The 72,089-nt window shown below is 37.6% G+C and overlaps 4 protein-coding genes, 1 long non-coding RNA gene and 1 pseudogene across 14 annotated transcripts; 3 read left to right on the plus strand and 3 right to left on the minus strand.

Annotated features, from left to right (window-relative positions):
* The window catches only part of LOC121748604, a 7,652-nt pseudogene extending 7,514 nt beyond the window's left edge, over positions 1 to 138 (minus strand).
* Positions 139 to 20,039: 19,901 nt separating this feature from the next.
* Positions 20,040 to 23,953, plus strand: LOC121747618 (heterogeneous nuclear ribonucleoprotein 1-like). 6 transcript variants are annotated; one of them, XM_042141684.1, is made up of 6 exons: positions 20,041 to 20,241; positions 20,328 to 20,440; positions 20,758 to 20,984; positions 21,282 to 22,242; positions 22,331 to 22,476; positions 23,374 to 23,953. In XM_042141684.1, exons 3-6 carry the CDS (start codon positions 20,763 to 20,765, stop codon positions 23,533 to 23,535), a joined length of 1,491 nt encoding a protein of 496 aa, XP_041997618.1. In that variant the 5' UTR covers positions 20,041 to 20,241; positions 20,328 to 20,440; positions 20,758 to 20,762; the 3' UTR covers positions 23,536 to 23,953. The 6 variants fall into 6 exon arrangements, with proteins under 6 accessions (XP_041997622.1, XP_041997621.1, XP_041997618.1 ...); XM_042141685.1 differs by having other exon boundaries at positions 20,763 to 20,984; XM_042141688.1 differs by lacking the exon at positions 20,758 to 20,984 and having other exon boundaries at positions 20,040 to 20,241.
* Positions 23,954 to 25,190: 1,237 nt separating this feature from the next.
* Positions 25,191 to 29,694, plus strand: LOC121747617 (protein TORNADO 1). The gene is made up of 2 exons (XM_042141683.1): positions 25,191 to 28,021; positions 28,109 to 29,694. The coding sequence occupies exons 1-2, from the start codon at positions 25,214 to 25,216 to the stop codon at positions 29,486 to 29,488; spliced, it is 4,188 nt and encodes a 1,395-aa protein (XP_041997617.1). The 5' UTR covers positions 25,191 to 25,213; the 3' UTR covers positions 29,489 to 29,694.
* A 301-nt stretch (positions 29,695 to 29,995) lies between these two features.
* On the minus strand, positions 29,996 to 32,537 carry LOC121748752. 5 transcript variants are annotated; one of them, XM_042143243.1, is made up of 2 exons: positions 32,352 to 32,537; positions 29,996 to 31,432 (listed from the first exon to the last, which is right to left on the minus strand). In XM_042143243.1, exon 2 carries the CDS (start codon positions 31,406 to 31,408, stop codon positions 30,143 to 30,145), a length of 1,266 nt encoding a protein of 421 aa, XP_041999177.1. In that variant the 5' UTR covers positions 31,409 to 31,432; positions 32,352 to 32,537; the 3' UTR covers positions 29,996 to 30,142. The 5 variants fall into 5 exon arrangements, with proteins under 5 accessions (XP_041999177.1, XP_041999182.1, XP_041999180.1 ...); XM_042143248.1 differs by having other exon boundaries at positions 32,238 to 32,537; XM_042143246.1 differs by having other exon boundaries at positions 32,215 to 32,537.
* A 16,015-nt stretch (positions 32,538 to 48,552) lies between these two features.
* On the plus strand, positions 48,553 to 49,782 carry LOC121747056. Its single transcript, XR_006039114.1, has 2 exons — positions 48,553 to 48,944; positions 49,052 to 49,782. It is a non-coding gene; the product is annotated as an uncharacterized LOC121747056 (long non-coding RNA).
* Positions 49,783 to 62,057: 12,275 nt separating this feature from the next.
* LOC121747561 (probable transcription factor At1g11510) lies at positions 62,058 to 63,147 on the minus strand. The gene has a single exon (XM_042141614.1). The coding sequence runs from the start codon at positions 63,112 to 63,114 to the stop codon at positions 62,143 to 62,145; it is 972 nt and encodes a 323-aa protein (XP_041997548.1). The 5' UTR covers positions 63,115 to 63,147; the 3' UTR covers positions 62,058 to 62,142.
* Positions 63,148 to 72,089: the final 8,942 nt, after the last annotated feature.

The following is a 72,089-nucleotide window of genomic DNA, read 5'->3' on the forward strand; positions in this document are numbered from 1 at the left end:
GAAATAGTAATGGTACATTTATTAGTTTCAAGAAATGAAACTGCAATGCAGTATGAAAAAGAAAAATTGGGTACATCATCAGACCAAAAAAAAAATGAAAGCCGAACAGAATCTAAAAGAGAATCCGAAAATTGGTTGGTTGTGGAATAGAAAAGAGAGATTAGTGGGATTGGATATGATCATACAATAGAAGGAAAAAAAAAAGCAATCATACAACATTTGACAGTTGGTTGTCTGAGTTGAGAATCTCAGCCTAACCTGTACCAATAACATTAACTCTTGCCCCACATTATTCAACTTCTCCACATTGTAAATCACGTTTTTACTTCAATCTGGCCTCTTCTTCTTCAATATAGATTTCATACAATAATCACCAGCCCAGCCCAGCCCAGCCCAGCCCAGCCCACCTATGCATATTAATTGTATAATAACTAACCAAACGAAATGAAGAAGATACACCTTTTTCAATTAGGTATAAATATAGAATAATGCTATGTGGTCACATTATAACCAGCCATAAATTAATTAAATAACAAAAAAAAATTGATTTTTTTTTCAAATTTTTGGTTTAATACTACTTGATTTTACTTTTATATCATTTTTATTATATGTTGCTCAACATGTTAGTGTTGTTCTTTCGTAGTTTTTGCTCAACTTATTACTACTGTCATTTCTTGATTGTTGCTCAACGTATACAGTAATTCGTGATATTAATGTGTTTTACGTAATGGAATTCAAAGATAAGTATCAACTCACAAGTCCATTCACACACATATAAATTTATATCGGTAATTCTAATTTTTTTATACATGTAAATGGACTAAATTAACTCTTTATAGCCGGCCACATTATGGTCATTTAGCATCACTCATAAATATAACATACCTACTTCTCAAGAGCTCTATTCTATTAAACTTAAGATTATAAAATACAGTAGGTTGTGATTAAGTATTTCAAAACCATCAATCTTCTATATATTCAAATTAAAGCTCTTAAAAGAAAGCACAATTCCCATCTGGGACTAGCAGAATCACTGGCGGACACACGTACAAATGGGGAGGGCTTAAGCCCCTACCTAAAATATTTTTTGGGATTTTTTCTGTTTTGAAAATGACTAAAAATTTTAAAATTTATCTCTAGCCCTCACCAACTAACGATATTGAAGACTAAATCATCAAAAGTTGAATAGTAAGATGAGCTAAAATGAATCAAGAAGTAAAAAATTACTGTGAATAAAATGAAGAACAATGGTTTACTTCGATGAGTTTGAGGAAGAAGATGACTTGATTACAATTAATATCATAAACTTCCTAGTAAAGTGTATCAAGATGGTGTGCTTTTCTAAAAATTGCCGATTCGTTTATTGGATGCTAAATTAAATAAAATCTATTCGTTTTATGGAAATATTTGGATTTCTTTAAAAATGTGTTTAGTTAAACTTTCTTTGGACTTAGGGAGAGGAAACTAAATTTCAATTTAATAACTTAGTTTTCAATTAGTGAATTCTAATTTTTCGTCTCCTTTATACTAACTTTTTACAGAATCATAATCCACAAAGTATTATTTTAATTTTCTTTCCAAATAATCGATGTAAACTCAATTTTTATTTTCTTTTGTGACTTTAATCCATAAATTAAATTTTTAACTTTTTTTCCTTTTCAACTTAATTATGCAAACACTTCTTGTATTTTTACTGGTATATTTTTTATTATAAAAAAATAATATACCCCCGATACAAAAATAGTCTTTCTTTTGGTATATTCACCAAATTTAATATCGTTTCTATTTACAGAAAGATTTCCACCAATTTTTCTCCCCTCCTATGTACTTTATCACTGTTTCTCTTATGATACCAATAAACATTAAAACTTGTTTCGTCTGTAAGATTATTTTCGTAGATAATGAGGATATATACTGAAGCCCCTGCTAACAAAAATTCCTGCGTCCTCCCCGGAGCAAAAAGGGCCAAGAGAAATGAACAAATGAATTCAATTGAAAAGGGCCTAGACAATGTCGCTCTCATTTCATATTGGGATCAGCTAATATTTCAAGAGTTCCCTTGGTCATTAACAACTAACGGAAACACACGATTTGGTTTTCATGCCAAAATCGTGATGATAAAAAAAAGGAAGAAATGCCTTCCAGACACCAAAAGTTTAAGAACCCTTGCATATCAGGATATCACACTAGTGGGTATTGGGATGATACATCATTTCCAAACAAGAGATTTCGCAATATGGGTCTCACTTTGCTGACCTTTCGAAATTAGGGATTAAATTCGCAAACCTTTCGAAAAATAGGATTAAGATATGAATTTTTCTGAAAAAGGGTTTTTCACTTTTTATATTTTTTCTCTTATTTTTCTTATTATTTTCCTCCCAATAATTATAAATTGACCAGACAACCCTTCACATTTTGACCAATTTCTCAAAAATTGCTATACAGGGACTATGTACACAAATTTTCTACTTTTTGAGAATATGTATATATATGTAGACGGTATGTACACTGAACAAAAAATAACAATATCTTATATAAAAGGTACATATGCAATTGAGGGATAGTCAGCAGGAAGAGTAGAATGGAGGCGGAGGCGGAGGCGATGAAGAGGCGGCGGGAAGAGGAGGGTGTAGGCGGAAGAGGCAGTGGAAAGAGGAGGGTGGAGGCGGAGGAGGCGAAGTGGAGGGAAGAATTTCGATTGGATTTTTGAAGTGAGCACAGAATCTTTTGGTTTGGAGGTGGAGCAGAATATTGATTGAATTTTTGAGAATTTGGTCAAAAAGTGAGAGGTAGTTTGGTCATCTTATAAGTATTGGGAGAAAAATAATAAGAAAAAAATATATATACAAAACTGAAAAATCTTATTCTGAAAAATTCGCATACCTCGATCTCATTTTCTGAAATGTCAGCAAGTTTAATCTCTAATCTCGAAAGATCGGAGAATTGAGACCCATATTTCCCTCTATCCAAATCCACCATTACCTAAGGCCATGTTGTAATAACCAGATTTTGCATGTATTTCTTGAGTATAGGTTCCTGGAGAAACCCAAAGTGGCTCCCGACAACTCATTACCCTTACAAATCTACGGAAGAGCCCACATATAGAAGGAATAGACATGCCTAAGGTTTCAGAACTGCCCGGTTCCAGTTCCAAAAAATGTCGAACTGGAACCGAGCCTTGAGCGCATTTCGCGGTTACGTTCTGGTTCGAAAACCGTCAGTTTCAGTTTCAGTCCTAAACCGGCTGTTTGTCGAGGTTCAGTTCGATTCCCAAACCCCGATTTTTGCCTTTTTTTGCAGTCTCGGTTCGGTTTTACGATTTTCGTTAAGCTTTTTGCACTTCTGGCACGGTTTCAGTTTCAAAATTTTGGAACCTAAACCTCCCACTATTCAAAAGTTGCGGTTTTGATTCCATTTAAATATCACGGTTGCGGTTCAAAACCATAACCGCGGTTACGATTTCGTGGTTAACCACCCAAACTGTAAATCTTGGGCATCTCTAGGATGGAATCACAAGAGATCATGTCATGCCATATTCTCCAGAAGATGAACCAAGGTATGGAGCAACATGATCTGACTACAAGCTTACCTTCTTCATAGAAGATGGCTAAAACTCTTGAGTTGCCATTAAATTTCCTTTTAAACGATGATGGATTAGCAGGTGTCTTCATTCTACAAAGGAACATAATGAAATAAGTATTTCCCATTGCAGATATACATACTGCACTCCAAATTTCTTACACTCAGTAGTAACAATCTCTTGCAAATAGGACATTTAATGAGCTAATATCTCTTCCACAAGCATTGACTACTTAGTGAAATTTATTTGACTAAAGTACTTTAGCAAAGATTCTACTTTAGCAAAGATTCTTACAGAATCATAAATAACATAGGTTAATGAATGCTATTATACATGGATTGGTAGCCTTTGATCTTTTATAGTAGATCGTTGATATCACAAGTCCAGAAGCTAATGAAGCTATGTGTCAAATATTTTTTACAAGTTCATTAAAGAGAATAGCCTCCAATTCAAAAGGTGAGATAAAACCTATGTAGGAAAACATCTACAAACAAGTAACTCCAGTTGATACATATTTTTCTACTAAATAATTTATTTTTATTGTGTATTGTTAAATGGTTCAGTTGACATATTTGAGGAGAAGAGAGTATTGTAAGGCTATAGATTGTATTGCATAAGATGATTCAAATGGTTCCCGACATCCATGTACTTATAGGATAGTTGGGACTCTTGAGATACTACAATAAATGTCTTCTTGGAACAAGACTAACATGGGAACAAGGCATGATTTAAATGTTCAAGTCTTGGGACTCAAATATTCTTTAACACTTCTCTCTTCTCAACACTTCTCTCTTCTCAATACTTCTCCTCTCTCAACACTCCCCCTCAAATTGAGTGGTGAGGTCTCCAATACTCAATTTGGAAAGCACAACTTCAAAACTTCTTGCGTCGAGCAAGCTGATCTTCTGAACGAACAAAAGGAAGTTCAACAATACCGTTTTCAATGTTTTCTTTGATGAAGTGTCTGTCCACCTCGACATGCTTAGTTCGATCACGTTGAACTGGATTTTGTGAGATATTTATAGCTGCTTTGTTATCACAATACAACTGACACTTGCTAGGTGAGAAATTCATCTCTTTCATCAACATTCTTAGCCATAATATCTCAGTCAACTCACTCTTAATTCCGTGAAATTCTGCTTCAGCACTCGAGAGAGCCACCACCTTCTGTTTCTTGCTCTTCCATGTTACTAAGTTACCTCTAACAAAGGTAAGGTAGCCTGCTGTGGATTTTCTATCATTAGGATTTCCTGCCGAGTCAGCATTTGTGTACCCATGAATTTCAAGATGTTCGTTCTTGGAGAACAACACTCCATGTCCCGGAGTTCCTTTCAAATACCAACAAATCCTAAGAGCTGCCTCCATATGATCCGTTTGCGGCTTGTGCATGAACTGACTAACAATTCCCACCGCATAGGCTATGTCCGGCCTAGTGTGAGAAAGATAAATAAGTTTTTCGACTAGTCGTTGATATTGACTACGATCGGCCAACTCAGCTCCTTCTTTGATTTGCAATCCATGATTGACAGCCATAGGAGTGGTTGCTGGTTTACATTCCAGTAGACCAGTTTCTACTAGAATATCCAAAATGTACTTTCTTTGTCGCAGAAAAATTCCTTTGGTTGACCTTAGCATTTCAATTCCAAGAAAATACTTGAGGTCACCCAAGTCCTTCATCTCAAATTCCTGAAATAAACTCTTCCTCAATTTCCCAATTTCTTCTACGTCATCAACTGTGATGATCATATCATCCACATATATGATTAGGCACGTGATCTTATCACCTTTCTTCTTGAAAAATAGGTATGGTCTGAATTACTCTGTGTAAATCCATATCCAATCATTGCCCCAGCAAACTTTCCGAACCACACTCTTGGGGATTGTTTCAATCCATACAAGGTTTTTCTTAATCGACACCCTTCACCTGTCTTAAAATCAGCTGCGAAACCTAGAGGTGCCTCCATATAAACTTCTTCTTCCTTCTTCAACTCAGCATGAAGGAATGCATTCGTTACATCAAACTGATGCAATGATTAGTCCTTATTAGCAGCAATGGATAGCAATACCCGAACAATGTCCATCTTGGCTACTGGAGAGATAGTCTCCGAATAGTCAACTCCATATGTCTGAGTGTAGCCTTTCGCGACAAGTCATGCCTTGTACCTTTCAATTGATCCATCAGGTCTTCTCTTGATGATAAAAACCCACCGACAGACTACTGGTCGTTTTCCTTCTGGCAGGGCACATTTCTCCCAAGTGTAGTTTCAGATCAGTGCATCAATCTCTTTCTTCATTGCTTCCCTCCAATTTTTGTGCTTCATAGCTTCTTCCCATGTCTGTGGTATTTCTTCTTCCTCATATAGGGCATTTTCGAAAGCCCGAGCCATTTGTGATAAATGGCCTTTTCCTAGATTCGCGATAGAGTATCGCCTTTTTCTCTCAATCTTTTCTGGTGTGGACCTTTTGGGTCGAACTCCTTTGTTAGGCGTTGGAGGAAGTATGTATCTCCCAGTGCCAGGATCAACTCCTTCGACCTCGTTTTCTTCATTTTCCCCTTCTGTAGCCTCGGTTGGATTTCCGATCTTTTCTGTATTCACAATGTTAGCCAAACAGTTATCTGTATTTCACAAGAGTACTTATATTGGACAACCTCAACGGAGAAATAATTGGGACAATGTCACCTTCTGCAATAGACTCTACCACATCAGTGATTTGCTCAGCGGTTGCTTACTGCTTTCTCTGTCAGGTCTTCCTCGGGATTACTTAGTTTTGGCATTGGCATTGGTATTTTCATCCAGCTTAGCGGGTCCATGTCATTGTCATTCCTAATATTATTCTCCCCATGACCGCTAAGGTGGGTGAAGAAGTACTATGTTTCAAGAAAATTGCAGTTCATTGTAACGAACATATGGTTTGACTTTGGATCAAAACACCTATACTTCTTTTGATTTATCCCATATCCTACAAAAACACACTTAATATGACACATGGATAATTTAGTTCTTTCGTGTTTAGGGATATGAATGAAAACCGAGTATCTGAAAACTCGAGGTTCTAGTGTCAAGGGAGGAGGTATCTTGGTTAGGGTGGACAAGAGTTGCATATGGGTTTTGTGTTTGAGAATACTTGCGGGCAGGCGGTTTAAAAGGTAGGCTAAGGTGGCAATGGCTTCTGGCCAAAAATGGTTTGAGACTCGTGATTCAATGAGCATAGAATGGGTTATTTCAAGGAGAGATCGGTTTTTTCTTTCGGCTACACAGTTTTGTTCAGGAGTATAGTGAAAATGTTGTTTTCTTGTCTGTCTTCTTTCTCCTCTTTTTATCGTTGTGAGCTGCTCAAGTTGAATCGTCAAACTGATCCAGCTGGTCCATGTGTGCCTTCTTCTTGCAAAATACCGGTGAGTGGATCCGGTGGGGGCTCAGACTGATCAACTTGACTTAGATCCGACTCGAGTGAGGTGAATGGGAGGACTAGAGAGCATTTTAAAAACCTTAACCCAAAATACTATTAACTAGTATAGGGAAGTAAGGATCGATCCCACAGAGATGATTTGTTTTACATTTGTTGTGGACACGATGGGAATGGTTGTGGCCACGCTTTCCAGGGGGTGGGTTAAGTTGAACTAATACACTTGAGAAAACTAAACTAAATAAACTGATCAACTTGCTAAAGCTTAACTGAAATCTACTTGATCAACTCATACTAAAACTTTCCCTAAATGGACAAACATCATAAAGTGGACGACTGTCAGTCTCCTGCAAAACGTACGATAAAGTGAAAACTTTATAACAACTTCATCTTCTTCACAGAATCAACATCAAAAGCAGAGTAAAAGCAGATCTGAACAATTACGAGCAACGAAACATTATAACAACTTGTAAACTTAAATCTACTCCTAAGATCTAAACTACGACTACGTAATTGAGAAACTAAGCCATACTCATGCAGAAATCAGAAATAGCTATCAGATCTAAACAACCTAAAACAACTTATCCACAATTTCTTCACAACTAGCCCGGACATAACTTGAAAACTCAGATCTAACAAAATCAAAACATAACGAAACAGTTGAGCTAAGACATGTATCATAAAACCGAAATCGAAAGTAGATCAGAGCATTCATGCATGGTAAACAAACATTTCAACAAAGATCGAAATCATAACACTAAATTTACTGAATCTAAAAACATCCATGGTCTGCAAAAGCAAATGTAAACTGGAAATAGACAAACGAAAACAGAAATTGTTTCATCGCCTCTTCTCGATGTGGAATAACAGAACTAATAAATTAAATGACAAAAACCAACACCAAACACCTTCTAAACTAAACTAAAACAGGAACCAAGCATGTATGCAGCGGAATTTAGAAGAGTGGAGAGTTGTGAGCTCCCATTTCAGCTCTGTAAGAGAGCTGAAAACTAATGAGCGTCATGGGTTGGAAGCTACCTCATTCCTCCTTCTCTATTTCTATTTATAGGAAGGCATGAGGTCTTGATCCTTAGGGCATTTTTTCTCTGAAAAGTCTGCTTTACCCTTTACCATTGGGGGTCTTTCTTGTGTGACACATCAGTCTTCTAACTGCGTGCTCCCGTTGCATGCCATTTGATCCAACTTGATCCGTTTGCGCAACAAATTTGACTCCTTCTCCTGATCCATTCGTCCGCCCAGTTGATCAACTCATTTTCTAAAAATGGCGAACTTTCATACACACTTGGCTCAAAATTAGTCGTTAGTTCACAGAATTTGATGTAGTTTAATAATAGAACACATGCGTGGAACGAGTCTCATCATATAGGCACAAGTAATTTGGTGTATAAGACCTTTTTCTTGGAAGAATTGCTGCATACTAGAATTAACAAATTCCTTCCCGTTATCTGACCGAAGTATCTGAATGGTTTTTTGGAACTGAGTTTGGACAAGGTGGTAAAACTGAGTAAAGCGTGAGAACACTTCAAATTTATGTTTCATAAAATAGACCCAAGTCATGCGAGTGTAATCATCGACAAAAACTAAATAGTATCGAAAACCTTGCCCCTCCAATAACTGGTGCGGGGACCCCACACATCAGAATGAACCAAGGAAAATAAGGTTTCAACACGAGTACTATTTAAAGGATAAGATTTTCGATGACTTTTGGATAGAAAACAAGTTTCACATTACATGTCATGCTTAGAAATAATACTAGGAAATAACAGTTTTAAATAACCGATAGAAGGATGACACAAACGTTGATGTCAAAGCCAAGCTTTCCGATCTACCGACCCGTGAGTTAGCATGGCAGTTCCTTTTTGAGCTATCTCATCCATGTAGTAAAGCCCATAGTGTTCAGTGTCACACCCAATTATCTCCCCGGTTCGGATATCCTGCAACAAACAAAATTGTGGTTGCATTAGTAGCATACAATTCAACTCCTTTGTGACATGACTAATGGACAATAACTTGTGAGATATCGAAGGGATATAAAGACAATTTGACAGTTGCAGGGTAGGTGATATATTAACAGTCCTGGCCCCCTCAACAACTGTAAATTCCCTATTGGCAGTTTGGATGTGAGATTTGTGAGGTTTATGGAGTTCGTTCAGATCGGTGGCTGAAATCGGTTGAAATCGATTTTGGCACAAAATTGGGGTATTTATGGGTTTTTCGAAAGTTTTGGGGTTAAAATGAGGCTTGCGATTTTGTTAGGGGTTTTTTTGAAAAATTGGAGATTGATTGGGTATTTTTTGAGATTTTTGAAGAGTTTGGGGGTCTCTCATAAAAGAGCCCCCAAACCCTAATGTACCTAATCCCATATCAGTCGCTCCTCCTCCTTCATTCTCCAATTCTACACTCCAATATCCGATAATTCTTCCACTTCCTCTGGTGACGAAATTCGCCGCCTCGGTCTTGTTCACTATGGCGTCGCCGGTTGAGCAGCCACGCTAGCCGGCTCTTCACTGCTAAGGACGGTGGTGATTCTGCTACCTCCGACAACTGCGGCGGCGTGACCGCCATGGCTCTAGGGTGCCCGGGGTGGCTGTGGCTTGCTGTGCTTTTCCTCCCACCAATCCGGGTAACCAACGAGTTCAAAGCACGATTCTTTTGTGTCTCTCTTTCGTTTGCATTAAGAGCATACCAATTTCGTGTGAAGAAATACTATGGCTCGGAAAAGGTGATGGAGGAGGAAGTGACTCTAGGAGAACCGTCCAATGTGTAAAAAAGAGGTAAAGTCAAGCTAATGACTATAAAAGAGCGCTTGTTGGGAGGCAACCCAGCCATATATTTTCAACTTTTGCTTAAGTTTTTGAGTACTTTTTAGTTTAATTTTAGTTTTGTGTTGATTGAAAATTTTGGCAGGTTCTGAACTCTCGACAGCGACCGCTGCAGAGTGCGCAGCGGTCCGCTGGGCACTCACTGGAAACATTCTGACTCGTCGCCAGCGACCGCTGGACTCTGCCCAATTGCAGTTTTCCAGCCGCAACTTTTTGAATTTTTTGAATTTTTGCCCCGTCCAGCCACTACGCGAAAAATTTCAAAGTATGTTTTCTTTTTAGTAGTTTACTCACGTCCCTACCGACTCTACAAACTTATTTTACACTTTGTTGTAAATAAGTTTGGGGGAATGAAGTGGTGGGCCGTGAGTTTAGGTTTTTTGTTTTAGGTTTTTAGTTTAGTTTTTAAGTTTTTGAGTTTTTTTATTTTAAAAAAAACGCGAAGGTGAATCCATGTCATGAACATAGCATGAAAAACTTAGAAACTCGCATGCTTAGGGACACATTAGACCGAGTTGCCAATGATATGAAGTATCTTTCATCTTTGATTAAGTATGGCTTGACGTTTTGATATGATGGTTTGGTGAAAAGGTGCATAATTAGAGAATTGCTTGTTCGCCTTGAATCATGCTTATACCTTGTGAGATTTGAGCCTAATTTCTTTCTTGTGTGATTTATCTGCATGCATGTATATGTTTCTAGAACTTGCTCATAGTCTGCCTAAGTTTACATAGTGTTTAAGTTGATTTAGGAGGATGTTAGGCCATCTTTTCTTAACTACTTTTATACCCAAATTTTCGATACCCTCTCAAAATTTCAAATTTTTTGCCTTTGGAACCAACTTTTGAGCCTTTAAGCCTATTCTTTCGAAGCCAAATAAATGGGGACAATTCCTTGGGTTAGTATAGTTTTTATCATCTTTTGTAAATGAATTGGAGAGTATAAAAAGTAGTGTGCTTAATATAGAAAAGTGCAAGTTGTGAAATAGTGAAAATTCATAATGTGTGCTTGATCTAGAAAGGATGTTTATGAGAAAAAAAAAAGAAAAAGAAAGAAAGGTTGTGAAAAGAAAAGAAAAATCAAAGGTTTGGAAAGTGAGTTGAAGGGGAAAAATAAGTGTTAAAAGTGTCATGGGTTATTACAAAAGTGGAGTCAATTTTACTCTACTTGGAATATTTTTATTTTTGAGCCACTTTTTAGCCAAATATTCTTCACCTACCAAAGAGCCTACATTACAACAAAAAATAAAGACCTTTCGGACTTTTGATGCTTAATCACATCTAATAGAGGAGGGATTAGACTTTGAGCAAGCCAATGGTAAACTTTGCATGATGCACGATTTGAGTGCTTATACACATTACCTTTATACACTTTGAGAGATAGATAAATCACTTCCCATCTTTGGAAGTTTGCCACATGTGAGTGCATGAATTCAAGGTGTTCCACGAGTTGGTAATGAAAGTACACTAATAAGCCTTGATTGATTTGATTGTGTCAATACATGCTTGATCTATCTATTCCATACTTTGAGGCAATTATGACATCTAGTCCTTGTGCATTTCGTGCATCTATTTTGTTTCTTCATTGTTTTGTTTGAGGACAAACAAAAATGTAAGTTTGGGGAAGTTGATATGCTCAGATTTTGCACTTTTTAAGGCCTTTATTTGGTCTATTTTTAATGTCAAAACCACAATTCATGTCCATATTTTGCATATTTTATCTATTTTGGTATTTTGACGTGTTTTGTGAGAAATGTGCATATTTGAGCCTAAAAAGACAACAAAAAGTCGAAGTTGGAAATCTGGAGCTTTCGAGACGCCCAGCGGTCCGCTCCGGAGAAAGTTGTGCTGAAACAAAGAATACGCCCATCGACCGCTGGGGAGTGCGCAACGACCGCTTCAAGAGTTTCCAAAGCTTCGGGATTATTCACAGCGACCACTGCAACACAGTGTAGCGACCGCTATCCAAGAGGCAGAGGCTACGGATCAACATGCAGTGACCGCTGGCCAAGGTGCAGCAGCCCACTGGGAAAACGCGGTGCACAGAATTGACCCACTTTCTCCCAAAGATTTACCAAACTTAGCCACTTTTTTATCTTATTTGCTGGAGCTCGAATTTTCCCCTATAAATACACCCTCATACCTCTTCATTAAGGATCCTCTTTTTGCCATTTAATTCTAGAGCATAAATTTGAGAGTTCTTCATTGTGCAAGAGGTTGAAGAAGGAATCAAGAGAAGATCAAGGCTAGAAGGATTCAACATTTAGGTTTTATTGCTTTAGTTCTTATGTTCACTCTGTTTTCCCTATAATCTATGTTCTTAGCTCATTCAATTATGTGTAACTAAATTCATAGGATTCTAGGGATGTGTTAGTAACGACTTTGGTTATACAATTTCGTTTTCTATTTAATATCCATTTTGTTTTTACTTCGTTTCTTCCCTAAGTTGTTGGATATGTTTCACGTTTGAGTGACACATTCGATGATGAATTAATATAACTTGCTACATAATCGTGAGAGGAGGTTGGCGAGTTAGGTCCACTTAGTAGACACTACAATTAGCTTCCCTTAAAACGGCACTGTTAATTGAGACTGAGGAATTTATAAGGGTCTTAGTAGCTTTTGGGAGTTACGGATCTAGGATTGACAAACCTAGTGTTAGTAATCTACGCTTGTGCCGTATGGGCAAAACTTATGTGACTCGTTCTATCGAAGTATAAACTGTGCTAGGGTATTGTGGTTGGAATTGTATAACCATAACTGTGAACGCACATCCCTGGAATTCTCTTATCTCTCATATTTTACCTGTTTAATTAATTGCAATTAGTTGTTTTCTTGCTTTCAAATTATTTTTAATTTTTAAAATTCCCAAAACTTTCAGTTTTTCAAATAGTGAACGAAGCTTAGTAGAAGGTAGTCTGTCTGTGATTGTTTTCCCCGTGATCGATATCCGGTACTGACCTTTAGCCATACTATTCCTACTCTGTATACTTGCAGGTATTTTCAGTTGTAGCACTCCGGAAAATTTTTGACTTTTTTATTTGATGGCTTATTTTCGTTTTATTAATGTGGATGTTGATTTAGAAATGCATTTTTGGAAATTGATTTCTATGAGGTTGTGTTAACGATGTGAAATTAATGGTTGAGAGTTATGTGGAATAATATGATATGTTTTCCAATGGGCGGGATTTAATTAAATAGGATCATGCATATTTGTGCCAGTTACCTTATTCAAATTCTTTTCGGCATTTCTATTTATTGGAAGTAATATCTTCTTTCTTGGATTTATTTAATTATTTTGGGATATTTATCCAAATTAAATCCAAAACCAAAATATTCTTATTTATTTTTCCATGATTTTCGAAATCTCCTATTTTTGGGAGAGGAGAAATTAAGTATTCTATAATTGATTTCTTACTTATTTCTTTCCATGAATGAATTGGAATATTTTAGCCAATCTTGCATTACTTTATTCTATTAAAGATTTGGAAATTTTTCTAGTGGGAGGAACCTTAAACCACACGCCTACTTCTCATTATTTTTGGAGGATTTTACAAATTTCTCTACTCCGTATTATTTTATTCTACTCCGTGAAATACCAAATTAAATCATAAGCTAATTAAATAGCTACGATTTTCAAAAATCCTCCCCTTATTTCTCCCCATAATTCACGCCTCCCTTCCCCCCCCCCCAAATCTCTCAAATCTTTATTTGATTTATTCTCCCAAATCTTCAATTAATTGTGGGATATATTATTTCCTAACTCTATAAATAAAACCAAAAACCTAATCCTAAACCCATCTCACACGCCTCCCTCTCAAATCACACGCCCCTCCCCTTGCTCCATCTTCTCCCACACTTGTTTTTCTACTCTACTCAAGATCCTTTCGATTCGCCAAGAGTTTGTTGAAGAATCAAGAGTTATATTCATTTCTACCGATTGTTTCGTTCAAGAAAGGTCCAATCAAACCTCTATTCTTCATTCCTCTCCATCCAAACATTCTTTCGACTCCCTCATGCATCTAGTGAGTGTAGGGATTTCAAATCTAAGGATTTAATCGGTGGAGAATTTGTGTTTGCATTTATGTATGCGTTTTGAGCGCAATTTTGTGAAGTTTGATTTGAATCTTTGGTGAATGATGTGAGTTTATGGGCAAACATGATTATGAGAACCTTTTAAGCATGATTATGTGTTTTCCAGCATGAAAAGTTGGGGTTTGTTTGATGGAAGATGAAAACCCTATTTTCGAAACTATGAACCTGAAATCTGTGGTGCACGACCAGTAGCTTCTGATCTGTAATTGACTCATCAAACGAATGAATTTTGATATGAAATTTTTACTGAGTAAACTTCAAGGTGTTTTCCGTGTCTCGTGTGAATTTCAGTCCTTTTTATCGAAGAATGAATTTTTAATAATTTTTTGAAGTTGACTGCGCAAATCTGCCAGAAACCTGTGTTCTCGCCAAGAATGTTTCGTTTTCTTTTTGACTGACCAAATGACCTCCGATTGATGTGATTCTTGAACTATATGAAAATTTGAAGTGTCTTCTAAGTCGTGTAATATTTTCAGCCTTTTTAGGCATTGGATGAATTTATGGTAAAGTTTTCAAATGAACTGCGCAGTGCTGTTAGAAATTTTGTGTTCCGACCAGAGAGTTTAATTATTGATTTGACTGACTAAACGACGTGATTTCAGTGTGAAAACTTGTCAGGATGAACTTGAATGTGTATTCTGTGTTGTGACCAAAATTTAGCTTCATATAAGGTCGGGTGAATTTTTAGGGATTTTTATAAAACGGTCGCGCAGTTCTGCCAGTTTTCTGCTTTGATAAAAGGATATTTATTTTCAAGTTTAAAAGTATTATATGATGCATGTATATCCAAGGAACGTGTTTAATGATGTGATCACGTGAGATACGTTGAAATATATTATGGTGTGTTTTTCCATCTTTGTGACGAACGTTGGGTTGGGTAAATTGAAAAAAACGATGAGAGAGATACGATAGGACATGCATGGTAATATGAATCTGTGGAAGGCTGACTTGTGTTGTCGTTGACAAGGGTGATTGTATTCGTGAACTCGAGGAACGAGAGTTGCCATAAGTTGAATTGTGAATTGTTAAGCGAACGAGGTGGGCTTTCTTTTCAAACCTCTTTATTTTTTTTCCGAAAATATGATGTGGTGTTATAAGGGTGGTTTAAAGTGTTATGTCATGCCGTGATTGTTTTGATGTCGAGATTTTTGTCTGATGCCTAGTTCGTTTGAGCTTGCTCCGTTAGGCTATAGGGCTATGTTGAGATTGTGCTTGATGCCTAGTTTGTGAGTTCGCTCCATTAGGCTATAGGGCTATGATAAACGAATTCGGGTCTGAGTAGGGCCGCAAACCCTATCAGGCTGTTTACACAGAGGGGATCGTGAGCCGTCCTTGCTAGTCGGCCGGTCTCGTGGGCGAATAGTGTGGCCACACTTTCGTCACACTATGGTAAGAGGATGTGATTGATTGATTGTTGAGAAAGTGGGGACTTTGTTTTGACCGGCCGATCTGTGAAAAGTGTTTTTGTGATACTCGTGATATTTCTTAAATAAACGTAAAAACTCGAGTTCACCGGTATGGATGACATAACTGTTATAAAATGTTTTCAGCATGAGCCCATTGAGTACAACAAGTACTCAGCCCTGCATATCCTTTTTCTTTATGTGCAGGTTGAGGGGTGATGTTGCGGCGGATGTTGAGTGAGCTTTAGGAATTCCCGGATGCGTCGTGTCTTCAAACATGGGCGTCATCCTATGACTCTCCTCTCATACTTGTTTTTCCGCTGTCGTGTTTCGAATCGTTCTTGTTAAAGTCTTTCGTTTTGCCCCACACTACTTTTTAACATTATTTACCTTGAGATATTAACCCGCTCCTTAATTGTTTAATCGATTAAAACTCTTCTTTTGAAGCTTTGTTTAAGATGTTGTCTCTCATTGTTTTCCCCTTTTTCTTCCCCGCTCCTTAGTCCCTTCCCTAGTCACGATTTCCCCGTCTTTACTATCCTTAGTGAGGGCGGTCGTGACAATAGTGCTAATAAAAAGTGCATTAGTCTTCATAAGAACAGACCAAAGGGCATAATTTTCTCCGTTCAACTTGTTCCCGCCGATGTGGAGGGGCTGCGTGTCAATTCTGTATGACACGACAACAGTTTCTGGTGGATTTGGTTGATTCGTCGCAAAACTATTGCGCATAAAATTGGCAAACTGCCGGGGAAATTCATCCTCCATGGATGAATCTGAGGATTCGGTTATTCGGTTGTTTTCTGACATTTGGCTTACTGTTTATAGGTACAACAGATAATGAAAAAAAAGGAAAAACGGGAAAGGGCCAAGAAAGGTATCAAGGACGATGATGATACCTTATCTGAGTCCAAACTCGCTCTGATACCATGTTAAATGGTTCAGTCGACATATTTGAGGAGAAGAGAGTATTGTAAGGCTATAGGTTGTATTGCATAAGATGATTCAAATGGTTCCCAACATCCATGTATTTACAGGATGGTTAGGACTCTTGAGATACTACAATAAATGTCTTCTTGGAACAAGTTTAACATGGTAACAAGGCATGATTTAAAAGTTCTAAGTCTTGGTACTCAAATATTCTTTAATGTTTCTCTCTTCTCAACACTTCGCTTTTATCAATACTTCTCCTTTGTCAACATGTATTACTATAAGCTATCCAATATTTACAATTATGATCACATATATTACAAAACTCCTTAAGATTAGCCTAAATACAAAAGCTTAGTGAGTACTACCCATTCAACTTCGAAATGCACCAACAACAAGACGGGTGCCCCCCTATTACCAGTGACTGGGAAAACTCTTCCCACTCTTACACACTTGTGAGAAAATTTCTTTGAATTCATCGCGTATGCTTGCAGTAAAGGCCCATTCAACTCCATTTTTAGCTACAATCCATTTTTCTTCTCTCATATTAGCATTAATTTTATTTCAATCTTATTTTCAGCCTTATTTTTATCCACAATTTATTTCACTATTTTTATTGTTTTTCCTTTTAATTTTCAATTTAGAATGTATACAACATAAATTAAAATATCACTACATTAAACTCTTATTATTACGCAACCTAAAGATAAAGGAAGAATGGAGACATATAGAAATTGAATAATGTTATAAAATTAAATAAAATTAAATGGATTTTAGCCAAAATTTGCGACTAAAAATGTTGCAAATAAGGTCGGAAAATCATCCACAAGCCAGGGACATACCATTGCGATTGTAACTGATTTTCCAGCAGCGTGCAATAAGGTCAGAAAATGCACCTGTTCCAGTGGCCGCATTTTGTGACACTATTGTAGATAGCCTTGCCCACTAAAATTGTTCAATTTATCATGATTATTACATACTATCTCAATTTAAAAAATAACTATTGTGGTAGCTTAAACCTGCATTGACTATCTATCGTGAAAAGTTGCAGTATCAGTCTGCATATTCTCTTGCCTTAAGGAAATAAATAATACTAGTGTGGTATTGTACTGAACGAATCTAACAGTGAGACAAGTCTTTATTGCTATTTACTAAAAGACGAGATCTCAGTAATTATTATCTAAATCAATATATTTAACTTTGAGCATACAAAAATTATTATCGGAATCAATATATTTAACTTTGAGCATAGTAGTGCATCACTTTTTAAAAGATAGTAAACAGATCCAAACAAACAGCCACCTTACCATTCGATCCAATTTCTTAGATGGCTGAAGTCATTAATGAACTAGTTTGTTCGGAGAGTAAAATTCGGACACCAACTTCTCATTCATGATCTAAGGCGCCATTTATCACTCACATATACCTTAGGTTATACTCCCTTCGTCCCACAATAATTGTCACTCTTTTTCATTTCTGTCCGTCCCATATTAATTGTCACACTTCATTTTTACCATAAATGGTAAGTAGGTCTCACATTCACTTTATCATATTTTATTATAAAACTAATATAAAAAACCGGGTCTCACATTCCACTAATTTTTCCTACCAACTTTTCTTTACATTTCTTAAAACTCGTGCCCACAATAAGAGTGACAATTATTGTGGGACGGATGAAGTAATTTCCGTGGTCCACATAAGATAGATAGGCCCCATGATCCCATCTCATGAAAGAAAACAAAAAAAGAATTTACTCACCAATTTTCATTTGTTACCCTATTCGTTCTGAGGTATTTGAGTCATTTTTTCATTGTGGAACGTTCCATTATAGTCGAGTCATTTTATTTTTAGCAAAAAGTAACATATTTTCCCGTTCTTACTTTATTCACTATTTTATTTTATTCTCTCTACTTTTCTCTCTTTCCTACTTTATTATTTCTTCACTCAATACATTCAATATCTCTTTCTTAATTTTCATGCTAAAAATGACTCTACTACCGCAGAACGGAGGGAATAACACTTTTGTAAATAGTCCCGAAACTCTTCTTTTATATTCCCTCCGTCCGCAGTTACATGTTATTAGTTTCATTTTTTGGTCCATCCGTCAATACTTGTCACACTTACTTTTTATTTCATTTTTGGTAATATACCTCATATTTTACTAATTTATTATATTCACATTGTACTATAAATATAAGAACATTTCACTTAGACTGGATTGGATAGACAGGGATGGTGGAAGGCTACGTCGTCTTTAATTGGATCATAGTCATTTTACTTAGATAATATTATATGGAGTATTTAAAATGGAAAATTAGACACTAAAATTTCAAAATAAACCTTGGAGTACTACTATTTTATAAGAGAGTATTATAAATTACATAAAATGTATAATTGTATATGTACATAATAGTTTTAAATTTTTAAGTTAATTGAACTAACTTACAAATTAATTTTTTTGTCAATTATATACTCCATCCGTTCCCTCATAGTTGATGCGAAACTTTTCAGCACAGAGTTTAAAAAATAAATGTTCAGTGTGTTAAATAAATAGATAAAAATGTAAGAAAGAGAAAAATATAGAGAGAATAAAGTAAATAGTGAATAAAATAGAAAGAATAAAGTAAGAGAGAGTAAAGTAAGAAAGAGAAAAAAGTTACAATATATAGAAATGACTCAACTATGAGGGAACTTCCCGAAATGGAATAATGACTCAACTATGAGGGAACGGAAGAAGTATTTTATAGCAACAAAAAATATGATATGAAAAATAATTATATGAAATTTGTTAAATTAATAATTGATTAATTTTTAATACTCCCTCTATCCCATAATATGAGTCCTATTTGGTTTGGGCATGAGTTTTAAGAAATATAAAGAAAAGTAGGCTGCGTAAGTTACTGCAATGTGGGTCTCACTCATATATTTGTTTAATACTCCCCCGTCCCATAATAAGAGTCATATTTTGCCATTTCGGTATGTCTCGCAATAAGAGTCACACTTCACTTTTACCATAAATGGTAAGTAAGTATCACATTCCACTAACTCACTTCACTCACATTCTATTATAAAACCAATACAAAAAAGTGGATCTCATATTCTACTAAGTTTTCAAACTCTCCATTCTTTACATTTGTTAAAACTCGTGTCCACACCAAGTGACTCTTATTGTGCGATGGATGAAGTAATAAAATTGTGAATGGAATAAATTGGTGGAATGTATGACCTACTTACCATTAATAAAAAAAATGAACTACGACTCTTATTGTGGGACGAACTAAAATAACAAAATAAGACTCTTATTGTAAGACCGAGAAAGTATAAAATAACTAAAAAATTCAATTATGTATTTACACATTTTACGTTTATCACCATCAGAATACATAAAAATGGGACATCGAAATCTTTCACAAATAAATAAGTTGGGATTATAAATAAAAATATCGAAGTTGAAGTTAATACTCTTTCCATCCCCTATTAACTGTTCAATTTTGCCATTTTCATCTATCCCTATGCATTAATTGTCCATTTCCACTTTTTATAATAGATAGGAAGTAAGTCTTATATTCCACTAACTCATTTTACTTGCATATTATTATAAATAATATGTAAAAGTTGGATTCATATTCCACTTGTCAGAATCGAAATGGACAATTATTGAAAGACGGATGAGTAATATAAAAGTATATAAAAAAAATGAAAGAGATAATTTTAAATGTGTATGTAGTAGTTACAACGCAAGACATGATTTACAGAGACATTTTGGGTGAGAATCCCGTAAACACCCTTCTTTTTTCTGCCTCCCTATGTGAAATTTTTATGCGGAAATGTAAATACTAATATCTTCTCTCAACTAAGCAACGGAATTCCATTTCTTCTGATTTTGTTTAAAAGGAGTGGAATAACCCAGAAAAAGCAAGGAAGAGAAGGACCTTTTCGTCTCATTAGATCTTTGTTTAACTCTAATTTTCCTTATTCTTTCAATGGTGAGGAACCAACTGACATTGATGATATGATTGTTGTTATTCTGTTTTGTGTATTTCTCTGATCTCCGTCAATTCTGCGTTTTCAGCTTTCCAAATATTGAATCTTGATTGATTGAACCAAGGATCCGATGACTTTACATTAAATCCTGCGTTGTGATCACTGATTGTTACCGGATTCCTGCCTGATTTTCTGGATAAGGTGTGCCTTTTTCTTCTCTGTTCGATGAATGAAGGATGCAATCATTTTATTGTAAATCCTGCATTTCCTATTTGATCACTGGCTATTTATTTATTCTCGGATCTATTATATTTAGCTTTAGATGATGATCAGTAGTACCCGTGGATTTTTCAATTCCTCTGTGTTTTCGCAACAATTATTTAGTTTGATTCGATTCTGACAGTATTTAATTAGTGATTGGATTAATGCTGAATAGGGAGATATTTATTCTTTTAATTGTAGTCCTTTTTGTTATTATTTCTCCATTCATGCTCTATTTTACATTTTCTTCATTTTAGAAAAGATGGAGGTGGATCAAGGTAAGCTCTTTATGGGTGGGATTTCTTGGGAAACGAATGAGGATCGTCTTAAAGATTATTTTGAAACATATGGGGATGTTGTGGAGGCAGTGATCATGAGAGACCGAACCACAGGTCGTGCTCGTGGCTTTGGCTTTGTTGTCTTTGCAGACCCTGCTGTTGCTGAGAGGGTGGTTAAGGAGAAGCACATGATTGATGGACGAACTGTAAGTTGGTTTGGCCGCATTATGTGGAGATTAGAATGCATTAGAAAAACTCAACTGTGTTGCCAAATGATAGCTGTTTGTCCGAACCAATACCTTGGTACAGTGAAAGTTAATTTGTTGATTATTAATTTTACTACCTTATACAATGCAAACGTTACCTGTTTTAGCTTATAGCCAGAAACAGAAGCCAATTGAATCTTTTAGACCTTGTAGGTTTGCGTTTCTCGATTCTTCTGTTGATGCAATTTGCAGCTGTCTCACCTTTTGGTGCAAATCTTTCATTTTATTTTCTACCAGGTGGAAGCCAAAAAAGCTGTTCCTAGAGATGACCAGCTCCTTATAAACCGAAACAGTGGCAGCATGCAAGGTTCACCAGGACCTGGACGCACTAAAAAGATATTTGTAGGAGGATTAGCATCTACAGTCACTGAGAATGATTTTAAAACTTATTTTGATAGGTTTGGTACCATAACAGATGTTGTGGTGATGTATGACCACAATACGCAGAGACCAAGAGGTTTTGGGTTTATAACATATGATTCGGAGGAGGCAGTAGATATGGTGTTGCATAAAACTTTTCATGAACTCAATGGTAAAATGGTTGAGGTAAAGCGAGCAGTTCCCAAAGAATTGTCACCGGGACCCAGCCGGAGCCCACTTGTTGGTTATAACTACGGGTTTACTAGACCCAACAATTTCCTGAATAACTATGCCCAGGGATATAATCTTAGCCCAGTTGGAGGTTATGGAGTTAGGATGGATGGTAGATATAGTCATCTAGCTAGTGGTCAAGCTGGTTTCTCACATTTCGGTTCTCCTGCATATGGACTTGGTGTCAATATGGAGCAAGGTTTGGGTGGTGGCTTTGGAGCGGGTTCTAACTTCAACAGCAATCTAGGTTATGGCCGTGTTCTGAACCCGTATTTTGCCAGTAACCAGAGCAGGTACAACACACCAATTGGTTTCAATACAAGTAACAGCAGAGGTGAATCTTTTCCAAACTCTTCACCTAGAAGTGTATGGGGAAACGGTGGACTTAATGCTTCCCCAAATAGTGCCGGTTCTGCTTCATACTTTGGTTCTGGAAGTGGTGGTTTCGGAGTCTTTGGAAACAATGGAACGAACTGGGGTACTTCCCCTGTTGCTGGGTCCCTCGGTGGAAGCTCTTCTGGCTACAATGGTGGAAACTTTGTCTACAGAGGTGGAGATAATAATTATTCTGCGGGAGCAGGAGGATTTGGAAGAAACACTGGAACAGGTGCGCCTACAACATCTTCATTTCCTGCGTCAACTGGTGATTATGAGGGATCCTACGGGGACTTTTACCATAGTGGTTCTGTGTACAGTGATCCGACTTGGCAAACTGCATCTTCTGAGCTTGATAATTCTAATTCGTTTGGCTATGGGCTTGGAAACGCAGAAGATGTTGCCGCTAAAGATTCTGAGGATTATGTGGTTGGATATGACCTTCCAACTAGGCAATCCAGTAGAGGTAACATTTCTTCTTCTTGATCTAAAGTTGTACCCCTCTTTATTTCCTTATATTAGTGCCTGAGCTTACCATGTGGATAGACGGTTTTGAACCTGATCATCCAATTTATTTCTTGATGCATATTTATCCTCTTATGTTATTGTAAATTTGCAATAAATGGAACTCGTATGATATTACTTACTTTTCCGTCAACTGTATTCTATTTCACTAGGCTTCCAAAAACATCGATTCACTTGTTAAAGCGTCCAAATTTTGAAAACTTGAAGCTGTAAATCTAGTTTGTTCAGGGCAGATCCACTATATAACATTTGTCACTTATTGGTGCGTAAAAGATAGACTTGTCTGCTGTAGTCTGAATCATTCACCATTAAGTGCCACATTGCAAATTCTTATTGAAGCTATCTATGGACCAAGCCTCATTTATTGGCACTTTTTCAATCACTCATTTCAGGCTGCTTTCACTGTCATGGTTTGCTTCCACTTAAATCTATTCATAAGTCCATTGCTTTAGACTGTAGTCTGATTCATTTGCCATTTTGAGCTGCACATTCTAAAACTTTTGCACTTGTGCATTCACTCATCTGAGATTGCTTCAACTGAAATCTACTATCACTGCATAAATAACAAACCAATTATCGGTTGAAAAGCATGAAGGTTATAGGTAAAGCTGTCGAGTGCAAAGCATCATGTAACCACTGATATTTAGTTATAAGTTACCAAGAGATGAAGAAATTTATCTCTCTCTCTATTAACTTGTGGTGTTTGCTACTTAACCTTGAGAATTGAGGAAAACTGATTGCTTAGAAACTTAAAAAACTTAGACGAGGAGTGATCAATCATCAAATTGTGCTGAATGGTTTTGTCCGTTGAGCTAATCCTTGTCTCCACTTACTTCAGGGATTGCTGCTTAGGAAACTTCAGTGGTATGAAGATAATGTAGGAGATGAGATTTTTGAGAAGTTGCGGGTTGTGAATTTCGTACGTATCCCTCACAGGTATACACAAACAGATATATATATCTCATGTCATTACAGAGAACTAACAGGGATGTTGGGTTGAAGCATAAATGTCAGAGGGATTTTGTGAAGGGTTTTGAAAATATACGGATAAATATTTTGGTTGAGATGTATATCAGATTGCGGGAGGAGGATCCATACGAGCTTTGATTTGTTGTGAGACGAAGCTGGAAAGGTAGAGTTTTCTTCTTTTTTTTTTTTGTATTCATTTTCCCCCTGTTTTTTTGGCTCTAATGACTGGCTGAAATTTTCCTTTTTTTCTGGGATTTGTATTCGTCTCCAATTGCATGTGTGAATGCAAGCATGATATATAAAGGGGGAGTTTAAGCCTTGCTAGGTCTCCCTTCAATAAAAATACCGTATGATTATACGTTGGAAATTAGTATCATAATGTCAACTGTTTCATGTGTTAACTTTTGTATTTAAAAGCATCAAAAAATACGATGACAGTACTGATCTTATATCTTATAGTATGAGCTACTGATGCTCATTTTCACAATTTATGAATTATTTTAAAATTGAATTATTTTAAGGAGTTCATTACTTTGGCAAAAAAATTCCCTTGATCAATTCAGTAAAATGCGTGATTGACAAGAAAATTGATGGCTGTTTCGGTATTCGATACATTGAAGAACATATACATATCGACTATCGTTGTTATATATCCAACATATTTATCGGTTGTCTTGTACTCGAAAGACAAAATATTTTGCAAAGAAACAAGGATGCAAAATAGATGTAGATTGCATAGTCAACGTTCTCTAATAACATTCCGCAAACGTAGTAGCACTGATGAGTTAATGCATTAAGAGGAAGGGGTGTTCGGTGTGTAAAATTATATTCTATGATTAAATTTGTATTATGTTTTGTCATTTGATAATTAGTCATAGCAACCCATTCTACTAAATAATCTCAGAATTTAATCTTAGATTATATCTTGCTACTATTTTATCTAGTAAACCAAACACCACTTATGTGATAAAGAAGTGATGCATGCGTGACATAATGATAACATGTATAATCTTGCATAATATTGATATATCACTCTTATAAGCAATTCCTTGCATGCCTTTTATTCTTTAATAAAGAAGAAAAGTTGTTTGATAAATATTGCATAATAATGATTGATATACTATCGTTCTTATAATCCCATTTCATGAGTGATGCTAAATGGTCATAATGTGGCCGACCATAAAGAGTTGATTTAGTCCATTTACATGTATAAAAAAATTAGAATTATCGATATAAACTTATATGTGTGTGAATGGACTTGTGAGTTGATACTTATCTTTGAATTCCATTACGTAAAACACATTAATATCACGAATTACTGTATACGTTGAGCAACAATCAAGAAATGATAGTAGTAATAAGTTGAGCAAAAACTACGAAAGAGCAACACTAACATGTTGAGCAACATATAATGAAGATGATATAAAAGTAAAATCAAGTAGTATTAAACCAAAAATTTGAAAAAAAATCAATTTTTTTATTATTTAATTAATTTATGGCTGGCCATAACGTGACCGCGTAGCTTTATTCTTTAATCTTTTAGTAAAGAAGAAAAAATCTTTTTTTCCGTTTTCCGCGTTGTCAGGATTCTTTGATTGGTGCAGTGGGAAACAATTTCCTAATCTCAATTAGTCAAAAAGGTCGAGGATTCCTTGTCTCAACTATAGACTGCCATATCCTCTTTTCCTGTTTAAAAAGTGAAGCAAAGAATGACCAGTAAAGAATCCAAGAACAACAAACTAAAATTCATTCAAACTCAAAACCAAACCAAAACAAAACAATGCAATAACACCACACAAAAAATGGCAGACTTCAAAGATCTGGAATGGGCAGCGCAAGGGCTGGAATCCGGCAGCCTCGACGTCGACACCGTCTCTTTTACCCTATCGGAGCCACCTCCATCTTGTTACCAAGAAACAGAAAACTCCATCAACTTAAACATATCCAAAAACAGCCTCACACGCTTCCTCAAACTCCTCACAACTCCAACATTGAGAAACATAGAATTCCACCTCATGCAATGGGAGCTGCAGCACATGAAACATCTCCGAGAGCTGCTCGAAACCAACCCCAACATCGCCCGCCTCGTCTTCAAGAGAAACGCCTTCACCACACTCTGTTTCTCCGAGCTGTCGGAGGCTCTGAGAAACAGCAAATCCGTCAAGGGAATAGTGCTCTCCCAATCAGGCATTGGCCCTCAGGGCGGTGCAGCCCTCGCGGCCGCCCTGAGGGACAACCGCAGCTTGCAGGAGCTGCGGATATGGGAGGACTCCATCGGCTCCAAGGGGGCCGAGGAGCTCTCCAAGATGATCGAACTCAATTCGTCTCTCAAGGTCCTCACCATCTTCGACTCCAAGTCAACCACTGCCACGCCTCTCGTCTCGGCTGTTTTGGCCAGGAATCGATCGACGGAGGTCCACGTTTGGAGCGTTGATCACCGGGGAAGAAGCTGTAAAATGGTTGAATTTTCACCTGAGAACTCCACTCTTCGGGTGTACCGCTCGGATGTATCTGGGGCGTGCCGTGTAGCTTGTGCATTGGGGCGGAACACGACCGTGAGGTCCCTAGACATGAGTGGCGTCAAGCTGAAGTCGCGGTGGGCCAAGCAGTTCCGTTGGGTGCTCGAGCAGAACCGGACGATCAGAGAGGTGAACCTATCGAATGCGTACCTCAAAGACAAGGGCGTGATCTACGTTGCGGCCGGACTCTTCAAGAACCAGACGTTGGAAAAACTCGGCCTTGATGGGAACTCCTTCGGTGGGATAGGCGTCGAGCATTTGCTCTGCCCTCTCACGAAGTTCTCGCCTCTGCAGAATCAGGCCAACACGGCCTTGAAGTCGCTGTGCTTCGGGGGGACGAGGACCAGGATTGGCAATGCAGCAACGCTTGTGCAGATGCTGAGCAGCAACGAGAGCGTCATGTTCTTGGGCATACACGACGACCACAGCCTCAAGACGGGCGACATGGTCCAGCTCTTCAAGAGCTTGGCCAGGAACGCGTCTCTCAGGCGCCTGTCCCTGCAGGGCTGCAAAGGGGTGAAGGGCGATGCCGTCTTGCAAGCCATAATCGAGACGTTGAACGTGAACCCTTGGATCGAACACATTGATCTTGAGAGGACGCCTCTCCATGTTTCTGGTCAAGCAGAAGCTATATATCAAAGATTGGGTCACAACAACAGCCAAGAAGACACTGAACCCGAACCTGAACCCGGGATCGATGTGTTGAAAGACTTGGAGATGACTGTGCCCAAATGCGCTAGGGTGTTCCTCTGTGGTCAAGAATATGCAGGTAAATCTACGCTGTGCAATTCAATATCAAACAACATTTCGCCTTCGAAGCTGCCATACTTGGATCATGTGAGGACTCTGGTGAACCCGGTGGAGCAAGCCATTAGGATCAAAACGTGCAGGGACGAAGACACCAAGATCTCGATATGGAATCTTGCACGGCAGCACGACTTCTATTCACCCCACGATCTCATGTTTCCCGGGCATGGCAGCCCGTGCTTGTTCCTCGTTGTGTCCAGCTTATTCAGGAAGTCAAGTAATAGAGAGCCAAAAACCCCTAGTGAGATAGAGGAAGATATCCAATACTGGCTAAGATACCTAGTCTCCAACTCGAGACGAGCAGCTCAGCAGTGCATGCTTCCCAGTGTGACAATCGTGCTAACGCACTCGGACAAAATGGATCATCAATCTGACAGCTTGGGGGGCATTGTGACTGTTACCCAAAGACTGAGAGATAAGTTCCAAGGCATGGTGGAATTCTATCCGAACGTGTTCACGGTGGATGCAAGATCATCAGCATCAGTCAGTAAACTCAGCCATCATGTCCGTAAAACAAGCAAGACGATTCTTGAAAGGGTTCCTCGGGTATACCAGCTTTGCAACGATGTTGCAGAGCTGTTAACAGAATGGAGACGCGAGAACCACAACAAGCCAGTGATGAGGTGGAAGGAGTTCGAGGATCTATGCCAAGTCAAGGTTCCGTCTCTGAGAATCCGTTCAAGACATGACAATAAAGACAAGGTGGAGACAAGGAGGAAAGCAGTGGCTACGAGTCTGCACCATATTGGAGAGGTCATTTACTTCTATGATCTATGCTTCTTAATCTTGGATTGCGAGTGGTTTTGCGGTGAGGTGCTCAGTCAGCTAACAAGATTAGACACCAGGAAGCAAGGCACGACTGAGAGGAACGGATTTGTATGCAGAAAAGATTTGGAGAAGATTCTGATTGCGAGCTTACAAAATAACATACCTGGAATGGGGTTGAATGTCTTTGAAAATCTAGAAGCTAAAGATCTAATACAGATGATGTTGAAATTGGAGCTTTGCTGTGAGGTAGATCCGTTAAATCCAAATTCAACACTGCTGATCCCGTCCAGCTTGGAAGAAGGCAGGAGGAGACCTCAGAGATGGCAGCTAAACTCTCCGGAAACTAAATATGTAGGAAGACGCCTTCAATGTGATGACTCAAGCCACATGTTCCTCACACCAGGTTTCTTTCCACGCCTACAGGCAAGTTCGACTAGGTCCTCTTGCAATTTTGCATTCTGTCCTCTGTTCCTATCATCGTCGAAATATAATTGTGTTGCTCAAATCTAGGTACATATGCATAACAAAATCATGGAGTTGAAGAATCAGCATGGAGCATCATACAGTCTCGAGATGTACCTCATCTCAATAAACATAAACGGGATCCATGTCCGTGTAGAGCTTCAAGGACAATTAAGTTATTCCATCGATGTGCTAGCATGCTCCACAAAAAGCACAACGGAAATGCTCAGGCTCTTTCAGCAGCTCATAATCCCAGCAATACAGAGCCTTTGCCAAGGCATCACCATGATGGAGTATGTTATTCGCTCTGAATGTGTGAAAAATTTTATACCTTCGAGGAACCGGAGGAACCAATTCGTGCCTCTGCAACAGTTAAAGCGGGCACTGCTCTCAGTACCTGCTGACAACATATATGATTATCATCACACGTGGGATTCAATCGTGGATTCAGGAAGCCAGATTTTAGGACCTGGTTTTGATCTTGCTCGAGATTTGCTGTCAGATGATGATTTCAGAGAAGTGCTACACGGCCGGTACCATGACCTGTATAATCTTGCTATGGAACTCCAAGTGCCAGACGAAAACAGCACAGAGCATCGTCCAGCTGCCTCTGAAGAAATAGCTAGCTCAGTTGATCCAACGTTTGTTGGGATAGCCAAGGGTGTTGAAGCAGTTCTGCAGAGGCTAAAGATCATCGAGCAAGAAATCAGAGACGTGAAGCAGGAGATTCAAGGCCTTAGATATTATGAACACAGGCTTCTGATTGAGCTGCATCGCAAAGTGAACTACCTGGTGAACTACAATACGCAGGTCGAAGAGAGAAAAACACCAAACATGTTCTATTTTGTGAGAACTGAGAACTACTCCAGGAGATTAATTACCAGCTTCATATCAGGCATGAGAGCTCTCCGGTTACAAATGCTATGTGAATACAGGCGAGAAATGCACGTGGTTGAAGATCAGCTTGGGTGTGAACTCATGGAGGTGGATAACATCACCATGAAGTGCCTGGCTCCACATATGAAAAATTTCATGAAACTTGTTACATTTGCTCTAAAAATCGGGGCCCATTTGGCAGCAGGTATGGGGCAGATGATACCTGATTTGGGCAAGGAGGTTGCACATCTCATCGATTCCCCCATGGTCTATGGAGCAGCAGGTGCTGCAGCTGCCGGGGCTGCAGGAGTTGCTGTGGCAGGAAACACGAGTAGAAGCATGAGCTCAAGAGAGGTACAGCAACAGCATCTCAGAGCAGCTCAACAATGGCTGATGGACTTCCTGAGAGAGCACGGATGCTCGACTGGGAAAGACATTGCTGAGAAATTTGGATTATGGCGAGTGAGATACATGGATGATGGTCAAATCGCGTGGATTTGCAGGAGGCATATGTACACCAGAGCATGTGAAATAGTCGAAGCCCCGATATGATGTATATTCCCTCAGTTGCAACTCTAGTTTTAAGCCTCAGGAGCTTGTTTGTTATGAGATGTTGGGTTCATGTTTCAAACTAGAATATCATCCATAGTTGAGCAATTATACAAGATAAGCAGCAGAAGCGAAATGGGAATTAGATTTGAGATTTGTAAAATGTAATCAAATGGCCAAATGAAAGGGGACTAAAATGTCACCATGAATACACAGACTTGATCAATTATTTAAGTACTAAAAGTAAGATGATGAACGTTATTAGAAATGGGCCACTCACCCCCTTAAAAGGTGTCATGTCTTGCCTACATCGACATGGTGAAGATCCCATCTAATCTATATAACTGTGGAATCACATGCCTTATGAGGCCTTTTAAGGGTGGTGAGTGGCCCATTTCTTATAAACGTGATAGTAGCAAAAAGCCATTAAGAGTGAAGAGGTGAGATTAAAGAGCAGAGGTATTAAATGTACATCACAAGTAACTCAGATGACACAAGACTCATACAACATACAAGTCAGAATCTTTTTTTATCATCTAAAACATAGCCAGATAAAGTACAATACCAAGTTACATTACATTTAAATGCCACTACTAGCATCAGTCTCCTTTTTAGTCACTAAAGTCACCTGTGTATCCTGGGAACCTCAACAATTGCTCAGAAGAATGCACTACTTCCATAAAATACTCGAGAGCCCGAGTTCTTCGTCTTCTGCTCAGAACTCGTTGAATTATCTGAGCTGGTCGGCCCGTTTTCAAAGTCCATGGGAAGCTTCATTTTAGCTAAAGATTCAGTAAATTGCTGCATGCTCTTCATGTACATATCCACTATGTCCTGCTGAACCACCTTCGGCTCTGGCACTGTGATAACGGGCATTGATGTATCACTTGACACCCCACTGTCCACATCAACTCCGTAGGCAATTTTTTCCATGGATTTGTCTTTAGGAAGTGAAACGAGTTCCTCACCAGGAGATTTTGAATCTTTTAGAGTCTCAGAGGACTGAAAACTAACGGGAGCTGATGCAGAGGAACCTCCATCCGTTGATGCACTGCTCGGAGGAGAATCAACCTTTGGGGTTGGTCTAGAACTTACAGTTAGCATCGAGAAACCTTCTCCATGCTGAACCTCAATCTCCGAGCTCACCTGATTCTCAGTATCGGAACTGACCAGGCTATCTGAACTTGGTGAGTCCACATTGCTACATGACATCCCAAAATATTCTTCGACCATCTGGTGATTCTCATTTGCAACATTTGGGTCGGGGAACTCGATCTTATCCATATCATCGGGAACAGACTTGGTAGATTCGGTGTCCTTGGTCATTGAATCAGTCTCCACCAATGTGGGTGGTGCCGGGATTGGAATGACTTCAGGTTGCACTCCAATATAAGTGACGGACAACTGAACGAATCCTGCGGGCGAGTGGAAGAGATCAGTTGAGGAAAGAGAGAACTCCTTTTCCAACTTACCATTGTTGAGGAAGACTTCAGATATAGGCATCAAAGCAAACCCAAGAAGCTGATCTTCAAGATAATTCCTCACCCTGCTTAACATCCATATCTCACATTTAAGGGAGGAATCAACTTTGCGAACATTGAGACTGAGATTCTCATTGAAAATCGGGTTTGCCCCACCACCATTGATGATCTTGGTAGAAACCGTCTTCTCAGGATCACTAGTAAGACAAAGTTTAGCATAAACATCTTGTTTCTGATAGATGCAAATGTTGTGGATATGCCTAGCTTGGTGTATGTAGACCTCCAAAGCACCTACGAACTCCTCCAAGTTACCCACTCCACTTCCCTTCTTCTGAAAATTGATTTCCCTTGAGAAGTGGCTTGACTTGTCTGACGTATGCTGTTTCTCAGACTCCGGGAAGGAGCTCTTGAGCGATGAAACAACCGATTGAGGGGAGTCCATGAGTAGGGTTCAAAACAACCAAACCTGTGCAAAAAGATGCCGGAAAAACCCGTTAAGCTATTGGCAACATGTAGGCTAACCTACCATCTACTCGTTTTATGTTTTATTCGAGATTACACAGAAATATACCCGTATAAGCAAGACATAAGATCAGCAAACCATTCTTCCCACTTTCCAAGAAAGAAACTATATGAAAAAAATCAATGACAAATGCTGGTGGATCTCAAAGAAGAGAGGACAAAGCCAGAGCTCAAGAAAGCATGTGTTCGGAAACGAGAAAGAATATACTCCCTCCCTCCCACCAAAGATGACCCTATTTCCTTTTGGTTTGTCCCAACCAAGATGACTCATTACTCAAAAAAAGAAACACCTTTATCGCTACTTTATTCACTCTCTCTTACTTTATTCTCTACACTTACCTCACAAAATAAATCCACATAAAATCCTATCCCGCCCAAGGAAGAGGTCATCTTCCTTGGGAAGGAGGGAGTAACAACTTAACAAGCCTATGGTAGAGCTGCAGTGTTAGTCGAAAAGCAGTAAGCAACACACAATCCACAAAAGGGTAAGTAAGAAGAAGTCATACAAACGTTTAAACTAACAAGTTATGATATGAAAATCTAAGTTAAATCACCAAATCGACCAACCAACAACGGAAGGAAATCAACACATGTAATTCCCCTAAGATCTTCCAATCATGTTCAACTTAAAAGCAAACACCCAAATCGTAAATATAGACGAATTTCACCAAAAGCATCCCAAATTGAATTCACCTAATACCAATATAGCTACCATCTTTAACTCACATCAAGAAAACAGCACCACATACCACTCCCACACGAGCTTAGAATGATATCAAAATATCAACTACACCCCCAAAAAAATCAAGAAAAGGGGGGAAACAATGAATAGCTACAACAGTTAATAATTATCTCTGCTTTGCCTTTTATCCCCGAAGTCAAATCGATTTTTGTGCAGAATCTGAGGCTGCAATCCAAAGCAGGAAAATAATTGCCCTTTTGTGGAAACACGAAGAAAGCAGAGTGCTCGAGGTGTAGTAACAGTTGAAATAAAGAATAAAAATGTTGTGAGATAAGATTACGGGATTGAACTTTGAAGCCTGTCGGAAATCCATGTCAGAATTTTTATTTTACTTCTACATTTATTTTATTAGTTGATAATTAATTGAGGCTCCTCCTATTCAACGGTGACTGAGACCAGTAACGAAGCTTAAGTAATTTTATACGGGGGATCCAAGTTTTAGGTACGCCTTCATTCACCATTAGCCGGCTTATTTCTTGGCGGTACTTTAAATAAAATATGAGTGGAATATGAGACCCTATTATCATTTATATTAAAAATGAATCAAGACTCTTATTCGCGGACATAAAGAGTATCGACATGACCGAATATTATTGCAACATGGGCAATAGAGAATTACAAAAAATATTAGATGAATAATGAGAGGAAAAATTAGAGAATACGCGGTAGAAACTAGATATTAATATGCTGGTCATTGCTCAAAATAAGGTGTAAGAAATTTAGAAGATAAGACCAAAAATCGGATATATGTAAATAAATAGCAGTTCAAGTAAAACCCTTGTACATAAAAAAAAATTTAAACAAAGATTCGTATGAATATAATTCATGTTTGAATCTCAAATGCACTTCCACCTGGAAATCGGAGGGACTAGGCAAAGATTGCTAAAGCTGTAAATAATCCCAAAATTTAGGTATTAAATTGCGAATAACCAAAAAGACAAATTAGAGTTACAAACTTACAAATTTTCAAGTAAATCTGTTTTTTTTAACAATATTTCGTTAGAAGAGAATGATACACACCATGGTGCATGTTCTGTTAAGTTCCTATAATAACTTTAATAGAAACAAATTTATATGGCGAAATGAGAACGGGTCAGCTGCAGGAATTATTGGGGTAGCCCGTAGCTGTCTGACGGCTTGGAGAGAAGCTTAGGTTCAAAATGACATTGGTGTGCTAAAATGCAATATAGACGCTGTTGTGTTCAAGAGCCAAAGAAAAGTTGGTTGTGGGGTGGTTGTTCGAGATTTTGAAGAGACGGTGGTAGCGGCGATGTGTGGACAGGTCGGAAGGGTGGCTGACCCATCTATGGCCGAGCTCCTTAGTTTGAGAGAGGTGTTGAGTTGGGTCAAAAGAAAGGGATGGAAGGAGATAGAGTTTGAAATGGATGCCCAAACGATAGTACTTGCGGTGACAGGTTTACAGAAGGGTGAATCTATCTTTGGTGCATTGGTAGAAGATTGTCGTCAGCTTTTGAAAGAGGTCTCTCGATCCTCTATGAGGTTCGTAAGGCGATCAGTGAATCAAGTTGCTCACACGCTTGCTCGGGCATTAGGTTCTATAGCTGAGAGCAAATTTATTGCATTCCAATTTTTATTCGTGATGTAATCGTTATTGATTTGTTTGAATAATATATCACATTTGGTGTAAAAAAATACCCTATAATAAATACTTAAATCTTGATACCTTTATTTTATTTGAAATATTCATGTTTATCTAATTAGGAAATATATTTCTCCATAATAATTTATTAATTTTCTATTTATTAAGATTTGTGAAATTTTAATTAATACAATGATAATTGGCATATACTAGTATAATACATTACAGATGTAAACAATTGAGGAACGATTTGAATAGCAAGAACAATCGATTGAAGATTGGAATGAAAAAGTAAAGGAAACTTTATTCACTGGAATGAGAAAAAACGAGAGAGAGAATATGAGCTACATAAGAAGAAACTAACTAATGAATTAGCTATTTAACAGAAACTAACGGCTAGTATTTAATCCTACGGCTATGATCAAATCTTGACTAACAAACAGATCCAACGGCTCCTGAAACGAGTTGTCACAACAGCCGAGCTCTTTTTCATATTTTGATCTTTCTCTCCAGATCACGGAGCTGCCGAGCTTGGTGCTTGAGCCATCACACTCTACCAACAAACTCCACCTTGATTGCTCAATCACCAACCAAACTCTTCCTTTCCAGTCCCACTAGTTTCAGACATAGTAGAAACTTTTCTTTAGTCAATGGTTTAGTTAACATGTCTGCCGGGTTCTCTGAAGTATGAACTTTGAAGACTTTCACATTGTCTCTTTCAATCTCCTCTCTGATGAAGTGATACCGCACATCAATGTGCTTTGGCCAGAAATAGAGCACTATTATTGTCACAGCCAACTGCTATCGCCCCTTGCTCAATCCCAAGATCAGACAACATTCCTTTCAACCAGAAACTCTCTTTTATTGCAGCAGCAAGTGAGATAAATTCTGCTTCCGTTGTGGAAAGTGCCACCACACTTTGAAGACTTGACTTCCAGCTAATAGCAGACCCAAACATTGTGAATATGTAAGCCGACTGAGACTTTCTGTTGTCTAAGTTCCCAGCAAAATCCGAGTCACAATATCCCACAATAGCATCAGCTCCACCTCCATCATTCACTCCATATAAAATGCCTACATTCCCAGTACCCCTCAGATACCTCATCAACCATTTGAGAGCAATCCAATGTTCCCTTCCATGATTTGCCATAAACCGGCTGACAACACTTGTGGCTTGTGCTATATCTGCTCTGGTGCTGATCATAGCATACATAATGCTCCCCACTATATTAGCATAGAGTATCTTCTTCATCTCTCTGGACTCAGCATCACACTTGGGCCTCTGATCTGCCTTGAGCCTGAAGTGCATTGCTAGTGGAGTAGCCACTGCCTTCATATTCTCCACCTTGAACCTTCTCAGCAACTTTGATATATAATCAGGTTGTGTGAGCCACAATTGCCTTTTAGCTCTGTCTCTGATAATGTTCATGCCCAAGATTCTTCTTGCTGGCCCGAGGTCTTTCATTTCAAATGCAGCATTGAGTTCATCCTTCACCTTTTGCACTGCCTTCTTGCTAGCCCCAGCAACAAGCATGTCATCTACATAAAGTAGAAGATATGTAGGATGCATGCCCCCTTTCTGACATATACACATGAGTCATAACTTGATCTCTGAAAACCAATCTTGATCATATAATCATCAAAAGTCTTATTCCACTGCCTACTAGCATGCTTCAAACCATATATACTTCTTCTCAGCAAGCAGACTTTATTTTCATTACCTGGCTTGATGAAGCCCTCAGGCTGGGCCATGTAGATTGTTTCCTCTAGCCCTCCATGTAAGAAGGCCGTTTTCACATCAAGCTGTTCCAATTCCAGATCCAACTTAGCAACCAAAGCCAACAGCATTCGAATGGAAGAATGTTTTACAACCGGTGAGAAGACCTCATTGAAATCAACTCCATGTTCTTGAGTGAATCCTCTAGCCACTAACCGGGCTTTAAATCTGATCTGATCACCCTCAGCACCTTCCAGCTTCTTCTTGAATATCCATCTACAGCTGATAACTTTCCTTCCATCAGGTTTCTCAACCAATATCCAAGTTCCATTTTTTAGCAGAGAATCAATTTCATCCACCATTGCTTTCATCCATTTTTCCCATTCTTTGCTCTGCATTGCTTCCTTATATGAGGATGGCTCTGTATACTCAACATCTTCAGCCACACATAATGCATAAAATAGCATCTCAGAATCATCAAATCTTGATGGCAGCTTGATCTTTCTTCTGACTCGATCCCTAGCCAGCTGGTAGTTTTCCAGATTATCTTGAGGTTGTGTTTGTGTCTCATTCTGAGCACTCTGAGGCTCAGTGACCTCTATACTCTCCCCATGCTTCTCATGCCTCTCATGCTCCACCTCAAAATCAGCTTTATCAACAGAATCAGCCACAGAATTAGGCTTCTCGATGATCACTTTGTTCTTATCCAGAAAAGGCATTTCAGTTTCAGAGAATACTACATCTCTACTAATCACAATCTTGTGATTCCCTGGCTCTACACACCACAAACGATATCCCTTTACCCCAGGTTGATATCCCAACATTACACACCTAATAGCCCGAGCATCCAACTTCCCTTGTTTGAGATGAGCATATGCCTTGCAGCCAAACACTCTCAATGTGGTGTAATCTCCATGGCTGCCATACCATCTAAAATCAGGTGTGTCTCCCTCTATACTTGATGAGGGACATTTGTTGATAAGTCTCACAGCCGTGGATGCAGCCTCGGCCCAAAACTTCTTCTCAAGACCAGATGAGAGGAGCATACACCTCACCCTCTCCAATATGGTCCTATTTGCCCTTTCTGCTATGCCATTCTGCTGGGGATTCAGAGGTACAGTCCGGTGCCTTTTAATTCCCCTCTCCTTACAGAAGTTATCAAACTCTTTGGAGAGATACTCCAAGCCGTTATCAGTCCTCAAACATTTAAGAACCACTGACTTCTCCTTCTCCACTTCCAGACACCATTGCTTAAACTTACTAAAAGCCTCTGATTTCTCTCTCAAAATGTATATCCACATTTTCCTAGAGTAGTCATCTATGATACTCATATAATACTTCCCTTCACCTACTGACACCACAGATGCAGGGCCCCACAAGTCACTATGGGCATAATCAAGAATGGATGTGGAAGTATGCTTACCTTTGGGATAAGGCTGTTTCTTGGACTTACCCAAAATGCATTCCTCACATGGAGTAGTGTCCATCTGCCCAGAACTTTGTATAACCCCTTTCTTGGCCAGCTCCTTAATGTTTCCCTCAACTGCATGAGCAAGTCTCATATGCCAAATTCTGAAGTCATCAGCCTTCACAACATTTGCCTCTGCAGCAGGGATCTCAACACTAGCCAGTAGATAGTACAAACTTCCCCTCCTTTCAGCTTCCATCACCACTCTTTGATCCTTGGATACTGTCATTTTCCCCCCAGTAGAGTAGAATGTATATCCCTTGTGTTCAAGAAGTCCAAGTGAAATGAGATTCCTCTTGATATCAGGTATATATCTCACTTCACTTATAATCTTCACTGATCCATCTTGCATTCTCAGCCTGATCTTGCCTATGCCTTGGATGGTACAAACTTGGTTGTTACCCAATATAACCGATCCAGTCATCTCTTGGATCTCCTCAAACCAGCCAAGATTTGGACTCATATGTAGACTACACACCGAGTCCATGATCCAAGATCCTCCTAGACCACCCTCCATCACATTCAGAATTTCTGGCACATCAGTTTCCTCAACACAGTCAGTGGATGGAACACGGTTTCCACCACCATTTGCTTGCCTTCTTTTCCATGCGAAGCAATCCTTTTTGAGGTGACCCGGCTTCTTGCACCAATGACATGAGCGGGTTTCCTTTTGATCATTTGATGGAGCTTTCTGATTTTCTTGGTTCGGCCTCTGAAACCTCTTGACGCCTTTGAACTTCTTGACATTTAGGCTTTCAGCCATAGCCTCTGAATTCTTAGGCCCTGATTTGTGAATCTCTTTTGCTCTTATGGCCGACTGAACTTCAACAAGGGTAATAGTACCCTCTCGGCCATACAATATCGCATCTCGTAGCTGATCGAATGACTTCGGCAGAGCATTCAAAAGTAATATCGCCTTGTCTTCATCCCCTATCGAGGCATCGATATTTTCAAGATCATCGACCGCCTTATTGAAGTCTTCAAGTTGCTCCAATATCCCTTTATCATCCAAGAATCGATAGGAGTATAACCGCTGCTTCATAAGCAGCCTATTGGCCAAGGACTTAGCCATGTACAAGTCTTCGAGCTTTGTGAGTATTCCGGCTGCAGTCTTTTCTTTTGCAACCTCTCGAAGAACTTTATCCCCGAGGCATAGCACAATTGCACTATGAGCTTTTGCCTCGATCTCAGCTCGTTTCAGGATCTCCTTCTCATCAAGATCCACCTTCTCCCCTTCCTTCGACTTATCCTCCTTTCCGCCTGCCTCCAACGCCGAAGCAAGGCCTTGATGAATCAGCATAGCCCGCATCTTCATCCGCCATAAGCCGAAATCATTCCTACCCGTGAATTTCTCGGCCTCAAATCTAGAAGCCATAACACCTTCCAATCTCACCACCGAAAAACAAATCAGAAATCAATCGCCCCTCATCTTCCCACAGACGGCGCCAATTTGTAAACAATTGAGGAACAATTTGAATAGCAAGAACAATCGATTGAAGATTGGAATGAAAAAGTAAAGGAAACTTTATTCACTGGAATGAGAAAAAACGAGAGAGAGAATATGAGCTACATAAGAAGAAACTAACTAATGAATTAGCTATTTAACAGAAACTAACGGCTAGTATTTAATCCTACGGCTAGGATCAAATCTTGACTAACAAACAGATCCAACGGCTCCTGAAACGAGTTGTCACAACAGCCGAGCTCTTCTTCATATTTTGATCTTTCTCTCCAGATCACGGAGCTGCCGAGCTTGGTGCTTGAGCCATCACACTCTACCAACAACAGAGAAAAGAGAAAAATCGAAGGAGTGTTGGAATAAAACTACTGGACATAGAAAAGGGTTCATAGGAGGGATTAAAACTCAGGAAACTAAGATGAGTGTGTTGGGCCCTAGCCATATGCGCTACTTGAGAATTTATGTATTTGTGTAGAATATACTTCATCGGTCCCAAAATATAAATCATATTTAGTTTAGATACAAGTTTTAAAAAATGTAAAAAAAAAGTAGGTTTAATAAGTTAGTGAAACGTGAGTCTCACTTATATACATTAGTTTTATAAAATAATATTAGTGGAATAAGTTGGTGGAATATGAGACATATCATTTATGGTAAAAGTGAAATAAAACTCTTATTATGGGACGGACGGAAATGTCAAAATAGGACTCTTATTATGGGACGAAGAGAGTATATAGTAATAACAACATTAGCTGCGGGGGCCCAGTGACCCCCAGGCCCTGTAGTAGCTTCGTCACTGATTGAGACGTTCGTTTTGACACATAATGTTAGATGGTGTTATTTAATGATTAAATAGAAAAAGAAGTAAAGTAGGGAGGTGAAGAAAGTAAGAGGGAAAATAAAATAAGTGATATAAAAATATTACTCCATCCATTTTGCGTTAGTAGAGTCACTTCTTTTCGACACGAATATTAAGAACGAGATACTTCATCCATCTCCCATTAATTGGTACCAATTTCTTTTTCATCGGTCCCAATTAATTGACACCCTTTCTTTTTACTACTTTTGATAATAGACTCAACATTCCACTACCTCATTCCACTCATATTTTATTATAAAATTGATAAATAAAGGTAGGACCCACATTCCATTTAATTTTTCCACTACATTTCTTAAAAACCGTGCCAAGCAACCGGTGCCAATTAATGGGGGACGGAGGGAGTATTAAATTTATTAAGTGAAGAGATAATAAAGTAAGAGAGAGAGAGGGAGAAAAAATGTTACTTTTTGCTAAATAGGGAAGTGACTTTACTATGATGAAATATCCCGAAATGGAAAAATGACACAACTATTGTCGAAAGGAGGGAGTACTTTTTTTTGAAGAAAATGTAACAAGTTAGCTAAGACGATCTAAACAGAAATACGACTCACTTACCATGAGATATGGAGGGAGTAGTACAATAGTATTATAGTACTCTAAGACCATATATTCCCTTAGTGAAAAAATTCCATATGTTCCCTTAGTGAAAAAATTTCACTAGTTTAGATATATACTAAATGAAAATATAAAATAATCTCAATTAACGATATTTTAATAAGTGAAGAGCTACACTTAAAAATTTATTAAATGTGACTCTAAATCTACCTATAGTTCTAAAATATGGAAACATTTCTCGAAATTCATGATCATCTAATGTATATACACGTACAGAAAAAACTAAAAAATATTATCTAATGTATATACACATACATGAAAACAATTAAAAAAAATACTCCCTATGTTCCTTAATAATTGAGGTGTTTCTTTTCAGCACAAAATTTAAGTATAGTGTGTTAAATGAATGGTAAATAAAGTAAAAGATAATAACATAAGAGAAATAAAGAAAGAATAAAGTAAAAGAAAGAGTTATTTTTTGCCAAAAATAGAAATAACTAAATTAGTTTGGAACTTTCCAAAATAGTAAAATGATTCTATTAAAATGAAACGGAGGGAGTACTCCCTATGTAAGATAATATTCATACTTGATATTTAATTAATACTATTAAACAAATCTATTTATAAATTATTATTAATTATTTCATCATTGTATAAAAATAAAGACTCTTTCTATTTTGTTATATCATACAAAACTAGTTCACTTCTATTTTCGATAACTTTTTTCTTTTTAATGAGGTGTGCCACATTCTCCACTAACAATCAAATTATATTTTTCTTTCTATTTGTCTTACTTTACCGATTGCGCCTTAAAACTCGTGTAATCCCAAAAGTATTTATTTTTATGGGATGGAGAGAGTATTATGTTACGAAGAATATATAAATAGTACGGAGTATTTCGTAATTTTAAAACAAATTCTCGATTTTTTTACATGCTATTGAGAAAATATTAAAAATTAAAATTTGTTAATTACTATGCTAACAAATTTTGGAAATTTTTTCCATATTTTTAGAATTATGAGTATATTTAGATTCACATTTATTAATTTTCATGTATAGCTCTTCATTTGTCAAAAATTCATTGATTGGACACCAACTCATATGTAATGAGGTACGTCTATTTTCTTCAACTCAAGTGATCAATTTCTTTTCAACACGAGATTTAAGAAAATGATATTATTAAATTTAATAGAGAGAATAAAGTAGAAAAGAGAATAAAGTAGAAAAGAGAATAAAGGAAGAAAGGGTAAAGTAGAAATTGATTCTATTTCTAACACTTAGGAGGACTTTGGAGAAGGTTTCTTTGTGTTTTCGCAGATTCCGGCTAGATTTTGGGGGCACCGACATTCCGGCGACCCCAGCACCGCCCTTGGATCTCTTGTCTTTGGAAACTTCATCAGTTGTTCTATCTCTCCGGTCGACTTGCCAGAAACCTAACTGATCCCGGCGGCGCCGCCCAGCATTGGAACTCAACTTGGTTGATTCATTGAACCTGGACGGTTTGATAGGGCTAGTTTCAAGCATGGTTTAATGTTGGTTGATACACTAATCGGGTCATTAATGTTGGAAAAAGTGGTAAAATTAAGTGTGCAGGAGCTGAAAAGCATTAGAGCGGCTAAACATTGGGGCGACTTGATCAGTTGGGAAAAGAAGCGAAAAATTGCCCAGAATTGAAGCAAACTGATCAAGCGAAGGCAGATGGAGAGATTGGACCTGACATCTACACGAGTTGATCAAGACAATATGAAATCAGGAAGCAGCGAAGGATGAGTCATAGGAGAGAGAAAGAAGAATGCCTTCCCATGCAAGGGCATTAATGCCAAATCATAAGGAGCTTACCCCAGGAAATTGTGCCCCAAAGCCGGCCTATAAATAGTAGAAGAAAGTAAAAAAGGGGGGGATCGATCACCATATTCGTGCACATCACCACTTCACATACCACACAGCAAGCTAGTATGGAGCATGGAAGATAGCAGCATTTGAAGGAGGAGTTCTACCACCACATTCCTCTCTTCTTCCTCGCCAAGGAAGAAAGGAGACTTGATTTTAGAAGAAACTTTTGTTCGTTTATGTTTTTCCTACATCCCGAGGAGTTGATACATTGTTTACTTAGTTTTCAGTTTTAGTTCTCATTTAATCTCTGAATCTACAACTGTTTTTGAGTTTCGATCTTAGTTAATTCGTATGCAAGTGGTTCTTATTGTTCGATCTTTGAGTTTGTTGTTAGAATTTTGGATTTGAGCTGGAATTGTTGAATTTGTTTATGAAATGGAGTTTTTAATGCACGATGGTTTGGATCTGATGTTTTCTGAGTTTTAGTTTGCTTGCTTAGATTTAGCTCTATTTAGTTTTTGTTGATCGCTACGATAGTGTTCTGTTCTGTGTTAGATGTTTAGTCCTTATTTAGTTAGTTTATGTTTGGATCTGATTTTGAGATGTCAGTTTGCATGATGCAAGAGCAATTTACTTTTGATCTATTTTCTTTTCATTCGAATTGCGTGGATCTGGTTTAGATTAGTCGTATTTCCCTGTTTTACGCTAGGTACTCTGTTAGATCTATAGTCGTCGCTTAGCTATTTACTTTTGGTTGATTGTAGAAGAAGAATGTCGTAGTTCGTTAGCATAACCATCTCTGTCACCTTTTCCATTATTTCAGCTTTATTGTAGTGCGCATGTTGTGGTCCCGATTTACTTTTGCAGAAATACTTTTAGTGTGTCAGTCCAGTTGATAAGTTCAATATGTCTTTGCTTCGTCCTAGTTTAGTTTAGTTGACCCATTAGTTTTCGTGACTTGATCAGTTGAGTTTCATAGTCTTAAACTTAACCCACTGTGAAGCGTGGCAGCAGCCAAATCTTCCCAAATGTCCCAAACACAACTCGACATATCTGTCTGTGAGGGATTCGACCATTACTTCCTTTTACTAGCTTATAGTATTGTGGGTTAAGGTCTTGAAAGCCCTAAGTCTCTCAATTTGCACACCTCAGTAGCTACTTGATCCGTTGATAGTTTTATCTTGGTCAAGCACGCGAATCCTCATCTGTTTAATTTGTATGTGAGCTAGAGATACATACTTAGAGTCTTAAGGAGAAGCTTTCAACGGTGAAGCTCAAAGGTCACAAATTCAAATTTTGAATTTGGCGGCTCTCAATTAGGGTTAGGGTTTTGGATGCGGAACTGGGCCAGGTCGGACGTCATCATGGGTTCGGGCCTCAATATGAGGATTTGGGTCGGGATGGTTCATTGGGTTGGGCCTAGACTTGGGCTTCGGACTTGCAGATCTGAGCTTGTGTAGGTCGGGAGTATCCGGATCTGATCCATTTTTACCACGGGTCGACCCGTTGTTTATCATATAAATCATCTTTACTACGGTCATCTTGGAATACTAGAACCATTCCTTTGTGTAGGAAGGGGGCAAGTATAGGACGCTGGGCTCGAACAACTTAACCATCACTCGGCCAGGCCGAGTATCCCTATCCACCAATCGCACAATCAGGGGCCCCCTACACCCTGCAGGTTTATTTTCTATACTTAGTCATTTTTCTTGATTTCTAACTATTTCTGCAGGTCTTTATTCTTGAGTGCGGGTCGTTCGTGTGTAACGGGTCCACATCAACCACCCTTTCTCGGACAGACGCATCCTCGCGCAAGCCACCACCGCACCAAGAGAACTTCTCTCGTGCCACCTCTTCTCATCTATCACCATTCCACTTTTGTTCTACGCCTCTTTTCTAACCTTCAAGACACCCTTTTCACCAAATGCCAACTATTCATTATTTTTTCACTTTTATTTTTCTTTTCTTTTCTCTTCCCTCTTTTTTTTCTTTTTCTCCATGCTTTGCATGGTATTATCACTATTGTTTCTTTCTCTTTCTTTTTACTTTTCTACTTCAGTAAGCTTGTATTTACACTTGCTAATACCCCTTTCACACTTTCATTTCCCTTTGATCTTCCAAAAGTAGCACATAGGTAACCCAACCCTTGGTTTGTCAAAGAAAATGTTTATCGGCTCAAAGTGGGCTAACAAGGATTATTAACATTATAACGGGTAAGAGTAGGATATGGCTAACAAGTATGGCCTAACGTCCTCCCCTATCTCTATAATCACTATGTAGACTTAAGGAGATCGCGAGCAAGTTCTAGAAATATATGACATGCTTGAGATTAAACACACATTCATAACAAAATAAACTCAATTCTCACAAGGTAGTTTTTTTGCAAAAGACAATGCAACATGCAATTCACTTTAAGCAATTTGAAATGAAAAATTAGACGTTACTTAGCCATATCAACAAGGTTTTCGAAATTTTTTGAACAAAATCATCAGTGGCAACTCCTCCAACATGTCTCACACCCGTTCAAATTTCATTCTTTTCAAAACTCCTTTCATCCTACCCAAGGGAGATTATTCAACACACAAAATAAAAAGAAAAACATTCCTAAAAACATAAACATAAACATAAAAACAAAACAAACACAACTGGAACAATGAAAACATTTCCCAAAATCCAACAATCCAAAACCAAAGAAAATCATAAGAAGTTAAGGTTACATGCCCAAATATCATCAAGTAAATCCAAAATAATAGATGGCACATGTCGGGGTATCATCAATTAAATCACTCAAGAGGAGAAAAGAAATCCACTCGAGACACTCCCCCAAACTCAAAGCTAGGATAAATTTGAAAAAGAGAGTGGATTTTGGGAGGACCTTCCATCCATTTTTCTCCCCGGCGGTATGCAATTCCACCCCACAATTATCGGCTCTAAGCACTATTTTTTATACCCGGGAAGAACCTCAATTTGTGATTGAAGAGTATTTTGAGCTCTTGTTCTCCTCGTTTGTCCAACTCTCCTTCTATTGGTGGCTTCTATTTCTAGATCAATCGGCTCAAGAGGTAGACACCTTGAGCGCGTAAGCAAACACACCTACAAAAGATAAGAGAAGAACAAACCACAGGTTAGAACTAAACAAGAAAATTAAACTAAATAAAGCAAGTAAAATGTCTAAACTAGTAGTATTCTTCATCTTATCACAATATCAAACACAAAAGCAAATTTAGTCCCCGGCAAAGGTGCCAAAAACTTGACTCATGCTAATTTTGCAATCAAAATGACACCCGCAAGTGTACGGGGTTTTGTAGCACATGTCAAGCTAAATTATCGAACCACAAAGACTAAAAGCCGGTTTGAGTACTATGATGCACATTTGAACACTATCTAGACTAAAGATGATGGTGTTTTTGGTTTTTCTTAACTAAGAACAAATAACAAGTAAGCAAATAGAGAAAAATTAACTAAGTAAAGCAAGTAAAATATGCTTTTCACAAAAATTGGGAATTGATAGGGGAATGGATCCGTTAGAATGGATCAAGGATGTCATCTACGTGTCATGCAATTCTATTGGGCCTCAATTGTGGTTAAGAAAGTCGGGATGGTTGGTTAGACCCTCTCTCGAGTGCATCTAACGCATTGATCGACCTCTAATGTTGGAGTCCCCTCCCAACACTTCGAGAACGACTCACTAATTCCACGGACTCAAGCCCTCTCTCTAGCACATGCATCTCTCAATTACGGAGTTGTTGATTGCACATCCATCCTAATCACGCATTTCTCAACGACAACAATTAAGTAAGAAATGTATCTAATTGGTAGCTAAGCAATTAGATAATAAAAGCTCAACAATCAACAAAACCAACAATATGAGATAGAAAAGCATTAAACCAAAGATCAATCCATACAATCTCAAACTTCTCCAAATCCTTACTAGAAACTTAACTAAACATGATCAAAGTCAAATAAAACGAAATACAAAGGAAATGAAAGAAAACATAGTAGAAAGATAAACTAGAACTCCCTATAGGTGAGATTGATGGCAGGGAATCTTCTCCTTCGATCTCTTGAGAGGAGAAGCTCCTTGGCCTTCAAATCCTCTTCATTCTCTTGTTTCAGCTCGAAATTGTGGGTGTGGGAGTTAGGGCTCGAATGTGTGACGTCCCTTTTATACTTGGAGTGAAAAATGGGCAAAATAAGGAAGGTGTCAAAAATGCCTGATCGGGCGATTTGCATGTGTCAAAACGCCCTACCAGGCGTTTTGTCTGTAACCCGTAATTCACTTCAAAACGCCCGGGTGGACGTTCTTCGGATGGAAAATGCCCGACAGGGCGAACTCTCTGTATCTTGATGTACAATTCCAGCCAGAACGCCCGGGCGGGCTAAACCTCTGTATTGTCTCGTTCAACTCCATTTAAGCTCGTTTTAGACCTGTTTTTGTATCAAGGCTTCAACATACTCGTTAGCTATAAAAATAGCAAATAATTGGATGAAACCTTAACTTTGTACCTCAAATTACTCAACAACTTGTGTTAGTCACCCACCTAAACATTTTAAACTATGAGTTTGTCAGTCTTACAGTGGGACGGAAGGAGTATGAAACTCTATACATAAAACTTCCTTAAATATCATTTTTCTAATATCCAGATTAATTGCAAAATTGTTTTTCTTTTGGTCGGTAATCATAAGAAAATGACGTATAAGAGCATCAATACTCATATACATTGAAACGGTTGCGAGTCGAACACCTCATTTTCTCGGGTTTGGATCTCATGTTGTGGCTCCAAGCACAGCAGGGGCTTCTGTTACACACATCATTTATTTTAATAATAAATTATAATATTAAAATATCATATAAAATTTTAAATTCTTTTTATTTTGAATAAGTGCTGGGAGGAACAACAGCCCGTGTTGTGCTTGGAGCCACAATAGGGGATCCAAACCCCATTTTCCCTCACACCTACAATCTAAAGTAATAAAATTGAATTTCACTTAGAGGTCTCGTGACGATAGAGATTTTCTCTCTCTAGAAAGAACTCTCTATAATGCAAATAATTCATGCATAAACAATATAAGTCATAAATCATGAATTTTACGGTTAAGAAATTTCCAAACTAATTATGCAGAGAATCAAAGATTGTGTGCGACTTCTCCATGTGATATTCTCGTATTAACCACAAATCTTATTGTGTCCAAAACTCAAAGTTTGATTTTAGTGTGGGCAAAACTTATCAAACAGAAATGAACTAGACTGGAAACGAGATAGAACTTCATCTCTAAAGAGGATCTAAAAATCATCCTGCTCAAAAGGAAGAGGGACGAAAATTTTATTACCAATTTTAATTTGCTTTGTTTCATGTCTAGCTTCCTTTATATTGTCACGACCGCACTAGCTAAGGATAGCATAGTCGGGGAACCGTGACTAGGGGTGGGGATATAAGAAGCGAGGAAAGAAATAAGGGAAAATAAAATCAAACATTGGTTGCGAGACAGGACTAATTAAGTGCTGATACATAGAAGAAAAATACTCGATCATGAAAACTCGAGTAATTGTTTGTAAAAATTTCAAAATATCAGAGTTTTGAACAAAATAGACTCGAGTCTTTTCAGATGCACAACGGAAGCAAATGAACGTTGTTCCATGTATGAAGACATGAACCTCCGAGAGTCAAAATCTGACTGAATTAAATGTCTTGTCTCAATAGCACTTCCTCCACCACTTCGCTGCTCAACCTGCACATTTAGAAATATATGCAGGGCTGAGTACAAAAGTACTCAGTGAACACATTGCCGAAAAAATACAAATATACATTTGAAAATATTGTCAAGCCATCATCACAGTAACACTCGGGGTTTTATTGAAAAGGCCCGAGCTTACTAAAATATTCACATTGGACTACAGTCCCTTTTCCTGTACTTAGCCATATCTGATCACATTGTGCCGTCGAGATGGTGTTCTCGCACGGTCACCTTCTCTGCCCAACATGTCAGAGGTTCCATGTGCCGGGAAGGTGGCCACCTTCCACGGTCACCTTCTCTGCCGTTCACGGTCAGAGGTTCCAAGTAGGGACACCACCCTACCAGGACTCAAAATCGAATCGATTCACATATATCATCATTCATAATTCACTTGGTCTTAGCCAAACAGATAGGCATCATACACAAAACATTTATGGCAAGACAACATCTTTATAAATCACGAACATGTGTTCGTGTTTTCATAAAATACGATTTGTATTTTTAGTATAGGAAAGCTCACCTTGTTCGTCTAATTTTCTTAACTTGAAATTCTCTCTCCAACTTTAACATGCAAAGATAACCTTTTGGAAAAAAAAGTATAATATAATATATTAATTAGACTTCAAGAAATTCTTAAACTTTAATAGGAATGCATGCCTCCTAATTAATGTCTTTTATTTTTCACTTATCCTTAAGAAAAATTCTAAAAAGCATATATTATCATTTAGTACTCATTCCGCTATTCCAAGCTCCGACTAAAGTGATATTCCATATAGCTACAAATTTTACGCAAAACTATAACAATTCGGATCGCAACTAATTATTTTATCTTTCTTAACCATTTTATTCTTCAGTCCAACATCCCTTAGAAATTAATTCCATCCGGTCCAACGGCTCTTCTTGCTCTATGATAAATCTTGACCCAATAATTAATTATTCTAGCCTGACTGTAAAATCCACATACTAGCCCATAGTCTTTGGGGCAAAAAAAATAGAAATTTACCCAACTCTAATTAAATTAGTGGCCCAACAAATAATTAGGAAAAGAGCAGCCCCAATTCTAAGGTTAATTAACCCATATACTCCACCCCACTTATCGGTTTCTCTCTCTCTCAATTACTATTCACTCTTCTTCCCCAAATTGCACAAAATAGGGAAATTCCTCCCCCAAATCCGAATTTCCGCCTCCTAACCCAGCTTCACACCTCGCTGTCGTTGACCAGCCATCCCTCCGGCGTCGCCGTCGTCGTCGCTCCACCGCCTGCGTTTTCCCTCCGTCGCCTCTTTCCTCACCCCCTCTTTCTCTCCCTCGGCTCCCCCCTCTCCTCTCCTATCTCTCATCTCTCCCTCTCTTCTTCTCTCTCGGCTTTCTCCCTCTCTCCACTCCGTTTCCAGCCGTCTCTGTCGGCATGCACCGCCGATGTCGACCCCCTTCCAGATCGGCTGCCGCCGCCAATTTCAGACATGTATGGTGACCAAAATAATTGCTTGTTCATCTAGTTTCTCTCTTTTTGTTTTATTCACAAAGATTTCATTTTTTATGTCAAAGTTTTGTTATATTTCAAACTTGCAGGTTGTAAAGAATGAAAATCAGTGACGGATTTTGGAGCGTGGCTGTCACCGTCGGCGACGGAGTGCCGAGCTTACTGACGGAAACCTCACCGGCAGACTCCTATGTCATTTCAAGCTAAGTTCCTGTTATCCTTTGAGAAATAGCCATTTTTATGTTCGTGAGATGCTATAACAATTATGTTCTAGAGGTGCTAAATTGCCTATATGCAATATGTTGTAATAGGTGAAAAAAAAATGAGGTGTTTGTGTGATTATGAAAAGGAATTGCTGAATTTGTCTCTTTTATGATACTATGACAAAGGTCTTGGTGGATTGCTTCCTCCTACTTCCGTTGGGAGAATATTGTGGGAGTTTTGTTTATCTAAAGTAGGTGGATGAAAATGATTGTATATTTATATACATATACACAAAAGATGGCGGTGAAAGTGACGTGTAGCAAGTTACCTGACATTCCTATCTCAAATTATTCTCCTTTGTCAGAAGGGGATATGACTTTATCTGTTTTAATTAAACACAGTATTTTATTTTTTTATTAAATTAATTATTTAAGTATTTGTTCACTTATTCTTTTAAATTGGTGTAGGAAAGAACCCGGTTCAAGCTCGTGGCTGCCCGCGCTGAAGTACCCGATTTGCTTAAAACGTAGGATGTATTAAATTTTGTTGGATGTATCGGATATTAAAATTTTAATTTTGGGATCTCATTTATTTATTTATTTATTTAAATTTATTATATTCATATAGATGTAATATATTTACGTGTTCTATTCACTTGTCTAACGTCAAAACAAACAACGACAATCTATCGTAGCTCGGATTTAATCTCATGAAAGTCACTTATATAGATAATCAAGCTAATAATATAGTTTATAATAATATCGGCTTAGCGGGTCGTTGCATATATAAAGTTATGATGTGCCAATACATGGATTCATGGAGGTTGGACATGAATCAAGTTTGGTGAACTTTTACTAATTAAATTGAGTCTCAATGTAATTCAAGTTCAATCCGAATATTATAATTAGCTATTACAGTAGAATAATATTGACTTCCCGTCCAATCTAAAATTACTAGTAATCAGTGTTTTTCTCTTTAATTTATTATTCTCGCACTTAATATGTAAATATCCATTAATTAGTTTAAATTTGCAATTTGATTTTAATTAATTAATACTCCTTCATTCCCAATAACTATGAAACGTTTGAATTTTGGCACGGGATTTTATAAAGTGTCATTTTGTGAATTAATGTAGACAGAGTAAAATAAGAGAGAGGAAAAAGTAGAGATGATATTGTATCCATTTTAAGAAACGTTTTATTTTTAATGGGATAAACTAAAAATGAAAACTTTTCATTTCTAATGGGACAGAGGGAGTATATTTTTTGCAATAGTGGTATAGTTCGAAACCTATATATATTATCGTGGAATAAATTAAAACCTGATAGGGCTCGTTACAAGCATGGTTTTGTAGGGGTTTATTACACTAACCAGGTTGATAATGTGCGAAAAAATGGTGAATTTAAGTGTGCAGGAGCTCAAAAGTGTTGAAGTGACACTATGAAGACATGAGATGACTGAGTGGATCAAGAGGAGCTCACCACAAGAAGACATGAAGATCCTAAATTACAGCAAGGGTAAAATGGTCAAATCGGATGAGAAGTTGCCTTAGGGTTGAAATTGAAGCTGCTCTATAAATAGAAGCTTTCCACAATGAAGAGGCAGCGCTTAACGCTATCGTAGTTTAGGTATGAAGCTTTCATCGGCGCTTAACGCCACCACTTTCTTAGCTTAGTTTAGTTTAGTTTAGTTTAGTTTGCTGCTTTCTTAGTTTAGTTTCGTGGTTTCGACAAAGGGATTGACAACTCCGACGTCAGGATTACGTTTAATTTCATGTTTTCAAGACTTTAGTGTAGATTTACAGTGTGTTGGTCGTTTCAACGGTGGAATTGACGCCTCCATCATAGAAGGTTCTTCACACCTCGCTTTCTAGTTAGATTTAATGGGTTCGGCAGAGGAATTGACGACTCCGGCGTTGGATCTCAATTATTTTCAGTTTTATGAAGCTTTGGTTTATTTTCATGTTGATGATGTTATTTACTCATATTTCTTGGATGCTTTTCGCAATTGGTGGTTTAGATGTTTAGATCCATGTTGCTTACATGATTTCCAGTAGCTTAGATGTTGAGATCTAGTTGTTGCGTAGGATTTGCTCCAGATTCATGGAGTAGATGTTCTTGTTTTGTTCTAGTTTAGAAGTAAATTGTGTTCGAAGTTTGCTTATTTTCTCCCTGCAACTTTTGAATCTCGATTATGTTTTAAGCTACAAATTCACTACTCTTATTTCTGAAATGATTTCAAGCAAATGTTTGTTTCAAGTTGCCCTTAATTTAGAAATTTCCATGCCAAGTCTCTGTCTCCATCTCCTTATTTTCTCTTGAAGCTTTCAAAACCCTCTTCCATGCTCCCTTAGTTAGATTAGCTTCACCTCTCAAAATCAGTTTTCATGCTTAAAGTTTAAGTTTCTCACTTTAGTATTTAGGTCCATGATCAAGTTCTTAAGGCGTGGTGGCTAACACCAACCCCGTGTCGTAGAAACAATCTCGAGTAGGTCCATGGTCTCTGTGGTTCGACCCCGCTCTTGCCGCTTATACTTAGTAATATTTGTTGCAAAAGTGGGAAACTATAAATCTTGTTGAAGTAAGGGACACGTGCACACGACACACGTGAAAAACTCCTCTCTTCAAAACCAGACAAGTTTCTTAATAATAAAACTTTATTTCGAACACCTCTTGAGGATATTATCAAAATAAATTGGGTAGTGCACGAAAAACCTGCACGTTTTGATAAGTCGAAGTATTGCATAATCAGTATCGTATGGTCAATGTTAAAAATACATTGATTAAGAAACAATATTCAACAAGACCTTTTTCAGTAAATAACATGAAAAGACTTATCGCACTGTTAGATCCGTTCAGTGTTATGCCACACCAGTGTAGTTTATTTCCTAAAGGTAAGGAAACATGTTGATGGGCACTATGACCTTTCGTGATAGGTAGTCAAAGCTTATCTAGGTTGTGAAATATGATTTCTCTTCTGCAAAAAACTTAATGTGTAATTACCTACTATAAAAGCCGCTTACAACCAGACTACTAAGAAGAAGAAATAGACTTATTTGTTACTTATACATTAAAACGGTATGAAAAATATCTGATAAATGCATAAACAAACAAGATGTAATAAATTTACTGCTTCTTGACATGGATTAAAGTGGATTGTAGAGTTTATTAATGTGTAAGGTTTCTATCGACCGCGACAATAAAGTAAGTATGTTACAATAACAACTGAGGATACAAAGATGTCCTGGCAAACACAGATCTAACTAAGCGTTCAGATCTAAACGGTTATTATCACAAGGTAACACTTCTAAAACACACAATACGCTAGTTAGTAGCGTTCACAAGATGATACACAAAGGAAATCAAACAAGAATATAAAAGAAACAATGGAATAATGAATATATCAAAGAGGCTCAAGTTGCACCAAGTACAACTACACAGACCTATTAAATCCGACCCTCAATTCCTCAGTTCACCGTTCGATTTTCCTTTAAGAAGAAAAGCTAGCAGATAACCAATCTACTTCCACTGTATCCAGGAAGCCCTAGATCCAACAACCACCATGTTGAAGACATGCAAAACTGTCTCAACCACAGTCAAACTCTCACTCTTCCAGCTTCACCGAAGAACACAAAAAACCACTCACACACGATCAAGTTACCAAACCAGAAACTGGTGGTTCCCGCACACACTCTTACTCACTAACCCAGTATATACACACGCAGTTTTGAGAGAGAAAGCAAAACCGTTACCGCGGTATATGAAATTGATACTGTCATCGTACAAAAAATTGTTGTATATAAAAAAATTGGTATTTTTTATATTTTTCCAGTACAGTAAGTGCAGTATTTCGATATTTTTCCCACTCCTAGTCAGATTTTATTTATGTGTTTTATAATATTTTATTATATTTTTGTATATAATATAATATAATTCAAGAAATATACATACTAATATGAGCTATTATCAAATGGTTGAATGTATCATACTCCCTCCGTACCATAAAAATATGTGCATTTTCTATTTTCTTCCGTCCCACAAAAATATGTGCATTCCATTTTTGGAAAGTTATATCAATTTAATAATGTAGGTCTCACTATCCACTAATACTACTTTAACTATCATTCTCCTCCTCTCTCTTACTTTACCATATCATTCTCCTCATCTCTCGTACTTTACCAATTTTGTTTTAATTCTCGTGTCATACTCATTGCCCATATTTTTATGGGACAGATGTAGTAATAAAATACTAGTTAGCTAAACCAGTTCAGTCGAATTAATCGATATACTCCCTCCGTCCCTAGATAAGCGAGTCATATTTCTTTTTGGGACGTCCCACTATAAGTGTGTCATTCTCTTTTTAGCAAAGAATCATCTCTCTTACTTTATTCTCTACCTACTTTATTCTCTTTTTATTTCTCTACTTTTCTCTCTCTCATATTTAACTCTTTAAATATCAATTCCTTAAATCATGTGCCCAAAAGAAATGTTTCGTTTATCTTGAGACGGAGGGATTATTAATTTTTGATATAATTGAATAGTTTAACATTTCGATTAAATTTTGATACAATTACAATTAAGTTATTTTATTAGAATTGAGTAATACTCCCTCTGCCCCACAAGAATATGCACTATTTTTTTTTTTGTCTGTCCCACAAGAATATGCACTTTCTAATTTTGGAAAGTGTTTTCTCTCTAATATTAGGTGAGCCCAATTCTCCACTAATTACAATACTTTAATTATTTTTTTTCTCTACCTCTCTTTTACTTTATCAAGTTTACATTAAAATATGTGCCGAACCCAAAGTGCATATTCTTTGGAGACGGAGGGAGTAGTATAATTAAAATAATTAAAATTAAATTACTTAATTATAGGGTATGGGTCGATTTTTTTAATTTGAGAATTTAAAAATAACTATAGTAAAAAGAAAATGTATTATTCAGATTGCCCAATAGATTTTCTTCTGTCTCTTGTTATTAAATGTGCTGCTTGGAAGCTTTCATTCAAGACGTATGTTCTTCAAACTAGTAATAAACTAAAAGTAAAATAAATATAGAAATTTTACATAAAATAAAATATAAGGAAAGAAGACGTAATCTCTTCTTACTTTTTCTTTCCTCGTGGTGACTTCAATGGATAGAATACTCTAAATTATTGTTTGGCACTACTTTATTTGTATTAGTGCTTAATTAGTCGATTTTTCATCCTAGACTGAAACTTTTGCCATAGACAAAAATAACAATTCATCACTTGGCAAAAAAAAGGTTAGGAATCAAATTGTAGGAGAATGTCAGGGATTGATATGAATCATAGATTTTGAATATTAATAATCAGTTTTTCGCAAGGCATTGTAGCGACAAAAGGCATACATCATGGCGACAATATGAGGTGGTATGTCTAGATATGTACAAACCGAATCGGTCCAGCGGTTAACCGCCGGTTCATGAACCGGAATCGGAACGGGCGGTTTGAACCGGCAGGCAGTTTTGCGGTTCAGGCGGGCCGGTTCAGGGTCGGGGATTTCTTGAACCGTGAAAAGGCGGTTCACACTACTAGAAAAATAGCTTCTCACTACACTTTTTTCACCACACTTTATAAAAAATGTCAGTATAGATATACAATCAATACACTAGCTTTTCACTATACATTTATTATATCCTTTAACTACACCTCAAAATAAATGCCATATGGAACCTCATATGCTGGCACTTCTATTAGAATCGAAACTTGACATGTACACGTTGGATTTTAGTAATTAAAGTAATTTAAAAAAGAGGAAAAGGAAATAAAGCAAATAGAAATGGGAAAAGGGAGGAACTAACTTTCCTCTGCAACTTTCGCATGACTGACTCCTAAACCTTCTCACTTTTAACTCACACATACACACACCGTGACACACGCACACATACAACCCTCCGCTGTCACGCCGCTCCTCCGGCGACCATCTCCCTCTGCCGAACGTGGCGTCCCCTCCTTGTCTCCCTCTCTGTCTCAACATCTCTCTCTCTCTGCACGCCCAGACATACATTTCATCTCTCTGTACATCGGTTGTACGGCTGATTCCACCGCCGCCGGAATCCAGAATCTCTATGATATTCATGGCTATCCTCTATGTAAGTAACCTTCCACATCTCTTGTTCATCCATTTTCAGATTCAGATTTGAAGTTAGGGTTTGTATTTAAGTTCTTCCCCAATTCAAATATTAGCAAGATTAGGTGGAAATCCCACATTTCTTTAGATGGTTTAAAAATTAAGCCTAATTTGTGAAGTGACTAGAATGAAATTGTTGAGCTTGGTGGGTGAAGGTAGAGACGACGTAGAGTTTTTCAATAGAGCTTAAGAATTGGTGTTGCTACTTTAATTAGCTTTAGATTTTGGAATACAAAAATTCATCTGTTCTTGTTAGAGGTAGTCTAACCGCAAAGGTGACTTGACTGCCAAATTCTATAATGGCAAGACGAAGCTGGTGTGGGAGTTTCTTGATGGGCTACCAAAGAGCAAAATAGAAGTTTCTTAGTCTGATATCACTGCTATTCAGGCTGTAACGAACCCAAATCAACCCAGATTTGAGGTTTCATTTTTGGCATATTTCATCTTTATTAGCTTTGTAATTTATTTATCATGACTAGTTGAACTAATATGCATTTTTTTTCTCCAACATTTAATCTTGTATTTACAATGTTGCTCTAGACTTACCCGCTAAAATTTTGATTTGATACCTCATAGAAAATATCATCGTGTTTTGGTTCATAGACTACATCATAGAAGTATCCTCGAGTTCCATCAATATTTTGGCACAAGCAGTTTACAGAAACCAGGTAATATTGCCTCTCTGCATATGGTATAGGCTTGCCACATCATCCGCCTGATATCCACATGACTGAATCTTTTCTGAACAAGTAAAGGGGTACATCTGTGTTTCTGTTTCTGAAATATTGCTTTTCATGAAGAATATTGGGAGAAGAAGGATATGAAAAAGAGGACTACATATCTGAAAATCCACGAAAACTTGGCATAGCACAAAAGAGTAGTTAAGAGGTATTGGTGATAGCTTTTTCAATTGTTCCTGCGTATTTGTCAGTATATTCTAATTCTATAGTTGTTTCTCTTCTTCATACTGATCATGTGAATATTTATCCACAATCTCTATGTTTTATAGCCTCAGTCTTCTGTTGGGAGTTGGAAATTTGCTCTAGTGTTGAAAAATGCTGAAAATTGTGAGACCGAAGTTATCTCTAAAGCTAAATTCATTAATTGAGAGAGTAATTTGTTTCTTACTTTCATTTTTGTTCTTATATATGATTTCTCATTGTGATTTTGGGTAGTGTTGTTTAATGACGGACCTTTTAGCTTCTGCTCGAGTTCCTCTTGGTCTCTTATCTGAGTCATGTCTTTTATTATGATATTGCAGCGTTGTTGACTTTGATATGAGATGGTTAATGACTTGTGATTTTGGGATATTGATGCAGTTCCTTCTTATGTGTTCACATAATATTTATCAACGATAATGGATATTGTAACTATTTTTTTCATCAGTTGGCAAATTTGACTACTTTTGTTGGCTACATATTTGATTACACTATGTATATGCAGTGAAAATATGATGTTTTCAGGAGAAATGTTGAGAAAGACAACTGAAACTGAGGACTCTGTCAACGACGATAGACCTCATCCTGTTGAGGTAATATTTTATGATATCTTGACAGTAAATTAGTAAAATTCAGAAAGTTTATTTAACATGTTTATATTTGTTAGTTGTTAGATTATACTAAAGTACAAGATGATGATTATTTGTAGCAAAAACTAATCTTGCATCTAAGACGTTACGATGCATTCTCTTAGCTTCTTTTTCTGGTAGAGTAGAAATCAGTATTAATTGTTTCTGCTTTTCATATGATTCTTGATTGACTGTTGCATTGCAGGCAATATATGATAATAAGAAGAATACATGAAGAAGCTATTTTGATCTTACTAAACTCCCACTTCTTGTGAATGTAATTACTTGTGAAAAAACGGTCCACTCATCCCTATTGCTTCAAAGCCGGAGCTTTCAATTCCCATGTACGTCTCTCTCTCTGTGGCTAATTGAGTTATACTGAGTTATACATAGTGCATCTGATGATGTTTAAATTGAAGGTGTATATAATTATTAATTTATTTTATCAATTGCAGCTTCGAGTGTGAGTGATAATGAGCAATGGCCCTTATCCATCACTTTTTGTCAATGACAACAGTGGCAACGACCGCACCAAGCAAGCAATCGGCTTCCCAATCGGCTTCTAGTTCCATTAGTATATTCACAATGTTAGTCGAAATGTGATCTATTATTAAATACTTTACGTTTTTGTATGTTCAGATTTGACATTTTGTTCGAACAAAGTTCTTTGTGAAGTTTTATGAATGATGAATAACAGTTTGATACTATGAATTCTGTTCATTGTAATAAAAAAAGTGCTTATATGTATTTAAAGAAAATTTAAAAAAAGTACTTATATGTATTTAAAGAAAATTATAATTAATAAATAAATAAAGGATGAATATGTAAATTACAAAAAATTGTGGGTTAAAATGTACATTTCAAACAATGATAGGTACTATTGTAATTATTAATATTTATATGGGGTTTTTGTAAATTATCACGTGTACTAAATTAATGTAGCTCTAGACTATATTTACTGGCACATTGAAGTGCCATTACATAATATATATTATGGCATTTTTGGGTGAAGTAATAGAAACTCTCTGCTTACAATTGATATATCACTACATCTACCTATAATGCACTTGCTTCAAGTGCCACTATAGATTAAGTGTAAGGTCAAAGTATTTATTGTGGCATTTTGAAGTGCCATCAAAAGCCAATTTTCTAGTAGTGTCAACCGAACTTTTTTAAAAAAATTATTTATAAAAATTGATTTTTATATTTAAAAACAATTTTTACAAATAAATGAATACAAGAAATTCATAATATCCCATATATATTTGATGGGCTTGCGAATTTATGAAACCATTCTTGGCTGTTTCTCTTTTATAGAGACATCCTTAAATGTTTTATGTTTCACTTTCGATGTGGGGCAAAATCATTCTAGGTTGTTTCTCTTTTATAGAGGCATCCTTGAATGTTTTATGTTTCAATTTCGATATGGAACAAAATCATTATTGGTTGTTTCCCTTTTATAGAGATATCCATGAATGTTTTATGTTTCACTTTCGATGTGGGACAAAATCATTCTAGGTTGTTTCTCTTTTATAGAGACATCCTTGAATGTTTTATGTTTCAATTTCGATGTAGGACAAAATCATTCTAGGTTGTTTCTCTTTTATAGATACATCCTTGAATGTTTTATGTTTCACTTTCGATGTGTGACAAAATATGTTGATGTATTTTCTTTTATAACTACATGTTTAGAGCATTCATTCATCTTTTTTCAATGTGGGATACAAAACTTTCATTTGTCTTCTACTTTTCTTCATGTTTTGTATGATATATAAAAACAAAATTATTATTAAAATATATTCTTGATTGATAAAAATAAAGAATTATTGAGAAATATGATTTTTATATAGAAAATATTTATTTGTATAATAATTATTGTTAGGCTTATACAATTTGTATAAGAATTAATCTTTTAATGTGTATAATATTATTTATTAGTTAACATATACATAAATTTATAAACATAAGCAAATAATTAATGATAAATAACTAATGAATAATAGTTTATGTAATAATATTTGTTATTAATTTATAATAATAGAAGATAGAGTATTAATATAGACGAAAAATGATAGACGATCTATCATATACTTATAAATAATGACTTATATTGGATTATTCTCTTTTATAGTTACACATTCTTGGATGTGTTACTCTTTCTTTCAATGTGGGATATAAGTCATTATTTGTAAGTTTATAATAGATCGTCCATCATTCTTCATCTATATTAATATTTAATACTCTATCTTCTATTATTATAATTTAACAACAAATATTATTACATAAACTATTATTCATTAGTTCTTTATCATTAATGATTTGCTTATGTTTATAAATTTATGTATATGTTAACTAATAAATAATATTATACACATTGAAAGAATAATTCTTATACAAATTGTATAAACCTAACAATAATTATTATACAAATAAATATTTTCTATATACAAATCATATTTCTCTATAATTCTTTATTTTTATCAATCAAGAATATATTTGAATAATAATTTTGTTTATATATATCATACAAAACATGAAGAAAAGTAGAAGACAAATGAAAGTTTTGTATCCCACATTGGAAAAAGATGAATGAATGTTCTAAACATGTAGTTATAAAAGAAAATACTTCAACATATTTTGTCCCACATCGAAAGTGAAACATAAAACATTCAAGAATGTCTCTATAAAAGAGAAACAACCTAGAATGGTTTTGTCTCACATCGAAAGTGAAACATAAAACATTCAAGAATGTCTCTATAAAAGAGAAACAACCAAGAATTATTTTGTCCCACATCGAAAGTGAAACATAAAACAATCAAGGATGTCTCTATAAAAGAGAAACAACCAAGAATGGTTTCATAAATTCGCAAGCCCATCAAATATATATGGGTTATTATGAATTTCTTGTATTCATTTATTTGTAAAAGTTGTTTTTAAATATATAAATTAATTTTTATAAATAAAAAATATTTTTTTAAAATTTCGGTTGAATCGCCGAACCGGCCCGGAACCGGCGGTTTTGAACCGGCTGGTGAACCGACGGTTTTTTTAACCGGAACCGGAACCGCCGGGACCCTTGACAGGTCGGTTCCAGTTCATGCTTATGATGAATCGTGAACCGCCGGTTCATGAACCGGAACCGGTAGTTCGGAACCGTTGTTCATGCCTAGGTATGTCCCACCAATACTTCTAATACTTCTTTAACACGTGGAATTCAAAATTGAATCACATTTTACATATGGAAACTTCCCAAATTTGATTTAAACTAGTACTTAATATTCTAATATTAACATGTTCTATCTCGTCACATCTGAATCTTTTTCTAATACTAATATTTTAATATTTAATAAATTATAAAAATGATATTCAAACGTATAATAATTTTATAATTACGTCCATGAATCATATTAGATGACTTTTAATGTTTTACAAATTTAATATACAATATTTCATTAAAACCTTAACTATGTCTTGATATTAGTAGTATTATATCTTTCCTTTATTTTATTTTCTCCTCACTTTTCCTTATTTTAATATTTAATATTTATTATTCTTTTTAATGGATATTAATAATTTATTTTCAAATAAAAAATCCAAAAATGAGTTTGACCGCTCTCCACGCAATTAATATCCTATAAAATTGAGATATGATTCAATTAAATTTTAAAAAAATATTAATTTCAAGGAAAATTAAATAAATAATACTCTCTCCGTCCCTCTGTAACTGAGTCGTATTCCTTTTTTAGTTGTCCTACTTTAGCTGAGTCATTTCCTATTTTGGTTAAAAACACCAACTTTTCTTCTCTCTTACTTTATTCTCTATTCATCTCTCTACATTTTTTCCTTTCCTACTTTATTCTTTATTCACTTAACTAACTTTTAACACAATTTCTTAAATCTTGTACCGAAAAGAAACGCTTCTATTACATAGGGACGGAGCGAGTAATTAAGTATGGCAAGAAAAGTTTAGGAGAAAGAAAAAAAATGTGATATTAATATCAATTAAGAGATGTGAATAGGATTTTAATAAAATATTGCATATTAAATTCATAAAACATTAAAAATCATCTAATTTGATTTATTGACGTAATTATAAAATTGTTGTAAGATTAGATACTACTTTTATAATTTATTAGAAAATGACTTAAACACAACAAGATGAAACATGTTAATATTGGAATATTAAGTATTAGTAGTTTAAATCTAATTTGGGAAGTTTCCATATCAAAATGTGAGTCAATTTTGAATTCCACATGTCAAAGAAGTATCGGTGGGACATACCACCTCATATTGCCACTAGAGGTGTCGAAACGGGTAGCGGGTAACGAGTAATTCCGAACCCATTATCCGACGGAATCGGGTATAGGGTATACCCGATACCCGTCCGGGTAATCCCGTTAATCCCACATACCCAATATGCATATAAGTATTTTATAATTTTTTTAAATTTTTTTAATACTTGCTAACTGAGCAACTCAAAAGTCATAATGTAATTTTCTTATTAGTAATTTATTTAATCTTCTAAGTCATTATTTATTCTTGAATTTAGATATGAAACTATAATTACAAATACACGAAGACAAAGATCACATGGCTTCAAGCTTTCATCTCAATTCTCAACAAAATTAAATTAATAAAAAGAAAAGTTAATTCCAGGCCAGCAAGTAGTATTTTAAAAAAATCATCCGGAAATATAATACTACTCCATAACACGTTTATATACAAATTAGAATGTTGATTCTGCCATTTTGATTACACATTGCATACATGACTAGAGAATATTTTCTCCATTGTAGCCTTGCTCGTGTAACATATTCCATAATTACATTAGGAAACATTCCTTTTACTGAAATTCCCTTTTACTTATCCAAGATCGACCGAAAAATGGATCAATTTAAGTTGCAACTTTCCAAAGGTGCAAATTCAACCTTTGCTCTACCTCAATAATATGCAAAAAGCTCACTACAAAGTGTTCCTTCCGTAAATCACATGCACAAATTTATACATATGCATACCCAATTCTTTATGTGATGAGCCTTTGCTATAACTATTTTAATACTACTATATTACTAAAATAAAAACTATCAGTTCGATAAAATGTTTTTGGCTTCAACCCAAAACAGAAACATAGATTAGTAAGAGACATAAACACGAACAAACCAAGATACAAAAAGATAGAAACCAACAAGTTCAATAGCAAAATATAAATGGGAATAGAAGGCAAAACATCTCATAAGCAAAATAAAATGAGCATCTAACTAAGAATGCTTCACCATAGCTGCCAAAATAAGCTTGGTTTGAGCTACTCTTACCTCCAACTGCTTAAGGTAATTTTGCAACTCCTCTACTCTAAGCTTCTTCCACTCCTTCTCCCCATTAAGGCCTTGCCCCGACTCAAACAAGTCTCCACCATCCATCAACAACTTCTCGTTCATGGTCATCGCCCCAGGGTAATTCAAGTCCACCCTCCTCTTCTTCTTCTCCACCGCCTTTTCACTCTCCTTCTTTCTATCCGATCTCCTCACCATACCACTATTCACCACGACCGGCTTCTCTTTATTCCCCCAAATCATTTTAGATAGATCATAAACACTCTGCTCGTGGGGCTTGGAGAAGGTCATCTCTTTGCCATTCTTGATTTTCTTCTCAAACTTCTTCTTCATCCTTCTAATTTTATCGAGGAGTTGCATTTGGCTACCATAAGTTTGTAGCTCTTCCTTGATAAAAGAATGAAACATGCCTATATCTTGAGTTGGATCTGTCTTATACTTAGCTAAGTAGTCGATCATCCCCTTCAATATGACAATCTCGTCGTCCTTGCTCCAGATTCTCTGGAAGCGGTTAGACTTCCTATCCGATGTCTCGGACTTCTTGGCATCCCTAAGAGCAGCACGAGCATCTTCAACATCGCATTTGGGAGTAACCACATCAGCAGCATCAGAAGAATTGATGCCGTGGCTTACTCTCACCAGCATGAAACGAAGGTTACTATCGTCCACCGGCTTCAGTCGAATCTCTTTCATTGGCTTCGCCGCTAGTGGCCTTTGCATCAAATCAGTATCAGATTCCTCCGGTGAAGAAGAAGAAGAAGGGGGCGGTAACCGTAACAGTGGCCTCGCCATCGCGGATTGAGTCTGTTGGGGTTCCAATCCGGAGTCGGAGTCTTCCTCGGAAGTGACTTCGTCGTCTTCTTCGCTGGAATCTGACGGAGTCTCACGATTTCTAGACATGTTTTTTCAAAGGAATAGGGCTTGAGGGTTGTGAGTGACTAGAGACAGTTGTGTTAGTGGACAGAGTAGTACCAAGCTTTATATAGACCTACCTAATACGGCGTTTCGGATTCTACCTAAAATGAAGATGATGTCGACTTTCAAAAATTCGCTTCTTCTACCCTTATTTAATACACTTCGAATCAATATGACAATGATTTACGGTGATTATTTTTACCATAGTACAATTTGAATTGTAATTTTATAGTATACTCACCTTTTTATTTTAATTAAGTACTCCATTATGAAATTTGTACTCTCTCCTCCCTGAAAAATATGAACAATTTTCTTTTTAGTTCGTCCCTAAAAAGTATGAGCATTCTAATTTTAGAAAGTTTTCTCTCTCTAAAGAGGTGGGACTATTATCAACTAACAATACTTTAATTACTTTTTCTCTCACTCTTCTTTACCAATTATGTATTAAAACTCGTGTCGAACCAAATGTTCATGCTTTTCAGAGAATGAGGGAATTATACTATTTTATGTATAGATGCTTTTAGAGCACCCACAACCGTGCTCTTGCCAACGAGCATGGTTGTGGGCCCGGCGCCACTATTTCTGCCTGCTCTTAGGCAAGAGCACAACACCCACAACTGTGTTCTTCCGCAAGGACGAGCACAAGGGTCCCACCATTCTATTATTCAATTTAAATAAAAATATTTCCATAATATTAAAATTCATTTAAAAACTGAAATAATATTACAAATTACAAATAAAATAAAAAAGACATAATTAAAATCCTAAAAAATAAAAATTACATAATTAAAATTCTAAAAATTAAAAATTACATAATTAAAATACTAAAAATTAAAAATTACATAATTAAAGCTAAAAATATCCCCGTGGAAGACTATTCATCACGCGGCACTACCCCCAATTGTTTTTTGAGGCCCAATATCATGGCCTCGTGCGATCGAAGTTGCGAGGGGGTCATAGTTGACCTATCGGTCATATTGAGTTGGGCCAAAATCGCCCACAACGAGTTGGTGGGGGGTGGAGGTGGCGCATAGGACATAGGAACGGGAACGGGAGCGGGTTCGGGAGTATCGCCGGATGGAGTCGCAGCGCGACGGCGGTTGGCCGCCGCCTTCTTCCTTCCTTGCGGTCGGCGTTGGGAACCATTCGGGCCGGCGTCGGAGCTACCCAAGTTAGCTCCGGCGAGTTGGCTAACCACGTCTTCGGAGCCGGCGTCGGATAGGGATACCGAACTTGACCGTTTGGAGGAGCCGCTAGAGGAGGATGTTACGCCTCCCCTATACTTCGGATGCGACCGCGTCTCCTGCCAAATGTTTAGGTACTTGAACGCCTTATAGTTCATGGATTGGTAGGTCGACATGGCGGAACTGATGATGTCGACCTCGCTCCGGCCGCTCCCAGCCGACCGCTCTTCCTGGAGGTAATACCCCTGGAACTTTTGGATTTCTTCGTTGGCTCTGTAGATGGCGTTGCGCACCATACTCTCGTTGCGTTTGATTGTTCCCTTCGGCGGTTTTCATTGTACCGGCGACAAATGCGCCGCCAAAAGTGATCGCCAGATTGGTTCGTGCCAACCTCCGGATCTTCGGAGATTGACAAGAACGCCTTGAACAATTGCTCCATCTCCGACGGAGTGTACGGTGTTTAGACACCGCGAGTAGAAGGAGTCGGAGTTTGGGAGGGGGCGGTCGACCTCGCTCTAGGTTCGGGTGTCCACCCGTATAGCCCTTCGGGGGCATCTTGGTCGTTGATCGGGTAAGGCCGGTAGCCACCTGGAACGCCCGAACTTTGGGTTTGAGGAGGGGCCGAATATTCCGTTTCCGGACAAGGAAACAGTTGTGAACCGAACCGTGGGAGCTCGAAGGGTGATCGCCTTGGCCGGACATTGTTATGTTGTATGAGTGGAAGAAAGATTGAGAATGGAGATGAGAGAATGTAGATGAGAATGGAAATGAGAGAATGTAGATGAGAATTGTGTAGAGTGGTGTGAATTTTTTGGTGTGAAAGTAGAGGTATTTATAGATGAAAATGTGTATTTTTGGGAGAAAAAAATTTAAAAAAATTAAAAGTGGGTAGAAAATGGTAGAAAACGGATATATTTTTTTGGAAGTGGGAAAATATTTTTTTTATTTTTAATCGGTTTTTTAATTAAAACCCGATTTAAAAAAAAAAAATTCAAATGCAACGGCTATGCCGTTGCCCAATCAAGTCCGGCCACGTCACCTGTGTCAAACCCTAGAAGACACAATTCAAGGAAAGAATCAAGGAATGAAATAAATCTATTTTAGGAGAATACCAATTAGTGATTATACCTAGAATAGATTGATATGTTTCCAAATATACTTGTATTTCTCTCCTATAAAAAGAGATCATTGTATACAATGTAAAACACACAGAAATACAGAAATAAGAGAATCATAAACTTTGTTCTTTGCAATTCACCATGCCTAGCTTTTTATCCCTTATCCCTCTCGGTTACCATCTTTAAGATGGCATCAGAGCAGGTTATTAAGGTGGGGACTCAGAGAGAGTTCATCACCGTCCCAAGGCTACCTTTCCCGACCGTCTGTCCTTTACCCTGTGAGCAAACAAAATGTCAGAAACCACCGAGAGTTCAAACACGGATCCACATAACACAAACACTTCAAACCAAACCAATTTTCCACCAAATTTCGCGGCACAATTTGCCGAATTCCTGAAATTTAATGAATTTTCATCAGGGCAAAGCTCGAAAAACCCCCCAACCTAGCCAGAATCGCTGGGGGAAGTAACCATCAAAACAAAGCTCAACGGGAACAACTATCCCCTATGGGCCAACCTGATGAAGAGGGCTATTGGCGGTAAAGGGCTGACCTCTCACATAATAGTAGTTTCAGACCCCGAACCGCCGATAACCGACCCAATTACCCAAGGTGGCAGCAGAGAGATCACTGCACCTTCAATTGGATTATCAACAGCATCGAATCCGACCTTGTAAATGAAGTTTCTCAATACGCGACCGCCAAGGACCTTTGGGAGGGCCTGGCAATCACGTATGGCAGCGGGAGAGATCCATTTCAGGTGTACGACCTACACAGACAATGTATGATGATCAAACAAGGAGGAATGACCTTGGAAGCATTGTGGCAAAAATTACAGGATCTGTGGATATCCATAGACGCCCGAGATCCAAGCACGATTGACCATCCTCCGTCAATCGAGAAAGACAATCAACGGACCCAAAGGATGAGGGTGTATCAGTTTCTTACCGCACTTGATGAACGGTATGAATCAGTCAAGAAGGAGATCATCAACAAAGAGCCATTACCGGCTCCTCGAGAGGCATACGCGATGGTGAGGGGCAATGCTGACAATGTGCGAATATTGAAACCTACCGAACAACCAGGCTCCGATTTTGGAGCGGGACTGATCGTATTCGACCACAAGAGGACCAGTCAGCCTCCACCGCCACCACCGGCGCCGTCCCGGTATCCAGCCAATCACCGCAAAGGCGACGAAGATAAAAGCAAATTGTTTTGTAGCCATTGCGGAGGAAAGAGGCATACAAAAGATACCTGCTTCCTCATTCATGGGTATCCCGAATGGTGGGATGAAATGAATAAATCCAAGCTCCAGAGGGCGGCGAATCACGGCGGACCGAGGGCATCGGCATCAGCAGCAGCGGCGGTCGGAGGCCAAGCCGCCTACGCCGAGCACGCGGCGGGTGGCTTCGGTACTCCAACCACCACCGAAAATTATGGCGGACGCGGGGAGGAGAAAGCCGTGGCCACTGTCACGGCGGCGAGAGTGCAGATTGGAGGAGAAGAAAACCCGGCGGACCCGTCTAGGGTTTGGAGTGAAGGTAAAGGGGGGTTCTCTCATTTGAACCCTCCAAGTTCTGCCAAATCACGTTTTTTACCCCATCCCCATAGACTTATTGTTTCCAGCCCCAAAACTCCTCACATATTGCACCCCGTACCCCACTTCGAAAATAACTCCTCTAAACTCCCCAAAATTCCTCATAAACACATTCCAGCCCCTAAACCTTGTGAAAATCTTATGATACATCCCACAATAAAATGCCAAAATTCCTTTGAAGCCCTGGCCATGTCATCTACCTCAGAAATATGAGAAAAGAATAAAAAATGAATTTTTGATTGTGGTGCAACTGACACAATGTCTTTTGATATGTCTGATTTTGAAAGTATTTCCAAGTCAAATAAAACCCATGTTCAAATTGTGAGTGGAGATCTGGCACCTGTTCAGGGGGCGGGAACCATCACTATCTCCCAAACCCTTCGACTCTCGAATTGCTTATTTGTTCCGTCACTATCTCACAAATTATTGTCAGTTAGTCATGCGACTAAAGAATTAAACTGCCAGTTACTAATGCAGCCTCGTTTCTGTTTACTGCAGGATACCCAAATGGGGACGATAGTTGGGCGTGGCACTAAACGACACGGACTGTACGATGTGGATGAGGTGGCCCATCAGAGTACTGCGTTGCTGTCTCACGGACTGACCGATAAGCAGGCTTGGCTTTGGCATCGCCGGTTAGGGCACCCATCTATAGGATATTTCCGTCTGCTTTTTCCTAAGTTGAATTCTTCTTTTACCTTTAATTGTGAAACATGTTTTTTGGCCAAAAGCCATAGTCATTCGTTTAAGTTAAATAATACTAGAGTAAAAACTCTCTTTTCATTAATTCATTCGGATGTGTGGGGGCCTGCACCTGTTACTGGGGGATCGGGCTTTCGCTATTTTTTGTTGTTTGTTGATGATTATACACGCATGACTTGGGTTTATTTCTTAAAAACAAAATCTGAAGTTTTGACAAGTTCACCCAATTCTATACCTTCGTACAAACCCAATACAAACACAATATCCAAATCCTTCGATCCGATAATGGGGGAGTTTGTCAATTCTAAAATGCAGTCTTTCTTCACTGAAAAAGGGATTAGTCCACCAAACCACCTGTCCACATACTCCTGAACAGAATGGGGTAGCAGAAAGGAAAAACCGATATATTCTAGAAGTCAAACGAGCCTTCCTAATCGAATCCCGAATCTCAAAATCTTTTTGGCCAGAAGCCGTAGCCACTGCTGTCTACCTTCTAAACCGTCTCCTTACCAAAATCCTGGACTTCAAAACACCTTTGGACATCCTATCTGCCCAAGCCACTATCCCATCATCTCTTCGTCTAGAACCTAAGATATTTGGGTGCTCCGTCTTTGTCCATATTCCCAAACACGAGCGGTCTAAATTTTCCCCTTGTGCTGTTAAATGTGTTTTCCTAGGGTATGGCCGGAATCAAAAGGGCTACAGATGCTATGATCCTAAAACAAGAACCATGTATACCACCATGAACTGCGACTTTGTTGAGGGAGAATACTTCTATAGCCAACCTAGCGGTCAGGGAGAGAGTCGGCCAGAAATTTCAGAAAATGACTCACTAGGCTGGCTACCAACACCAATACCCGAACCTACACCTACACCCGTACCAGAACCTACACTACACCAATACCCGAGCCTACACCAAACCAGGAAAAGAATCACAACAGTCAGGGGGAGGGAAACTTGACGAGTCTAAGTCAACCTGTTCTAAACGTCGGTCCACCAGAGACAGTTAGCGGTAACGCCGGGCCGTCAAGTTCCAATGTGCAGGATGAGGAGTTCGGAGACACCTCACTATCTACCCCGGTCAGGGATCCTGAGGTAAATAGTCATAACTATAGAAATATTACTCCTGTGGAAGAAACTAATAGTGACAGGGAGAATGAGGAAACTGAGGAACAAGCAGACATGGGTTATGAGTTACCGCTAAGGAGTACGAGAGGCGTTCCTCCTCAGCGATACTCTCTAGACTGGAAAGGACGAAAGTCCCAATATTATGTAACTAATCTTGTGCAGGGACATCTCACAGAAATGGCTAGAGCTTTTGAGGCTGCCCTCTATGAGGATGAGATTCCTCAATCCTTTGAGGAGGCGATGAAACACAAACATTGGAGGGAGGCAATGAAGAAAGAGATAGATGCCTTAATAAAGAATGGAACATGGGAGAAGTGTACTCTAAGGGAAAGAAGCCAGTAGGATGTCGATGGGTCTTCACAATCAAAAGACGAGCAGATGGTTCAATCGAGAGGTATAAAGCACGACTGGTGGCTAAGGGATACACTCAGGTCTATGGAGTGGATTATGCAGAGACGTTCTCTCCGGTAGCCAAGCTAAATACAGTTAGAACACTACTGTCTATAGCTGCATCTAGAGATTGGCCTTTACATCAGCTGGATGTCACTAACGCCTTTTTACATGGAGAGTTGGAAGAAAATAAGGAAGTCTACATGGAAGCGCCTCCAGGTTTTCTTGGAGAATTCGGAGACGGACAGGTGTGCAGATTGAGGAAAACCTTGTATGAACTAAAACAGTCTCCCCGGATATGGTTTGGGAGATTCTGCCAGGCAATGTTCAAGCATGAGTATGAACAAAGCCACTCTGACCACACATTGTTCATTAAGAAGAAGGACGGCAAGGTGACATGTCTGATCATCTATGTGGACGACATGATTATCACAGGAGACGATGAAGAGGAAATCAAGAATCTGAAGGAGAATCTATCTAAGGAGTTCGAGATGAAAGAGTTGGGGGCACTGAAATATTTCCTTGGAATCGAAGTCTTGAGATCGAAGAAGGGAATCTTCCTGAGACAGAAGAAGTACGTATTGGATTTACTAGCAGAGACTGGTTTACTAGATTGCAAGCCCTCAGATATTCCTATGGTACCCAACCATGGATTAAAGATAGAAGAATGAGCAAAGCTAGCAGACCGGGAGAAGTATCAACGATTGGTGGGAAAGTTGATCTATCTCTCACATACTTGACCAGATATTACCTATGCAGTTGGTATAGTCAGTCAGTTTATGCACAAACCGCAGGAAGACCATATGGAGGCTGCCTTGAAGATTGTAAGATATCTGAAGGGGACTGTAGGATACGGAGTACTCCTAGAAAAAGGAGGAGATCTGGAGGTTCATGGATACACTGACCCTGATTGGGCAAGCAATCCAGTTGACAGGAAATCTACGGGAGGATACTTCACGTTCGTAGGGGAAAACCTGGTCACTTGGAGAAGCAAGAAACAAAAGGTCGTAGCCTTATCTAGTGCGGAAGCAGAGTATCCGAGGAATCAAGAGTGGTTTAACGGAGATTATGTGGTTGCGGAGGTTACTTACGGATATAGGATTTCCTCCAACACAGAAGAGTCAGTTATTCTGCGACAACAAGGAGGCGATCAGTATTTCAGAAAATCCATTGCAACATGACAGGACTAAGCATGTGGAAGTAGATCGACATTTCATTAAGGAGAACCTAGAATAAGGAGTCATAGAATTTCCATTTGTGAGGTCAGAGGATCAGCTGGCAGACATCTTAACCAAAGTTGTGAATTCTAAAGTGTTCAAAGAAGTTATTGGCAAGTTGAGCATCGGAGATGTCGCGGCTCAACTTGAGGGGGAGTGTCAAACCCTAGAAGACACAATTCAAGGAAAGAATCAAGGAAAGAAATAATTCTATTTTAGGAGAATACCAATTAGTGATTATACCTAGAATAGATTGATATGTTTCCAAATATACTTGTATTTCTCTCCTATAAAAAGAGATCATTGTATACAATGTAAAACACACAGAAATACAGAAATAAGAGAATCATAAACTTTGTTCTCTGCAATTCACCATGCCTAGCCTTTTATCCCTTATCCCTCTCGGTTACCATCTTCAAGAACCTGCTCGCTGGTGGTCGATGCATCGAGCGGCGTCGTGCCAACGGCGCGAGCGCAGCGACGGACGGACGTCATCCGCCCACCGTTGCAGATGCTCTTATATCTCATTATTTGAAGTTAAATATTGCAGTAAGATTACATTGCATGAGATATTCAGTAAAAAAGTAATTATATTTATTTAATTTATGTAGTTTTAACATAATATTGATATTTAAAAGTAATATTACCTTTTATTACTTCTAGCGTCTTAATATTCCAAAATAGTTCATTTATTTAAATAAGTCAATTAATTTCAATAAGCAAACTGATAATCGAATCCCAAAAGTCCAAAACAGTATAATGACTAAAAGTCAAAATCTAAAATGAATATAGAAATTTAAGGGAAATATAGAAATTTATGGGAATTCAAAACCCTAAAATGGCTAGTACCCCTACAACAAATTTTTAGCATTAAATAATTGACCCAAATACTAATTAAATTAACTCATCAAATTGATTTATTTTTATTTAATGGATTTATCATCAATAGAGAAAATTATGGAAACCCAACCCTAAAACGGCTACTACCCTTACAACAATTTTTAGCATTAAATAATTAAAACAAATAATATTTTCAAAAATATAAATTAAATTAAATAAATTGAAGCGTACTAATTAAATTAAGTGAACTCGTCAAATTATCTATTTAATAGAGTTGCTAATATCGAAAATTATGGATACTAAAACCCTAAAACGGCTAGTATCCCTCACAAGTCACAACAATTTCTTAGCATTAAATAATTGAGCCAAATAATATCGTCATTTTATTATGATAGTTTAAGTAATAGAAAAGACTACTTATTCCCATTTAAATACTATGAATAATATTTCATCTAAAATTTGATACGAATCTTTTTAATAATAGGGGTTATTTTTGAGAAATGAATCAATTGCATATTTAACTTCTTAAAATGATTTTTCCCCTACAATTGTAGAGGGGCAATTAATCATACAAATATGTATAAATAAGAAACCAGATTTAAAACAAAATGGTGTTGTCTTATTCAAAATTGAAGATTACAAACTGAATCATATAATATAAGAAATGAATATGGATACTTGACATTATTATCTTCTATCGGGAATCAAGGAAAAAGGAAACGGAAGAGAGGGAAAAACAGGCGCCATTTGTAGGAGGAAATGGGAGAGAGGGAAAACCAGGCGCTA

The sequence above is a fragment of the Salvia splendens genome, chromosome 9 (assembly GCF_004379255.2).
Source record: "Salvia splendens isolate huo1 chromosome 9, SspV2, whole genome shotgun sequence".
NCBI classification, from domain to species: domain Eukaryota; kingdom Viridiplantae; phylum Streptophyta; class Magnoliopsida; order Lamiales; family Lamiaceae; genus Salvia; species Salvia splendens.

Coding starts and splice junctions, on each gene's coding strand:
- LOC121747618 (XM_042141684.1), top strand. CDS start 20,763: ATGGAGGTGGATCAAGGTAAGCTCTTTATGGGTGGGATTTCTTGGGAA. Junction 20,985..21,281: donor ACATGATTGATGGACGAACT/GTAAGTTGGTTT, acceptor ATTTTCTACCAG/GTGGAAGCCAAAAAAGCTGT. Junction 22,243..22,330: donor TGGAAGAAACACTGGAACAG/GTGCGCCTACAA, acceptor TTCTGTGTACAG/TGATCCGACTTGGCAAACTG.
- LOC121747617 (XM_042141683.1), top strand. CDS start 25,214: ATGACCAGTAAAGAATCCAAGAACAACAAACTAAAATTCATTCAAACT. Junction 28,022..28,108: donor GTTTCTTTCCACGCCTACAG/GCAAGTTCGACT, acceptor GCTCAAATCTAG/GTACATATGCATAACAAAAT.
- LOC121748752 (XM_042143243.1), bottom strand. CDS start 31,408: ATGGACTCCCCTCAATCGGTTGTTTCATCGCTCAAGAGCTCCTTCCCG.
- LOC121747561 (XM_042141614.1), bottom strand. CDS start 63,114: ATGTCTAGAAATCGTGAGACTCCGTCAGATTCCAGCGAAGAAGACGAC.